The sequence below is a fragment of the Panicum virgatum genome, chromosome 1N (genome assembly GCF_016808335.1).
Source record: "Panicum virgatum strain AP13 chromosome 1N, P.virgatum_v5, whole genome shotgun sequence".
Lineage (NCBI taxonomy): Eukaryota > Viridiplantae > Streptophyta > Magnoliopsida > Poales > Poaceae > Panicum > Panicum virgatum.
The window spans coordinates 41598230-41669673 of NC_053145.1; the positions used below are offsets into that span (position 1 = coordinate 41598230).

At 46.2% G+C, this 71444-nt stretch overlaps 3 protein-coding genes and 1 pseudogene across 4 annotated transcripts; 2 read left to right on the forward strand and 2 right to left on the reverse strand.

Moving 5' to 3' along the window:
- Positions 1–21301: 21301 nt before the first annotated feature.
- LOC120655866 (protein MEI2-like 4) lies at positions 21302–29211 on the forward strand. Of its 2 annotated transcripts, none has more exons than XM_039933842.1 (15): positions 21302–21782; positions 22368–22470; positions 22644–22689; positions 23220–23525; positions 24075–24493; positions 24583–24741; positions 24851–24967; positions 25044–25192; positions 25700–25797; positions 25892–26329; positions 26546–27197; positions 27281–27365; positions 27464–27532; positions 27713–27892; positions 28419–29211. In XM_039933842.1, the coding sequence occupies exons 2-15, from the start codon at positions 22369–22371 to the stop codon at positions 28575–28577; spliced, it is 2979 nt and encodes a 992-aa protein (XP_039789776.1). In that variant the 5' UTR covers positions 21302–21782; position 22368; the 3' UTR covers positions 28578–29211. The 2 variants fall into 2 exon arrangements, with proteins under 2 accessions (XP_039789776.1, XP_039789777.1); XM_039933843.1 differs by having other exon boundaries at positions 21302–21547.
- A 13115-nt stretch (positions 29212–42326) lies between these two features.
- Positions 42327–43935, reverse strand: LOC120655867. The gene is made up of 2 exons (XM_039933844.1): positions 43056–43935; positions 42327–42977 (listed from the first exon to the last, which is right to left on the reverse strand). Exons 1-2 carry the CDS (start codon positions 43266–43268, stop codon positions 42735–42737), a joined length of 456 nt encoding a protein of 151 aa, XP_039789778.1. The 5' UTR covers positions 43269–43935; the 3' UTR covers positions 42327–42734.
- A 9048-nt stretch (positions 43936–52983) lies between these two features.
- On the forward strand, positions 52984–58090 carry LOC120655868 (annotated as a pseudogene).
- A 9070-nt stretch (positions 58091–67160) lies between these two features.
- On the reverse strand, positions 67161–67866 carry LOC120655870. Its single transcript, XM_039933845.1, has 3 exons — positions 67550–67866; positions 67359–67475; positions 67161–67284 (listed from the first exon to the last, which is right to left on the reverse strand). Exons 1-3 carry the CDS (start codon positions 67864–67866, stop codon positions 67161–67163), a joined length of 558 nt encoding a protein of 185 aa, XP_039789779.1.
- Positions 67867–71444: the final 3578 nt, after the last annotated feature.

Consider the following 71444-nt stretch of genomic DNA (forward strand, 5'->3'; position numbering starts at 1 on the left):
GTGAATAAGTGAGCGGTACGATTTCTAGTTGGTCCCATCAAAGCCTCGTGAGTCATGATGGAAATAGTGAGCAGTCAGACCAGAAGCCTAATGAGTTGGTGTGGTACGGTGACGTCACAGCTACGGATGGCACTTACTAATAACTTTTTCCCTCTGAAAAAAGCAGAACTCCCATAATCATGATCAAAAATATTCTGATGGGAATTAAACAGAGTTGCCATGTCATTGTGAACTAGCTAGCCACCGATCAGCCTCCAAATGGTCACATATGGATTTTGTATACCTCCTGAAGCGCACACGCACACGCACACACGAAAAGGACTCGAGAAATGGAAATAAATCCAGCACGGCAGAAAATTCTGACCGGACAATGATTGGACGAGGAATTAAGAAACAGAAAAAAAAAAGAGAGAGAAAAAGCAGGCTGCAGGCAGCTATCGCAGCATCTCGCAACCTGGATCATTCCGTGTTCGTACTACTCGTCAAATAATTTGATTATCTACTCGTCAGTCATCAGTGACTGCCATGCGTGGTTTGTTAGGTGTTCATCTCGAAAAGATGAGCAGATCTTGTCTCGCCCCAACCGCTAGCTGCTGGTTTTGTTTACTTCACGGGCCTCGATGATGGGGGGAACATAAACAAAAGGATTAGGTCAATCATGCATGATGATAGTTTTCACTTTTCTGATGCCCCTCTTCGTTGCCTTGAGCCGATCATCTTCTTTTAATTTCTTAACAAAAAGAGAGCAGGGCGCCCTTGAGCCTACCGTTCAAAAGCCAGCAGTACGATTCGTGATTGGATTAAACTAGGAGTGCTGCATCTAGGATGGTCCTCCTTGTCACCTTTAAACTACGCTTCTTTTACTTTATCTCATCCTCCAAGTATACTCTGTGTGTGTGCTCTGTCAGAAATGGTTTTTAAGTTAGGCCGTGTTTAGTTGTTTTAAAAAAAAATTGCGATGGAATCTTACGAATTTGAAGTACTAAATGAAGTCTATTTACAATTTTTTTTGTATAGACGGGCTGTAAATCGCGAGACGAATCTAATGATACTAATTAATCCATAATTAAGTAATAATTAGCGGATGGTTACTGTAGCATCACTGTTGCAAATCATGGATTAAGTAGTCTCATTAGATTCGTCTCGCGATTTACAGCTCATCTATGCAAAAAGTTTTGTAAATAGACTTCATTTAGTACTCCATGCATGTATCGAAATATTTGATGTGATGTTCTTTTTGCGTTTAAAGGATTTATGGAGCGAGACTAAACAGGGCCGGCCTCAGTAAGACGTAGTAGCTGTTAGAAGATGTTCATAAGATATTGTGCTCTGAGTCAGATCTGTCATGTGTGTACTTACACTGCATGCCAGAATTTGGGTGACTCCTAGGAAGCAAGGCGGCCGTCAGCTTTGTCCATTCCTTGTCTTCGGTACTTTCATTTTTCTGTGACAGACCCCTTCGTCAGTTTTTTAATCTCCAAATCTCGTAGTACGTTACAATGTGAATGAAATTGATAAATGGATTAGAGACCACAGAGGCTCTAGCACTATCTCAACAAATCCCTCCGTCCCAAAATAAAGTTTTGGTTTAGTCTTCAAATTTTATCCCATAAAAAAATTCTTTGTTGTTTAGTAGTATAGTATGTCTAATCCACAAAAATATATCTATATGAGCAAATTCAGTTTATTCCGTCCTGCTGTCCCTCAAGTGCATGAATACGGGCGCATCCATATGGCTCGATCCCATCTTTTTTTTTAATTTTGAAGCAGCATCCATGTGAGTCCTGGCAGAAGAGAAATGAGGCTGTGTTTAATTCAAAATTTCTCTCTCCAAACTTCACTATTCATCTATCACATCAAATTTTTTGCCTCATGCATGGAGTATTAAATGTAGATAAATAAAAAAAACTAATTACATAGTTTTGATGTACACGACGAGACGAATCTTTTAAGCCTAGTTAGGTCATGGTAGGACAATAATTACCTCAAACAAACGAAAAGTGCTACAGCGTGCTACAGTGTCCAATGTAACTCTTTTTACCACCTTTTTACGGATTTAAACACAGCCTGAGTAGCCTGACGTAGAGACGCCCTGTCCTGATTGCAGGATGCGATGTCCGGTCAGTTGAGATGCCACTAATATTCTCAATGATTCAGCAGGCTTGTTTATTATCCTTCCTCCGGCCCGGTGGTCCATGGATTCTTCTTCAGACGGCGTGCGTGCTCATCATGCTCGCTCGCTGCCTCCCGGCCCCAGATGGGTTCAGCCCCGGTCCGGTGGCAAACGCAATCATCCCTGTTCCTCTTGAAGCAGAAATCTGTACAAGACGAACGAACGAGAGGCTCTCTCTCTCTCGTACGCCAAGTTTTGTTCCCATGTGCTGTGGCGACGAGGAATGGAGGGCCCACCGCGACGGCGGGAAGCGCCGGGCGTGGGCCCACGCGCAGCACAGGACGCTCGTTCCTGCTGGCGCTGGCAGCACCCAGGAGCACTTCTCTCTGCATAGGGGCCGTTTAGTTCCCAAATAAAATTTTTTTGTGGCACGTGAACAGTTTGACTAGATGTCGGGAGGATTTTTCGGACACTAATTAAAAAACTAATTTCAAAACTCATTTGGAAACTGCGAGACGAATCTTTTGAGACCTTTGACTGCATCACTAGCACATATGGGTTGCTGTAGCACTTATGGCTAATTATGCACTAATTAGGATCAAAAGATTCGTCTCGTTGTGTACATCCAAACTGTGTAATTAGTTTTGTTATTTAATTATATTTAGTGCTCCATGTATGTGTCCAAAGGGAAAGTCACAAATTTCGAGGTGAAAATTTTTGGGAACTAAACGCGCTTTAGCAGCACTGAGTGCCTGTTTGGCAGGGCTCCGGCTCTTCCAAAAACAGCTCCGGCTCCGGCTCCTCAGATGGAGCGGCTTCTTTGGTGGAGTTGGAGCCGTTTTAGAAAATGTTTGGCAAAACAGCTTCACTTGTTAGATTGATGTGTAAGCCGCGTGAAGCCACGATTTCATGGCTTCACCTTGCCTGTGTAAGCCGCCGATAGCTTCAGGACCGGCTTCACACGTGAAGCCGGTTACAAAACAAACGTTTGGGAGGGCTTCACCTAGAGCCGCTCGTAAAACCGCTCCAGAAGCCCTCCCAAACGGGGCCTGAATAACGCACCAAATCATCCATTCAGGCTTTTATTCGGGCGAGACGGATTAAGCGACGCACATGCACATTCGGATCGAGAGGGAGGGGTAGACCTAGGCATCCTCCGGACCGGGTCGGGTTCGGGTCGGACCAAAAAAAGCCCGGTGTTTTTTCTAGCGGCCCGTGCCCGACCCGACCCGGTGGCCGGGCCGTAAAATTGAGCCCGCACCCGACCCGACAGCCAGTCGGGTCGGGTCGGGTTCGGGTCGGGTCGGGCCTATGTAAAATGTCGGGTTCCTTCGGGTTTTTCGGGTTTCGGGTCAAAATTTTTAGCCCGTGCCCGGCCCGTCAGTCATACCGGGTCAAAAATTTTGACCCGAGCCCGTCCATCAAACTCTTCGAGTCGGGTCGGGTCGGGTTATTTTCGGACGGGTTGGGTCGGGTCCATCGGGTCGGGCAGCCCGAGGGGCATGGCGTCGCTTGTTCCTGCTGCTGGGTCGCTTTCAGCGAGTTAATGCCCAGAGCAGGGGGGCAGCCAAACCGATGGAAAATAGCAGTACAGTATCAACTGTGAGGCCAGCAGGCCAACTAACCACCCACGATGATCAGAGAAGGTTTGCGATGAGGATCATTCCCAGGCAACTAGCACTGTTTGGGCATTATCGTCGGGACGATACTACAGTGCAATGGATCAGGCTACCTACGACCTGCTAGGGCGCCAGCACCAAGGTTTTTTTCCCGACCGGTTAACCCAAAACGGCCGGCCACCGGTTTCTGTTCATGCGGGCCCACATACAGTTTAGGTGGGACCCACGTACTGTTTACGTGGGAACCACATGGACCCCACATGAACAGTATGTGGGCCCCGCGTGGGACCAACATACTTTTTAATTGGGGCCGCGCATAAAATATATTTAATTATTTTTTTATACGAAAATAATAAAATAATTTTGTATACAACCTACACGTGATAACTCTACTATTTATTGAATTTTGTTTTCACTTCATAAACTCACAAAATATAATTAAATCATTCATTCATTTCTAATCTTATTTTTTCTACCAGAATCAATAATTAATGTAAGCTAATCCATCAACTATACCTACTAATGTAAAAAAATCTATTCAGGTGGTACCCACGTAATATTCCGTTCGAATCCACCCACAAAATATATTTAATTATTAAACTCGCAAAGTATAATTAAATCATCGTTTATATTATGTAACAGTTATGTTTGCGACTTGGACTTCATATGTATCAGCCATGTACAAAACAACTTGAACGGCGCAGCGTAGCGCGCCTACCTGTGTAGTTAGTTTTATAGCTACTAGCTTGAACCACACTTGATATTCCACCATTACTTGCAACGAATAACAAACTGCATCAATGGATCACTTATTGGGAAAGAGCGGCAGGCCCGCGTCATATCCCGGTTATGACTTACTCCCTCCGTCCTGAAATATAAGTCATTCTGAAGTTTTTATGATAAATTATGACTGTGTAGAAAAGACTCTCCTACTTCTAATTATTAAGTATTAGGACTTTATTTGGATCACTAAATATATGTTAATTAAATAGTATGTCATTTCTCATGCACCTCCCCCACATGCACCTCCTTCTACATAGTTGCATATATGTCTTTCTGTTGAATTTTTTTTGAAAATGATGCATAATTAAGATGGTTGGGTTCACTCTCAACCTAGAATATTTTATATTTATAGATAAATTTTGAATTCTAGAATATCCTGTAATTAAGAAGAAGGGAGTATTGTGTGAGACCGTGGAGAAGCGCCTCGTTCCCAGCCACTGATTAGAACTAGGAAGATGGGATTCCTAATTCCTTGTCCTGGCTTTCCGCATAGAGACCTAGCCACCCTACTCTACTTTAACCGGAAGAGATCCATGAGGGGGACAAGTGCTTATCTTGACCGGCCTGGACGTCTATTTAAGGCAGGTTTAGCGCCAGTTGGTGAGAAGAGGGTTTTTGGTGTGCATCCAGATGGGCCTGGTGGTTGGGTTGTCACTTTGTTATTAGTGCTGGAGTCAAAAAATCCTAATCTCCCATTATCCTCGCGTCTATAGTTGAGAGGGAGAGCAGATTATAATAACCAGCTGCGATGTTGGGATCATTATTTATGCAAGAGATGTAGTATTGCCCGATCGGCCACTCAATAAAGCACACCAACAAAATAAGGATGCACATAACCATTACTTACTTTTAGAACATGGTATCCAAACCATTGTTCCTCGTGCAGTAGAAAACCCATAGTCAAGTCGTATTATGCTCCGAACCAAGAGCGCTCGTTTAGAAGAGGACAACATATAACATGATCTCAAATATTACAATCTTTTGGCCGTTTAGGGCGCTGTTTGAACAATTAAATTTTGAACTGTAAAGGCGCTGTGATGGATAAGCAACATATTACACACATGCGTAAGGATGACAACTGTTACCAAAGCTCCTCGAGTCTAGTTGGCTAGAGGAGCTGAGGTACGGTCGTCCCACAAGGTCGCGAGTTCGAATCCCAGCTGGGACGAATTTCCGCTTGTGGGTAAAAAAATCCCCCTCGCTGTGGTCGCCGCAAGGCTTGGCCCTCTCGGGCATGGGCCAGGGTTCGGGGGGTTTTTCCGCGCCCGGGTGAAACCGTGTTGCTTCCTCTTAATGAAAAACGGTGGGGTCCGTTCACCCCCCCCCCCCCGCCGCGTTTTTTTAAGGATGACAATTGTTCGGTTCAGGTCGGATGTCTGCGGATTTCGCATCTACCGAGTTTGGGTTTGAGGATGATTTTTCACCTACGATTTTTTTAATTTGGGGCTTCGAAACCTATCGTGTTTGGTTTGAGGTTTGATTTTTCATCAGTGGATACCCAATGAATAGTTATTTGGAATAAAAACTCATGTTTTATAGTATACTTTATAATAACTTTGTTTACTTAGACTACAAAATTTATTCTAAGTTGACTCAGGAAATTATTACTATTTATTGCTTCTTGTTTATACATTTGAATGTTATGCATATCATATATATATATATAACGGGTTTTGGGTATCTAATCGGGTTTCGATTTTTGGGATGGTTTCACCCGAATCGGTCTTCGGGCCGGATTCGGGTTGTAAGTTTGGATTTCAGTTTTGGGTGCTCAAACACTACACCCGAGCTAAACCCACCCCATTGCCATCCATATATCCACGTGCTATTCTACACTGTACGTGTAGGTACACCTAACTAATTACCGAAGTTTTCAGTGACAACCGATGCGCATGATTACTGAACATGATTTAGTAGTTTGGTAACCCGATTTAGTAATTTCTAGTCAGTTTAGTTAGTAATTTGACTACTGGGTGTAGAAAGAATGCTACATCAAGGTGTGGAATACACACTTGACCTGGCCTGAAATGAATGTACGACGACGGTACGTCACACACAAGGCTTCTATTCTAGTGGATCAGGTCTCCCATCCGGGCCGCAATCGAACCCGTACCGTCTGATTTTTGGATTAAACAACGTGCTGGTTCGTGCCGTTTCCTAATCGTGGTCGGGCCATGTACAGAGTGTGTCCATCGTGTCAACGTCAAGCTCACCAGGAGGTTTATCTTCTGGATAGTGTGCCCATCTTGGGATTTTTTTTGAAGTAAATGATAGGAGCTCTGCCTTTCAATTAAGAGGAAAATAGAAGTTTAATGTATAAGAAAAGTTAGCCAAACCACTGGATGACTAACCCACCCAAGTGCCACGGTGCAACACAACACTGCAACGAGTCATCGTTGCCGAGCTGGTTAGAAACCAGCAGCTCCGACTTCCCGAAACAAACCCCTGACGACCACCACCGGGTTGGCAAATGGCCGAGGTAACGTAGGCCATCGTTGCCGAGCTCAAACGCAGCGCGAAGAACAGCTCCGACTTCCTGCAGCAGAACCAAGGCCCCATCCCCAATGACCGCCGACCACACCCGCAGCAACCTCCCACGGACGAAGGACAGTCCGCCCCATGTCATCGTTGCCAAGCTACATCCCCGACGCAGCAGCTCCGACTTCACGTCATCGGATTTGGCCCCGCCCGCCAGGCGGCCACCCAGAGGTGGTGGGCGACCATCGAAGACAGCCATCAAGGCCACAATGACTTCCAGGTGCGACGCCTTCAACAAGGGCACGACGTCGAAAACGCCATCGTCGCACGTCCAAGAAGGACAGGGTTTTCACCCCTGGAGGAAGACGCGAGAGGGGAGAAAGTACGACGCCCCCAACAGGGAAAAACGGCGCCCACAGGCGTCGCCGTCGTAAAGGCTTTCGCCCAAAGGTGCCCCCTCCAAACGAAACACCGGGCCTCGATGATCCTATTGCCAGCCACCACCGTCGTCAAAAATGTGTCACCCCGCGACCACGCCTCCAGAGGGGCAACGACGCGCCAGCTGCACTGGCAGCCGCACAGATGCGTCGACAACCACCCCCTCCGAACGAGCAGCTCGCGGCACCATTGACGCAGTCCCACAGCATGCACCCACCACCCGAACACTGCCATGGCCACGCAGCACGTCGGCGCCAGTCAAGGTGCTGCAAGCAGGCACGAGACCTGCCCACAGGAGGCCTAGTGAAGCCCGCCGCGCCACCGAGGCGCAGCAGGCTGCCGGCGCCTAGTCGTCGCCGGCCACCGCCACCACTGCGCAGCCGACCACACCAGGCAGGCCGCCGCCGGCACACCTGCCGCGCCGGGCCCCACGATCCTCCGCCGCAGCAGAGGAAGGAGCCAGGCCGCACCTCCGCACGAGGAGCCCACCGACGCCATCGTCGTCGCCGGCCAAAACCTCCTCGACGGATCCCCACCGCGGACGCCGGCACCTCCAACTCCCGCTCCCCACGGCACCACGGCTGCGGCCGCGCCAGCACAAAGTGGAGGAGAAGGCCCGCGGGGGCGTCGCGGATGCGCCACTCCGCCACGCCCCCCGTCCGCCGCCAAGGCTGGCACCGGCGGAAGTCCGACCGGGGCCAGCAGATCCGGCGGCGCGAGGGCCGGATCCGCCCGCGGCCACGCCGGTTCCGTGCCGACAAGACCCCGGCGGACCGGCGCGCCGCCATGCCGAGGGCCGCAAATGCCGTCCCGCCCCGGCACCCGAGTCCCCCACCGGCTGAGTCGCCCCGCCGTCGCCTTCCTCGCCGGCCGCGGGCTTCCGGAGGCCTGCTCGGGAGACGGCGAGGGAGTGAAGGAGGCGGCGGTGGTTAGGGACGGCGGCGCGGGGGAGCCCCCCGGTCGCCTTGCGGGAGCGACGTGGGGGGGGGAGTATTGAAACAAGCGTGGCATCTGCCCATGTTGGATGATCCTGCCCAGATCCGCCTCGCAGGAAGAAAAGAAAATCTTGGATTATAATCCTGCAATGCGAAACACGATGACTAGTGTAAATGTTGCAAACAGGACGCTGATCGATCGTTGCCGACTGTCGCCGGCCGAAGAAATCAGAAATTCAGGAAGAGAGAGAGAGAGAGAGAGAGAGAGAGAGAGAGAGAGAGAGAGAGAGAGAGAGAGAGAGAGAGAGAGAGAGAGAGAGGAGCACGTACAAGACGATGGCGTTGCGCTTTCCGGACCACACAGCCATGGCCATGGGTCACGCTCACGCCGATGCGTACGCTTCCAACTCGGACGAGGCATGAGCGTCACGCGGGGTTGATTACCCCGCACGGAATGCTAAACTAGCTTGCAGGCGCCGGGCCGGGTCCAAAACAAAACCCTGCTGCTCTCAAGTCATCAGGACCTGCCGAGCGCCGAAGACGGACTGAACGGGACGCTAGCTCAACGGGACGGCGTCACGCCGGAAGCGTTTCCGCGCGCACGCGAAAGCCGCCGCCGCCGCCCTCACGGCAGAACGCTGCTTCTTCTCCGGCACTGAACCTCGCGTGATGCAGTTCAGATCGATCTTCTTGTTGTTCTTCTCCCACTCCTTTAAATTTCAGGGATTGAATAATGGTACACTAGAGATGACCTCATGGATAGAAAACTTTGTGTAATTTTGTTTATCTTTTTTGTTTCTTTTTTTAATCATGAACCTCTTTTTTGGTGCTGCTCTTCCTTATGTCATTAATATATAATCAGTAGGGGACTACTCCTCCTGTTTCATCAAAAAAAAATAATGGTACACAGCACAGCATCAGTCTGAATTTTACGGTCAATGTGGACTTTTTAACGGTCCTTTTCTTTAACCCGATGTCACGTCAGCTGAGACTTTGCTCCAGCGTCCTGCCAATTCACGCATCACGTACAATCAACCCCCAAGAGTCAACCCGTACCTTGAAAAATGGGATGAACAAACTTTTGTTTTCTGGAGTACTAGTACTCGTAGTATTCTGTATTGTCCTTCCGCAGGTGTTATCTTTTTTTTTATCGTTCCGCAGGTGTTATCTGATCGAAATAAAATAGCATATCCCGTTCCGCGCTGCGTGAATCCCAATACCGCAAGGGAATTAATTCTTCACTGCACTAGGTGTTTTACTCAGGCTGTGCTGTGCTGGCGTACGAATACCGGAATACGAGTACTCCTATAATCTAACCACAGGCACTCCTGAATGGATTATTCATCCAGCATATACTGCCGATCGGCAATTTCATTTTGTTCACCATAGTCACTGCCGATCGGCAATTTCATTTTGTTTACCAAAAAGACAAGGAAGAGAGACGAGAAGGGACTTTCACTCTTTCAGGAGAGTGGCGTGGCGTTTCTCAGAGGCCGGTGGCCGGACATGGCGTCCTTTTCTTTCTCGGCCGTGTTTGGTTACGGTAGAAAATTTTCCGGCACGTTTTTCGAGAAGAAAATCTCGTATGCATGGAGTACTAAATGAAGTCTATTTGCAAAACCTTTTCAGGGACGGGTGTAATTTTTCGCGATGAATCTAATGACGGTAATTAATTAATGATTTGCTACAGTGATGCTACAGTAACAACATCTAATCGCGCGTCAAAGGCCTCATTAGATTCGTCTCGCGATTTACACGGGGTTGTGGAGATGGTTTTATAATTAGACTTCATTTGATACTCTAAATTAGTGATCAAAGTTGCTACAGTAATTTCATGGAATTTAACCAAACACGTTTATCCGCGGCCTTTCTTGACCCAACGCTGCACCACACAGCAGCATCTCAGCAACAATAAACAAAGCTACCTGCGGGAATGTTCATTGTTCTTCGCAGCTGCTCCTAACCTGGCGCTCATGTCATGTGCCTCCCTGATGTCGCATATCTTTACCGCAATGTCAAGATCATTCACTGGTGCTGCTTTTTCTTTTTCTAGTCCTAATCTGGAATGCCTGGTTCACATCACAAACCTAGGAGCAAGACTCGCAGTCGAATCAGATCCAGTCCTGTTGTTTGTTATTGTTGTTGTTTGATGTTTCCCTACCCCTTTGTTTCTTATCGGTTTACTAACTTGGGTGCTCTAGCTTAAAATAAAAAGGGAGGGGTGAATTAGTCACTCTAAAAAACTTAGACCTATGACTCCAACTACTTTGCACAAAATTTAAACTAAAACAAGCTATCTAGATGTGCAACTATAGTTGTTCTAGTGTGAAACCCCTATCCCAAAAGAGTTTAGCAACCTATTGCCTTTTTATCAAGAAACTACTCTATGAAAATAAAGACATACAAATTGCTAGTATGAAATGCGGAAGCTTAATGAGCGGGATAGAAGATAGAAAACTCTATGAAAATAAAGGCATACAAATTCATCGTCACTTGAGCTATCTTTGATGGTTATCTTCTTCAACTTTTTGACTTGCTTGCATGCAAGTGCACTATGTGTTGGTGAAGAAGGTGGTGCTCTGGGCTTGATATCATGACGTAGCTCATGAGCGATCACCTTGTTGAGGATTTGATTTGATGTCATTGTGTTGATATTTTTTCATATAGAATTGTGGTCACCAAATCATAATCCGACCTTCGAAGTGAGTGAAGGATCTTGCGAATGAGTTCTAAATTTTCAATTTTCTTCACATTTAAAGAGTTAATCTCATTCACAAAAATATTCAACCGTGAGTACATAGTTTCGGCATTTTCATGATCAAGTTGCTTGAAGCTATTAAGTTTATCAATGAGAACAGGATATCTTTCATTTGCAACATCTTTTGTGCCTTCATGGTTCTCACTAATATTTTTTCATAAAACTTTAGCATTTTCGCAAGCAAACACACGGTTGAACACATTTTCACCAAGAGAATTTAAAATCGCACATGGCTATAGCATTATATTGCTTCTCTTGTTGACTATTGTTCTTAGTTCCTTCACTTGTTACTCTCCAAACATTTAGGCCCTTAACTTGGAGGTGTGATTGCATCAAAATCTTCCACCGTTGGAAGCCCGTGCCATCGAAACGTGGAGGGGGTCCTAGAGAATCCCCCCTTTCCTTAAAAGAGCTAACTCACTAGGCGGTGAAGCCTAACCGATCAAGTGAGCTGGTAAACACAAATTTGCCAATGGAATTGACTTTCTTTGTAAGAGAAGTGAGTTCCGGCTTTGATACCACTTGTGAGGATCGGGTACTCTAACCTAAGAGGGGGAGGGGTGAATTAAGCACTCTAAAAAACTTAGATCTATGACTCCAACTAGTTTGCACAAAACTTAAACTAAAACAAGCTATCTAGATGTGCAACTATGATTGTTTTAGTGTGAAACCCCTATCCCAAAAGAGTTTAGCAACATATGGCTTTTTCTATCAAGAAACTACTCTATGAAAGTAAAGGCATACAAATTGCTAGTATGAAATGCGGAAGCTTAATGAGCGGGATAGAAGATAGCAAACTCTTGACGCGGATGTTTATCCCGTGGTTCGGTTAGCCACAAATGCACACCTACATCCACGTTGTTGTAGAACTCTCTAAGAGTATTGCTACTCGGCCACCAAGTCTCTTTCGTGAACACAATCACAATCACATTGGCTCCGGGTTCCACTAAGGAGCTTCTCCACAAAGGATGGGGGTCTACACGTCCCCCGCACAAAGTGTCGTCGCCGCTCCACACCAAATCGGAGGGTCGATGACGTTGCCGGCGAGCTTCACAGCTCCAAAGGGCCAGCGCACCAAGCTCTTCTTTTGGTTCACTAGAGAACCACAGCACAAGGCTCGAGGCCTTGCAATCTCACTCACTAAAAGCTAATCCTTTACACAACACTCTCAAAGTATGCTAAGGGCTAAGAATATGAACACTAAGTTCTTGGATGGCTTGAAGTGATTCTTGGTTATGTATGTGACTTCCTTGAACTCCAGCCGGCTTCAAATGACCGGGGATGCCATATATATAGGCCTCCAAGTCGTGGAGTCGTTGCTCCAACGGTAAGCAGAAATCTGCGTAGCATCGGATGAACCGATGCTTCTGCCAGGGATGTCGTCGGTTCATCCGGTCACTCTAAGCAACTGAAGTAGCCGTTGGCTTCACTGACACAGCTCCAGCGACTCCAGGGACCATCGGTTAGACCGATGCTTAGGGCGTCGGTTCAACCGGTCACACACAGCAACTGGACTAGCCGTTGGGCCTCCCTCTTCTGCTGACGTCAATGCACCGATGCTATGCTCCGATGCCTCGCCGGTTCAACCGGTGCTGAAGACTTGGCTCCTGCGCGCTTGACATCGTCTCTGGAACAGGGTACGTTGAATGCACCGATGCCTATCTTGAAGCCGTCGGTTCAACCGGTGCTTTACTTGATCTTCGCATGATCTCCAGAGACGCACAGACTTGTGCCCATAGCCAGGCCGTCGGATCATCCGACAACCATCGGATGCACCGATGCCTATAACATCGGTTCTTTCGGTGCTACTGATTTCAGTAGAACTCGTCCAATTCAGCGTTTCTTTGAGTTCTTTCTTCGTGTTTTGCTTTGCATAGCCTTTTTACTTCATCCCTGGGATCTATAAATGTTCACTTAACAATACCATTAGTTCCATTGATTGCGTTGTTATTCGATTACCAGAATCACTCGAAATGACATAAATGGTGCCATGTTCGTTACAACAACTCTGGTGGATCAATCTTTTTTGCCAAGAAAAAAAAGAATGGAAAGAGAGCAGCTCTGGATCGGATCAACCAACCTGCTGGTCCAACCCAACAGCACAAAAGAGTAGAGAGTCCGTCCAACTCGGATGGATCATGGATGGCTCGGATGTGAAGACGACGATGGCGATCAAACGCGAGGGGTTGGGAGTTGGGATAATCCTCAGAAATCCGCGCGGGTGACAGTGTGCGCGGGCGGGCGGCACCAGCAACGAGGCTGTGGATTGCGGGCAGCATCATCTTTGATCTTTTATTATTCCGATAGGTTCATGTGTGCCCCACCCGACCGGCCCCATGCTGCCCATCAGCCATCGCCATCGCCATCATGGTCCATGGCTCCATGCACAGTAGCAGTGACGGTGTGCAAACCTCACGCCGCAGATTCCTGCAATTTTTTAAGGGGGTGTTTATTTGGTGAGAAAATTTGGATTTGGCTGCTGTAGCACATTTCATTGTTATTTAATAATTAATATTTAATTATAGATTAATTAGTATTATTAGATTCATCTCGTATGAATCTGTTAAACTATGTAATTAGTATTTGTTTCAACTGCATTTAATATTTTATGCATGTGTTTGAAAATTTGATGTGATGAATACTACACAAATTATTTTGGGAACTAAACGCAGCCTAAAAAACTTTATTTTGCGTGGTTTCCGTCAGCTGCAGTGCAGGTCAGGGCTTGCAACAGAGGAAATGAGCCCCCGGTTTCCCTGTTGGACGCCCGCCCCTGCTGTCTGGTCCCCTTGGTGGCCCAGCATGACATGACATATCAATTCACCGCTGCTCACTTGCATGACAGTATTTTTCCTCTCTTATGCCTTATTTGGATCCCAACTTTTTTCAGAAGTCTCTATCACATCAAAAGGGATCTTACTATTTTATAGTATTAAATAAAATCTGTTTATAAATGTTTTTGACAGCTGAGTGCTTTTTCGCGAGACGAATCTAATGAGCCTAATTAATTCATAATTTGCTACAGTGATGCTACAGTAACCATTCACTAATCATGGATTAAGATACCTCATTAGATTCGTCTCGCAGTTTAGCCCCAGGATTCTGCAGTTAGTTTTATAATTAATATTTATTTAATACTTCTAAATACTAAAAAGTCTCTGAGACTTTTTTTAAGTCCCTATTCCAAAACACCTCTTAATCCCAAAGCAAAAGAAAAGCTGTGAGCTTTCTTAAAGCAAATTACTCCTACTGGACACCAGACCACCAGGCTGCCGAAAGAAATGAGGCTGGAGAGCAGTGGCACTAATCGTACAGCAGAGGCATTTGATGCGGTTGATTGGATGGAGTAGTTGGTTGAGCAGATGGATGTGATTGCTCATGCTAGGAGCACATCAATCGGTTGTTGGATTAGCATCAGGAGGATGGTGGGCTTAAACTGATGCTCCCCCCTCCATTGAATCGTGTGATCTGACCTGCACCGAGCCACTGGAAAAGTTCATTTAGGCCACGTACGGAGAGCCATCAAGAGGCCCTGTTGAGCAATAAGTAAAATTAACATTTTTCTACGCGGATACAGTTCTCTTTTGATTGGTCGATTTGGCTAGCTAACCCTTTTTTTGAATAATAAGTTGGTCAATTTGGCTATCACAAGTGTAGTATTGCCAGTTGCCACGGTTGGATATGCATTACTGGCACCTTAGCAGACCTTTGCGGGGGGCGAACCCAAAATACTTGGGAGAAAACAGAGGTATTGACACGGAACGGCGCGGCTCACTGTACCTGCCATGCTAGAGGCAGCTATTTCGGCTAGGTTAAAGAAGACAGAGGAGTGGGTACCAGCTCGCGCGTAGCCTATCTTTATCAAAGTTATTGCTAGAGGCGAAAATCCCTCAAGAGCGAAAAAATTGCGTACACATCCGCTGTTTCATTTGCGTGACTAAGTTCTGTAGTCTCTTGTGGCACTCGAACAAATGGAACGCTAATACGCTACTAGTTCTCATCCATGATGAAAGTGATCGGGTGCTCTAGCCTAAGAGGGGGAGGGGGTGAATTAGGCTCTAATAAAAACTTAGACCTATGGCTCCAACTAGTTTGCACAAAGCTTAAACTAAAACAAGCTATCTAGATGTGCAACTAGGTTGTTCTAGTGTAAAACCCCTATCCCAAAAGAGTTTAGCAACCTATAGTCTTTCCTATCAAGAAACTATTCTATGAAAGTAAAGGCATACAAATTACTAGAATGAAATGCGGAAGCTTAAAGAGCGGGATAGGAGATAGCAAACTCTTGACGCGGGTGTTTATCCCGTGGTTCGGTTAGCCACAAAGGCACACCTACATCCACGTTGTTGTAGCACTCACTAAGAGTATTGCTACTCGGCCACCAAGTCTCTTCCGTGAACACAATCACGGTCACCTTGGCCCCGGGTTCCACTAAGGAGCTTCTCCACAAAGGATGGGGGTCTCCACGTCCCCCGCACAAAGGCGTCGTCGCCGCTCCACACCAAGTCGGAGGGTCGATGACGTTGCCGGCGAGCTCCACGCTCCAAGGTGCCGGCGCACCAAGCTCTTGTTTTGGTTCACTAATGAACCACAGCACAAAGGCTCTAAGCCTTGCAAACTCACTCACTAAGAGCTAATCCTTTACACAACACTCTCAAAGTGTGCTAAGGGCTAAGGATATGATCTTGATGCTTTTGTATGGCTTGGAGATGTTCTTGGGTGTGTGTGGGATGTCCAGCAACTCCAGCAATCTTCAAATGGCCGGGGTGAGGCATATATATAGGCCACCAAGTCTTGTAGTCGTTGCTCCAACGGTTAGCTGAAAATCTGCGTACCACCGGAAGAACCGATGCCTCTTGGCAGGGTAGCGTCGGTTCATCCGGTCACTCATAACACGAAGTAGCCGTTGGACTCCTGACGACTGACGCAGAGACCACCGGTTGAACCGATGCAATGCACCGATGCCTCACCGGTTCAACCGGTGCTGAAAGAATCTTCTCCTGGATGCTGACGTCATTACACCGGTGGTATGCACCGATGCACCGTCGGTTGAACCGGTGCTGAAGAAACTTCTTCTGGTCACTTGACATCGTCTCTGGTACAAAGGACGGCCATTGCACCGATGCCCTATTTTGGACCGTCGGTTCAACCGGTGCCTATAGGCTGACTTGGCTTCGATTCCCTTCTGCACCAAAGTATCAAGGCGTCGGTTCTTCCGACTACCATCGGATGCTCCGATGCCCTGGCGTCGGTTCTTCCGGTGCTCCTGAATCGAAGAGCTTTCAGGGCGCTGCCCTGAGACCCGCGAGGGGCGGCTCCCCCTCGACCCCCGTCCGCTAACCGGGTAGCGGAACCCCCGTAGGGGCAGTCCATCGGGCCTTGCTACGCCTATCTTCTCTTTCTCTTTGTCATCACTTGAACCTAAAAGCCTGAGAATGATCATCTTAACAATCATATTAGTCCAAGTGTTGTGTTGTCATTCGATCACCAAAATCACTCGAAATGGCATCAATGGTGCCATGTTCGTTACACATGAGCCTCTTTCGAAACAAATCACCCCCTAGCATCATTTAAGTCAATGACCCTGAGGGAACCTTTCAAAATCTCGTGGATGCATGGGCGTGAGCTCTAGGCCGGTTTGCATAAGAGGTTTAGGCCAAGACCAAACAAAGCGCATGGCGTGCCATCCACGAGCTCCAAACTTTGCAAGGTCCAGACGGACGTGCAGGGAACACCGGAACAGTAGCCAACAAGCCGTCTCGTACCCGTGTGCTATCTGTCCTGCGCGGCTGGCAGCGCCCGCAGGAACAGCGGAGGAAAGCGTAAACGGGCGCAGTACGTGATCGCTCGCGGAAGGCGCGCGTCACGGGGGCGTTGTCATCCGGCCGGCCCGCCCGGCATGTGGGCCCTCCGTAACGTGTAGCAGCGTCGTCAGTCGCGTACGCTGCACACCATACACCATACGCTAGCTGCTACTCTAGGCGCCTAGGGCACGTAGGAATCCCCGGTGACGCCGAGGGTTTTCGGCCGCTCCCCGCCCGCGCGCCGCGCACAGGATTTCGATCCCTCCGAATCTTCCGTGCGCGCCCCCTCGCGCGGCGTCCTGTTGCCCACGCGCGCGGCGCCTAGCCCACGTGGCTGCGCGGCGGGGCCCGGTGGGAGAGGGAGCCAGTAGGAAGGAAGAGGAGGAGGAGAGAGAAAAGGAGGAGCTGCGGGGACGCGGGTCCTTATCCTCGGCGGGCGGCGGTGCGGGCGCGGGTCTGTCCGTCGTCGTCCTGACGCACGCGGGGGCAGGTCCGGTTCGGGCTTCTTCGCCGCTTCGGCCCCCCCCCCCTCGGCCGTTCGAACTGGGAGGCGCGGTAAATGGCGGGGCCAAGCTGTGATCCTCTGCGCCCGTCGCGATCATTTGTGTTTGGTTTGGTAGATACATCGTGTAACAAAAAAAAAAAAGTCTACTGCTCGTTGTTTTTCATGAACCACCAGAGCACAGGGAACAACATATAGTATACATGCATGGAGGGGCATCAATTCTTCTTCTCAAAATAAATACTATGGCACCGTGGATCTTAACCAACAAGGCAACAACTTGTTAGGGATAACAATTACTCCACGTACTAATTGTAGCATGGTGTGGTAGAAGAAATTACCAGGACATTAGGTGTCATGATCCCTTAAATCTGATAGCTACAAGAACAGGGCATCAGGCAGTGCTATATATAGCCCTTTTAGGAATATGCTTTTGACGCAAAAACTTGTGTGATAAGTAACTTATCCCATTTAGCACACTCGTTTTAGGGTTTAGGGTTTATGGTCTATTTATCGCTAGTGTCGGCCGCTGGCTCACTGCAGCCGCTCGTCGGTGTGGCGTGGGCTGTGGTTGTGCAACATGTTGGGGTTTGCTCCGGGCGAAAGCCTTGGTGACGGCGCCCGCCCTCGGGCGTCGTTCTTTCCGTTGGGGGCGCCATTGTGGAGCCGCTCTACCTATTGCATGTGGGTGAAAACCCTATCCACTCGTGGACGAGCGTCGGCGGCGCTATTGGCGTCGTGCCCTTCTTGGAGGCGTCGCTTCTTGAGATCGGGTTTTGCTTACGGTAGTGTTGTGTTGCCATTGGTGAGGAAAGGCATCCATGGGTGGGGGTGGCCCGTTGGGTGGTGGTGGCTCGTTCGTGGCTGTGTTTGGAGGTGCTGAGGGCTCATGGTGGCTATTAGCTTTGGGTCGGCGTTTGTGGTGCGGTGGTGATCCCAGTGGTGGCAAGGTTAATCTTTAAACCATGGCGGCTTAGAAAGTCTTGGCGAAGCAGTGTCCAGCGGCGGAGTGTCGCTTTAAGGTGGTTTTGCTTCTGTGTTGTGACGTGGTGGATGTGGCGAGGCCCCCACGCGGTTGAGGTGCCTTCGAGGGTCAAGATTTGGTTTTGCTTCGCGGTGGCGGCTGGGAAATCGACGACTATGTGCGTGCGGCATGAGGAGGACAGTGCAATGATGGAGGAGCTGTGGTTTCTATCCAGGCTTGCAGCGGGCTGCGCCAGTTTTGGCGTGGAACAACGTTGAATGACGGCGCTTGCTTTGGTGGTCTCTTGTAGGTTCCTCTCCCAGGGTGTGGTGGTATGGCGTCGTGTTGTTTTTCGCTCGGTTTTTTCTATTAAACTGAGCATTGTATGGTTTGGCCTCATTTCCCTTAATATGAGACACCTTCTTCTTATATGACATGACAGCGCTCCTGCCTTTAATTTCAAAAAAAAAGCACACTCGTGGTGATTATAGTAGGATATTTCTATTTCCAGCTAGCAAAAAGATGCACGCTTCATGATATTAGCACTGAATTAGTCTAAAAAAGATATTAGCGCTGAATATAACTATTTTTCTTTGTGTTTGATAAGGTAGGTTCCAATTTTGGGAGCAGTTTTAGCCATCACCAAAGACCACAACTTGAAGTGCAATGTGTCATCTTCGGGTGCTCTTTGTTGTGGGGTCATGTCTAGCAAAACTGAACGGATACCTACAAACTTATGGGTTACGGAATACGCACATCTCCGACCTCAAGTGCTAAAATGAGATGAAGTATGCCAATGTTCAATCATTCGCGCATGACGATGAACACATGTTTGTAGACCATTTTGTGTTTAGCAAGAAGTCCAAGAAAGAACATTTATATGTATTGAAGTTAATTAGATTTTCTTCCAAACTAGTGTAAGAGAGATCATAATCAACACACGGGAGTAGAAAAGGCATGGACAAGAAGTTACCAAATGATAAGTTGTCATAATTTTTTCGCGATCCTGCCTGAGCATATTTTTCATTAAGAGGAGGAGAATTACAACAACACGACTACAAGAAAATCCTTGTAGCGCAGGAATACAGACCACTAAGTTTGTGACAAGCGACCCAAGGCGAAACAATTTTTTTTACAAAAGATAGGATCCTAAACAACCTCACAAACCTAACTAGACGACCTAGTACAATTGAATCCGTGATAGAAGAAACTTCACTACCATGACTACCTCATGCTGCCTAAAACAAAGATGGCGAAGCATCCATCTAGAAGAGACGAGTGATCAGAAAAAGCATGATGGCAAAGCATCCGCCGGAGCGATCCAACCACGACCATTACAGTAGCGGCAACCCGCTAGAACGCGACGGTAAAGCATCCATCAAAGAAGAGTCACAATACAATGGTGGCAAACACATCCACCATGATCACCAAGGCGGCAAAGCATCTGCCATACATGAAGTAGGAACCGGTAGTAGCATAACTGAGCAAACCATGGCGAAGAAGACATGAAGCACACTAAAAAAGATGATGCTTCCTCTCAGAGCAACCACGACCGACCGCAACGACCCATACATAAGATTAGGGCGAAGCAGGGCCACAGTGACCAATGGCCGACCGACAATGGTCACCACCAAGAAGACCGGCGCTCGCACTAGTGGTGGGGGAAGCTCAGGCGCCAGCACACACCATAGCACCGCCCTCGGTGCACATGCCATAGCCCTAGCCTTGGTACCAAGGCACTAGTGACAGGGGAGGCACCAGGGCTACAAGCCCACAAGCGGCACCCCGACCAGCGACCACCATCATCAGGGAAGGAGGATAGCCACCAAATCTCCAATCCCCGGTGGTTGGCGGTGACCAAAATCGGAGATCAAAGACGAGGGTGGTGGTGGTGGAGATGGTTTGGCTTCGGCCTAGCGGCATGCCGCCGCCAACCACCGAAGACGGCAAAGGGCGGGAGGTAGCGATAGCGTGGAGTTGCCCCTGTGTCGCCAAGGAGAGCGACACAAGAGGTGAGGGGGTGGTTCCAAACGATTAATTTCGGTCTAAAGGCCTAATTTAACTTATAGAAGAATAAGAGAGACTCACACAACTTAGTAGCTCCAAAACCTTATCCCATATGATACTCAAGGCGATAAAGGCTGGACATTTCTAGTTTTACTGATGACTATAGCTGAACGTGCTTCGCAAAAGTCTAGTAATCCATGACTGGTTTCCTTTTTGGCTAATGAACAAAATCAATTTCATGAAATATTCCAGCCACTATCAAAAGAAAAAAAAGGATGCTGCAATGCACGGTGCTCTTAATGCAACTTTTAATACAATAAGTAAAGCCTACAGTATTGTTCAATCCCAAGCTGTTTGAGGAACACACCAATTTCCCTGAAAATTCGCTTGTACATCTGTGTCATGATTAAAAAAGATTATTCTAAGCTGGGTTTGCGGAGGAAAAAGCTTCGTTTAAAAGTATTGTCAACCAAAGCCAGCAATAGAAATGGGAAAAAGTAACCTAATCCAACCAGAGGAGAGAACCATCTAAATCTCCGGCGCAAGCAACTCGACTGACTCAACTCAAGGCCCGCCCGAGGCCGATCGATCGATGCCTTGTCCTAACCAACTCAGCCCAAAGCCGTCGCCTCCCCAAAACTCCCACCACCCAAATTTAAACCCACCTCCATCCCCCGCACCGCCCACTCCCCACACTCCCACTGCCACTCTGGTCCCACCTCCGTCCCACCCACTGACAGGTCAACCCGCCCATGCGGGGGCCGCGTCTGTCAGTGAGTGAGGCAGAGCAAGGCCCGGGGCCAGCGCGTGCGCCGCGGTCCCGTGCTCCGCGTTGCGGTCACCGGGCGTCACCGCGGGGTACGGTATAAAACGTGTGCCCCCCTGTCTCGCTGCCCGCATTTGGGTAGGTAGTTGTTGTTCCCCTGTCCCTGAGGCCCGCGTCTCTGCTTCGTCTCACCACCCACCACCACCTCGCCGGGACCCCTCGCCGGAGCCAGCGAGCCTCCGGCGAAGAACTCCGGCGGGCACACCACAAGGGGGCGGAGCGGGGCGACGTGGGCGAGCGCCGGAATGGGGGCCAGCGGCCGGGGGCGAGCCGTCGTCATCGTCGTCGTCGCCGCTGGCGTCGCGTCGCTCTAGGGTTTGGTAGGTGTTCGTAGCTTTCTCCTTCCCTCGCCCCCGCGGGCGGGGCTCCGCAGCCCAGGCATCGCATTGGGGTCCCCGGCCGCCCGTCGGGCCGCGTGATCCACCCGTGCTTGAGCTCGGAGAGGGGCCCGGCTGCGGGGCATGGGGGCATCTCTTCCGCCTGCTGCCGCCGCTTGCGAATTAGGCCCCGGCTTTCCGCTCTGAGGAAGAGGAGGTGGCCGCAGGCGCCGATCTGGTGAGCACTCGCTCGCTTCCTGCTGTCTTCGTGCCTGCTCTCGCTTGGGGATGTTTGAATTTTGGGAGATTTTGGAAGGTCGTCTTGTTTCCTTGCTTGTTTTCTGTGATCTGAGCTTGAATTCGGGGGCGGAAAGGTAATTTGGCTTAGGCGGCGCGGAATTCTTCGTTTTGTCTTCGCGGTTTCTTTGATCACAAGATACTTGAGTGTTTGGGGCTCGTGGAGCCCGAGGCGCATTAAATTCCACATCTTCTGTGCTGTTTTATTGGGGAAATTAAACATTTCCTGCACAAGCTTGTGGGATTCCCATTCTGATTTGTCAAATCTACTGGTTCTGATTCAAAAGTAGTATTGACTTTCGAAGCTTGCACGAACTAAATTCCACATTTTTTCTGCCGCCCCTTGGGCTCGGTTGTTGCCCGAATTTCCGCCCGCAAAATCGCTCTGATTTATTATGTTTGCCCCCCGATGCTTCATCATTTCTGCAAAATTCGACCAATTTTGCCTTGATCCCGTGCAATTGCGCTACCCAGCCTTTGTCAGGGTATTGTGTCTTAACACTTTATATGGTCTGGGCTCCTGCAGGATGCCATCTCAAATTATGGATCAGAGGCGCCACCCCTCGCAGTTCAGCAATCCCACCATGGCCCCGTCCTCCTTCTCTGAGGAGCTTCGCCTTCCAACAGAGGTAATTATCTGCAATTGCAAAATTGCTGCTCCAGTTCCTATTTTTCCATGTTTGGTTTGTTTGCTACGGCCAATGATGACTTATTTGAGTTCTTCATGTTTGACACCTTTCATTTTGTCACCTGATTATTGTTCTTGATTAAGCATGTACTAATTGTTCATCTATATTTGCAGAGGCAGGTCGGATTTTGGAAGCCAGATTCATTGCCTAATCACATCGGTTAGTATTGTTTTTGATGCAGTCTCCCTTAGCTTTTTGCTCATTTACGTGTTAAGTATGCCTTTTAGCTGCAAAATTCACATGTTATTTGGGGCATTTTGCGAATTTGACGAGTCACAACTTTTTATGCACGACTAAATAGCAAATACGGATTGGAATGCTTTCCTACCGACACACAAAGAATTTGTTTGCATGTTATGGATGTGATTTTAGCCTAGCATAACTTGAGAATAAAAGGCTTTGTTGTTCTTGTTGTGATGGATACAATTTATTGCAAGATTCATTTGTTTTTTTCTATATTTAGGTCAACATTGTTTTTTATTCACCTTGGTTTACCAAAGATAGTTGACAAATGTGCTGTACATGTTATCCCTGATAAGCAGTTGGTTGCTGCTAGTTTTTCCTTTTATTATTCATTTTTTTCTTTGGAGCTGATGTCATAGTCTCTATTTGTTATTGTGATGGCTCATGCATTTTGTTGCATATTATCATGATGCTTTCTCAAAACAAGATATTTGTATTGTTGCCAGGAAACAAGTCAGTAGCATCATCTCCAATTGAGAAGCCCCAACCTATTGGGACAAAAACTGTGGGTCGAGTAGATCTACAAGCATATAAGCTGAGGGACCAGAAGGCTGCATTTAGCCTTGAGCACAAGATTTTTGGTCAAGAGAGCCATGTTAACCTGCCACCATCTCTGTGGAGAGCTGATCAAGACCCTAACCGCCAATCTGATTCATCTTTATTTCCTGATGGAAGAAGGACTAATCCAAATGAGGCATACAACGAGAATGGGCTTTTCTCAAGCTCCCTATCTGACATTTTTGATAAAAAACGTGAGACACTTTGCTTTGGCACTTATATTTACTTAATTTGTTTTCTCAAATATGCAAGAGAACTGTCTATCATTGCATTAAGAAGTACAAAACATTTACAAGACACCACACCAATTGATTACGGCAATTGATTGGACTGTGCGGTGAACCTGAACCATGAGAACTGTTCACTTTGTCATAGCTAAGGCAATGAATCGTATCACATCTATTGGCAATTCTACCATTCCATAGCATCTTTTCTGTATGGTTGCACCTTGAAATTAAGAGAAAGGAATAAAAAGTACAGCAAAGGATATGAGTGAGTATGAAAGGGAAGAAGAAAAATGGAAAGACTTTCCATCTTATTTTGAAAGAATTCCTTTTGCTTTATCCCCTTTCTTTGGCCAAAAGAATCCTTTCACTTTAGTTTGGTTATTATTCTTCTATTTTTCTGGCACATCTTGTGCAGGAATCGAGCAGTCAGGCACTCTAATTCAATCATTGCTATTGTAATAAGCAATATATTGTTCCTATTATTGCTTTCTAACCAGTTCTATACTTAATCTGTAGTGAGACTGGGATCCAAGAATCTCCTTGTACGCCAGCCTGTTGAAAAAGTTGATCCAACTCATGTTGATGATGAGCCCTTTGAGTTAACAGAGGAAATCGAGGCCCAAATAATAGGAAACATACTTCCTGATGACGATGACCTGCTGTCAGGTGTTCTTGATGAAGTTGGGTACACAGCCCATGCTAACAATAGTGACGATGTTGATGATGATATATTCTACACTAGTGGCGGGATGGAACTGGAAATCGATGAAAATAAAAGAAGTACAGAGTCTAATGGTGGAGCTATTGAGGGTCTCGGGTTGCTAAATGGCACATTGAATGGTGAACATCCTTATGGGGAACACCCTTCCAGAACTCTTTTTGTCCGAAACATTAATAGCAATGTCGAGGATTCTGAACTAAAGCTCCTATTTGAGGTTTGTTCCTTTTTTCCTCAATTTTTGCTAAACCTATTCTTCTTGCAGACCATATTTTTTTCTCAAAGCCATTTACTCTTTCCCCACAGCATTACGGAGACATCAATAATCTTTACACCGCCTGTAAACATCGTGGTTTTGTGATGATATCTTACTATGACATAAGGTCAGCACGGAATGCCATGAGGGCACTTCAAAACAAACCACTGAGGCGTAGAAAACTTGACATACATTACTCCATTCCGAAGGTATTCACAAGTTTTTTCCTTCCTGGCTTGATTTGGAGACATTATTTTGCCCTTGATAACAAGATACACGTTCATTGGGCTTGTGCTAATTATCACGTTTTGCCCTTAGGACAATCCTTCCGAGAAGGATATTAACCAGGGAATGCTTGTAATATTTAATGTTGACCCATCTGTAACAAATGATGATATCCGCCAGATATTTAGCGACTATGGTGAAATCAAGGAGGTATGCTATGCTCTAATATCAACTAACTTGTTCTCCATATTGACTAGAACTATAATGTCTTTGAATTTAATTGCAGATTCAGGATGCTTCACAAAAGGGTCATCACAAAATTATAGAATTTTACGATGTCAGAGCAGCCGAAGCTGCAGTTCGTGCTCTAAACAGGAGCGATCTTGCCGGCAAGAAAATAAAATTGGAGACCAGCCGTCTGGGTGGTACTAGACGGTATGTCTTTGAAATGTCAAACCATAATGTTCTGAATCATATTTCATTATCCGTTCTTATTACTTGTCCATATTTAGTCATTGTCCATTTAATCACAGTTTAACTGGCCCCCCTTTTTTTTTCCGACATGCTGGATGATTCTTGCTTAGGCATAACTGATACTCGTTCTGTGTTACGGTACCACTGAGGATAGTGTGCACATTCTTTATATACTAGTGGATTTTCATTTTCTTTTGTCAAGAGTATAATCTCTTCTAGGAGATGTAAACTTGTGTTGCTTCCTTTTCTGTGTGTGGGCTCTCATGTTCCAATAAAAACATATTTCTGTTAAATTAGGTGTGTTGATATAAAATACGTGTTACTCATTTAATTTGTCTAGAAAAGATAGCAATTATTATATGATGCAGTGTTCTAGTCCTGGTTCCATTGTACTTTAGAACATGGTGGCATCATTACATTGGATTTAGTCACTGCTCTAACATTGATTTTAATGTTGTTTTATAACAGCTTAATGCAGCACACATCTCCAGAGCTGGGGCAGGAAGATTTTGGTGTATGCAAACTGGGCAGTCCGAGCACAAATAGCCCTCCAATGCCTTCATTAGGTATGGCATTTCTTTTTTCGCCTTATTATATGCTTACCGATACTAAATTTCCTGACATGGAGGCTTACTCTACATGGTTCGTCATATATGGCAGCAATGACATCTTCTGGCCGTGAAAATGGGAGTATTCATGGTTTACATTCTGGACTTCTCACATCAATGAGCCCATTCAGAGAGGCGTCTTTTCTGGGCCTATCCTCTACCATACCACAGAGCCTGTCCTCTCCCATTGGAATTGCATCTGCTGCTACTCATAGTAACCAGGCTTCCCTGGGTGAGCTCAGCCACTCACTTGGTCGGATGAATGGGCAGATGAATTATGGTTTTCAAGGCATGGGTGCTCTTCATCCCCATTCCCTGCCTGAAGCTCACAATGGAGCAACTAATGGCACCCCTTACAATCTAAACACCATGGCACCAGGTGGTATCAATAGCAACTCGAGAACAGCTGAAGCAGTGGACAACAGACATCTTCATAAAGTGGGTTCTGGCAACCTCAATGGACATTTGTTTGATCATGCCGGTGAAGGAGGTAAATTTACATCCTAATATCCATTTATCCATTGTTTAATGGCGCCACTAGGATTTATCACACTTTTATGTTTCAACCCATTCTCAATTCCATCTCTTCAGCATTGCATTTTGTAATAGTAAAGCTATAGGTTTATCAGGATTGTGAAAGCAATACTGTTAAATATTTTCAATTGTTGTATGCTGTTTAATCACTATCTGCATGGATTTTTCGCAGCTCTAGGGTTTTCAAGAAGTGGAAGTGGTCCTCTCCGTGGTCACCAGTTAATGTGGAATAATTCGAATAATTTCCACCGTCATCCAAACTCTCCTGTGCTGTGGCAAAATCCAGGATCATATGTAAACAATGTTGCATCTCACCCCCCTGCACAGATGCATGGAATTCCAAGAGCACCATCGCACATGCTTGAGAGTGTTGTTCCCATGCATCATCACCATGTGGGCTCTGCGCCAGCAATCAATCCATCACTATGGGACAGGCGGCATGGCTATGCAGGGGAATTGACAGAGGCATCCAGCTTTCATCCTGGCAGTGTTGGGAGCATGGGATTTCCTGGTAGTCCTCAGCTTCATGGTCTGGAGCTAAATAACATATTTTCTCACACTGCTGGAAATCGCATGGATCCAACTGTATCTCCAGCTCAGATTGGCGCACCATCTCCGCAGCAGAGGGGTCCTATGTTCCATGGAAGGAACCCTATGGTTCCCCTTCCATCATTTGATTCACCTGGTGAGCGGATGAGAAGCCGGAGAAATGACTCAGGTGCTAATCAGTCTGACAATAAACGGCAGTACGAGCTTGATGTCGATCGCATTATGCGGGGGGAAGACTCGCGAACTACACTGATGATAAAGAATATCCCAAATAAGTATGTTTTTAAGATCACCTAATTTTATACATTTATGTTCCGTCTCAACAATATTTGTTCTAATTGCCTCATCTGGGTTTCAGGTACACCTCAAAGATGCTTTTGGCTGCTATTGATGAAAGTCATAAGGGAACTTACGATTTTATTTACTTGCCGATTGATTTTAAGGTACATTGAATCTAATTCATGTGCAACCTTGCTTTGTATTCTATCAGCTGTGCTTGCCTGTCCATGTAACTAAATGAGATCTATCTCCTACTTTTCAGAACAAATGTAATGTTGGCTATGCGTTCATCAACATGACCAATCCTCAGCATATCATTCCATTTTATCAGGTGAGAGAAAATTACCGAATAGGCTAAGTGCTGTACTAGACTACTAGTGTATTGCTTTAAGAAAGTAATGGCTATTTTAGCCATTGGTCAATTTATACAGCTTGTCAAATTCATACTTTGATAAAATATGAAGCTTGAATATCAACATGCCATCCTGAGCTATTTTATCTTCCTTTTCAGACTTTTAATGGCAAAAAGTGGGAAAAATTTAACAGTGAGAAGGTGGCATCACTTGCTTATGCCAGAATCCAAGGGAAAACAGCCTTGATTGCTCATTTCCAGAACTCTAGTTTGATGAATGAGGACAAGCGCTGCCGCCCCATACTCTTCCACTCTGATGGTCCTAATGCAGGAGATCAGGTATGTTTTTTTTCTACCTTGTTTTTTTTCCTGGATGTTTTCCTTGCCCATCTTCATTGTTCTCCAGTTACATTATGTATTGCTGCCCTGTGACAAGTTTTTTCTCTATATCATCCTTGTCATCTGCGTATACCTTCATGGCTGCTAAACTGTCATGTTTTGTGCAAATAAAAAAGAGGGAGGTAAACGGCATATGCCATTTGCTGAATTAACTTTATGGTAGTGACTCCACAATTATAGAAAATTGAAACATATGTGGTTACCTTGTCATCTTCATTTTCGTATTGTGCACCAATGAACTAAGATACCAGTACATTTCACACGTGGGGTGAGCATTCTTTGCACGCCATATCATGATCACTGTTTTCTTAGCATTGTAGAGCAAGTTTGGTACGTAGTTTGCAACCATACCATTCTTATTTGGTCTCAGCATCTTCCTTTTCAGAACTTGCACTGTAATTGTCCCTTCTATGCTTGTAAGCGTGCGGTTATGATTTTGACATTCTGTCGTGATCATCTCTTGCAGGAACCATTTCCTATGGGTACAAACATCCGTGCCAGGTCTGGGAGATCCCGAACTTCCTCTGGTGAAGAAAATAACCATGATGTCCAGACAGCCTTGACCAATGGTGACACTTCTTCCAATGGAATTGACAGTTCAGGCCCCAGCAAGGATGCTGAGTAACTGAGCCGCAGCTTGCTGGATTGCTAACCAAAATGGCCCTGAGCTATAACTTTTTGCAACCTGAATTTGAGTTACTAGTTTTTGCCCCTTTTCCATTTTGGTTTTGGTTGGTACATCCCGGATCTGTATTTATTAACTTCCATGATGTGGGCCACCGAAGACTTAGATTGCTGCAAAATTTTTGTCTCTGGTGGGAAGCTATATGCAAGAAGGTGCTACTGGTTTCCCCAGAAGCTGTTAACCTGAAGTCCGAGGAAGGTGAAATGCGCAGGGAGAGCCTCCAGATTTTGGTCGCTGTAAGAATTAACCCCATGTTGTACAGCAGGTCCCAGTAACTTGTGCTGAGGGGAGAGCGGAGGAGACATTCTCATCAATTTTTAGTGGTGGTGTGTGTGGAGAGGAAGAGTCTTGCCTGCATTTTCTTTTGGAACCTTCTCTCGTGCCTTCACCTGTGTTGCATTTCGAGTCGAGGGCTCCTCCAAGTTGTGTGCAGAGGAGCTCGATTTTGTTAACCGGAACAGGGCGCCTGTGCGTCTGGGTTGACCCTTGTCTCTTTGGCTTCACGGCACTGTTACCGTATTTATCAACCTTATGTACATCTACATCTATATAGTTTGCTGTCATCTATTCTGTGGCTGTCGTCTCACATGGGCTTTAATCAATTACCAACGTGTCTATTGTGATGTCACACTTGCGCTGTGTGTTAAACCCGCTAGTGAACCTTGTCCTTGTCTGTAAAAAGCCTGAGAATGCGATTTTTTTATAGTGCAAATCTGTAACAAGCTGAGAATACAAATTCTGCAGGTGTGCAACCCTTGTTCAAATCTTTGCGAGTACAAACAAATATGTAAGGTGATTTCATAAATCGCAGCTCTTCGGCTTGGCTAACGTAACTATCCCAAGGCTACAGCAGTGACACACAGGAAGACTATCAAAGTGGACATGTGACTTGTTCGGACATTCCCTCGTTGCAATGCTTCAAATTTTATCCTAGGCCATACATAAGTGTACTTACAATCTGGAAAGCGGCTCTAGGCAGGGAAGGCTGGCTTCACAACATCGTAAAGGCAAAGCAGCCAAATTTATCCCTGAACTATAGTGCTCGGCTTAGTTTAGTCCATGAACTATGAAAATGTCCAATTTAATCCATAAACTATCATAACTGGCTAAACTTCTTCCATGAGTCCGACGTGGCACGCTACATAAGCTCCTCCAATCACCACCCAGTCAACTTAGGGTGTGAAATATTATTTTTACCCTCCATCCACAGAGCAGGTTTAACACAGGTAGCTCGCTCACATCTCCCCCCATACTCGCAACCCCCAACCACCATCTGCATCGAGCCAGTTAGGATAGTTCAGGGACTGGCATGCCACGACGGACTTAAAGATGAAGTTGGACCGGTTAGTATAGTTCAGGGACTGAATTAAACCTTTTCATAGTTAAAAGACCAAATTGAGTCGAGCACCATAGTTTGGAGATGAATTTGGCTATTTTGCCCATCCTAAATATCTTGCAACCAATTTTCAGTGAAACTACATACGCAGGGCAACAACAGAAACAACCACAAGACACCTATAGCTAGATAGTCGCACCACAGATCATATATGAAATGACTGCATCTACAATTCACAAATGCAAATGCAGGGAAATGTGGTACTGCATCCGGCAGTACGCACATGAAAACCATACAGACCAGAACAAGTTTCCATGCCAGAATCTTCCATTTGTACAAATTTAACAACAGTTTTTTTTGGCAGTTTTCGCCTCGAGCTGTTTTCACCCGTTAATGAGGCATATCCTCCAGTTTTAACATGATTCAATATGTTCGTTAAATATATAGCCTTCTCTACAAAATTCAAATATGTTGGTGAAATATATAGTCTTCTCACTCTCCCGCGGCGCCCCACGAGATCCCGCGCCCCTTGTTTTTTCATCGTCGGTTTTGTTTTGCACGCCCAGATCGAGATCGGAGTCGAACGATTCCGACGCCGCTCTGCGACGCGCGACTGACGTTGCTCCGCGAGGTCCCTCCGTGCTCCCGTGGTTATCGCACAACTGCAAAAGCATCAGGCAGTTTGTAGCTTACTTCACGTCCGCTATTACATACAGTAGGGGTGTATCATCACCTGATCTGGGCATCTGGCTGACCAGTTCCAAGTTTGATACTAGCACCCTGGTGACTGGTGTTGACGTTGTGTTATCTGTCACAACAACAGTCTCCATCAAATGCTCACCGTCAAATGACGATACAAACTGGATAGCCCGTGACCTTCAGCCGGCTGCCAATAACATCCAAACCAACACATAGTAAGTTCAAACTGGATACGGGGCACCACATAGCAGTGGCGGAGGCAGGATTGAGTTCAGGAGGGGCTTTCCTCCTCTTCTTCCTCCTCCAACTTCTCCTTCGCTCATTCTTCTTCCTCAAATTTATAGAAGGGGTTTAGGGGGGGTTTCATGGGTTTTCCAGCGGTAGGAGGGGCTCGAGCCCCTCCAGACCCACCGCTGGATCCGCCCCTGCCACATAGTGCTAGACACTCAAGCGACATTGAGCTATGCAATAACTAACACACACACACACAATAATCTGGAATTAGCCTGCTCTCTTACACCCATTTTTGAACTAAGGAAAAAAATAAACAATGGATTTCAGTGCGTCTATGATTGTGTAAAGGGCAAAAATCAGTACAGATTTCCGGCCATGGACTATTCCTAACTAATTTACTCCTACAAGCTACATCGATTCCTGTGGTTCTCCAGAATCTCTGGTAGAACTGTAAAGGTTCATGCAAAATTCTTACATCTTGCATTCCAAACATGCCATGCAAGGTTAACTAAACTTTGCCAGCCATATCACTGCTCCATGTTTCCACCAAACGGCTCCATCAGGCCAACAGCACTTGAAACAAAATAGCCAAGAGAGATTTAATTTCTCTTCGCTTTTATGAAATTATGACGCCATCAAGACATGTTACAAGTACAATGATGCAGCGAATTCTATATCTATCCTTAGTGTATATTTGTAGCAGGTCCAACCATGAGTAGCTTAAATCAGATTCGGATATTTTATGGTGTCGGAGAGGTTGTTACTGGGCCGTCGGGTGTTGATTTGAGTTCGTTTCCCAATACGACCATTGAACATCCAAGTCCTGAAACTACCAACATAAGGGATCTCAAAGATTGGTTCGTAGCAATGTTTCAACTAGATCGGAATTTATATTCGGTCACGGTTCAATGTCTGTATGTTACAGACATCAATCCAGTTACATATGCGTTGCGACTTGCTGATCGAACTCATAAGTGGAAGAAATGGATAGGCTGGTGTAGGCGGTCGAATGTTCCGTTAACAATTCTAGTCCAGCCATGTGCGAAAGAGGTTGTCGGTGAGGCAAGCTCATCGCAGCCTGTAGAGAATGAGAGTGGTTTCTATGGTGATGTGGCTTTCGACCAATTAGAGATTAGAAAAGAAGGTGGCCCTCAGAGGGAGGAAATTGAAAGTTCATGGTGTAGCTGATGGTGGAGAAATAGCCCCAGCGATTGTTGAAGATCTAGCAGCCGTTGACCGCAACGCCTTTGAAAAAGAGCACAATCTGAATACGGAGGACGAGATGGACGACGATGATGATGAAGAAGATGATGATAACATAGCCACTCAGGCTCCTATTCCTGAGGACTGGCATAGGCCAGATGCTTCGAGTATGGAAGCTACGGACATGCACAAGGCTAGTTTCCAATATGGCTGCAGCATGATTCAACAGGATCAATTATTCCCAAATAAGCAAGAATTGAAGGACACATTACAATGTGGGCAGTGACATCATTAAGAGAGGTGTTTCTTAAGGTTTCAAGTCCATCAAAATACAGTGTCAAGTGGAGGCAGCCTGGATGCACCTTCTACGTACAGGCATACAAGCCGAAGAACGAGATCCATTGGATTGCTTCTATAGTGCAGAACCACAGCTGCACGCTAGAGAATCTAGGTAAAAGGCATCGCAACTTGACAGTGTCTCTAATCGCGAATGTCCTATACAGTGAGATAGTAGAAAAGAGGGACATGGAGTGCTCTTTTATCCAGCGATCAGTTCGTAGATAGTTCAAATATGACATTACATATCAGAAAGCTTGGCGGGCGAAATAGATTGCGTTGGAGAAGCGTTGGGGGCTCATAGGAGGCATCCTATTGTAATCTGCCCCGTGTGCTTGACATCCTGAATGAAAGGAACCATGGCACGTACACCGCATTCAAGGAGTCAGTCTACAATGGACAGGCAAATGTGTTTAGACGTGCTTTCTTTTCTTTGGGCCCTTGCATTGAGTCATTCAAGCACTGCCGACCAGTGCTTTGTGTGGATGGGACCTTCTTGACTGGTAAGTACAAAGGGCAGATACTAACTGCTATTGGAGTAGACGCGAATCAGCAAATACTCCCTTTGGCATTCGCCTTTGTTGAGAGTGAGAATAAGGAAAGCTAGCTATGGTTCCTTAGGCATCTTAAGATCGGTGTAGTGCGAGATCGCCCAAACATTTGCCTCATTCATGATCGGCATGCTGGTTTATTGTCAGCAATTAAGTCCATGCAAGAGGATGCAAATGAGCCGGTACCTTGGCCTAACCTGCAGAGTAGGTGGTGCATGCGCCATATGGTCGCAAATTTCTATATATAGAAGAAAGAAGTTATAGGATATGTTCAAACTACTGTGCCGCCGAAACCAGGAGGGCAAGTTCAATGCACTATGGAAGGAGTTAGATAAGCTGACTTAGGCTCAAGTCAATAAGATGAGCAAGAAATCAATGACAGATGATAATCCTGGGTTGACACCGGGACTACCGCCACTTGGTGAAGGGCTAGGTGATCCAACCGTAAGGCGCCGGAGGGGCCAAAATATCAAGTGCTTCTCTCACTGGATTTAGGCAGAGCTCAAGGAGAGGTGGGCATTGCCCTTTGACACACTACGTTCTAGGTGAGTAATTGTTCATATAAAATTTTACGATTTCCGTACTAGTAAATTTATTTTCATGATTTCATGCATGATTTGATGGGATGTTTAATTGTCCAATTTTAGGTGGGGCATTATGATTTTGAACCTTGCCGAGGTCAAGCTGTCTTCAAACACTGAGTCATCTCCATGATTTGGTAGAATTTCGACCCTTTTGGCACATGAATACACCGCTTTGGTTATGTCAGGTCGGAAAGAATTCACAAAGCTTTCCACGTCAATTTTGATATGTCATTATCAGCTAGAGCAAATCGTCACTTTTCAGAACCCTGATTCAACGCAGCAATACAAGTCCACATATCTTTCCAAAACAAGAAAAAAATAAAACGAGGACAAGTATTTGCTATGATGAATTACTAGTATTAACTACCTTGCACTCCAGCTGAAGGTTAGCAACCCTTCTCGCTGTTTCTTGCAATTGGTAGAAGAGCAAATCAAGCTCCTTCCTAGGCTTGGGCGCATCCTGGAGCTTCTCCTGCCAAACAAAGCAAGAAAGCAGGGCCACCATCTCTTTGTTGATAGCCAAAATGGGCAAATACCGAGGCCGACCGGTCAGACTGGTCTGGGCTTGCAGAGTCCGAATTGGTTAACACTTGTAATTTAGAGTCTTTTTGTAAACCGATTTGGAAGGGGTACGACCTCTCCGGCCTATAAATATAAAGGCTACAGCCGATTGAGGGTTTTTAAACCACAATTGAATCAATATAATCTACTTTTACCTTTTCCTCAAACCTAGCTTTTCCAACCCTTTTGCTATTGTTCTTGCGTCTCTATGGCGTCTGAGGATGTTCTGGGTGGTCTGCCGACTTCAGGACAAACCTATATCTTCAAGCTCCGCCGGGGTCCCTCCCGAGCTTGAGGTTTTAGGTTTTCATGACGTCTCTGCTCCAACCGGTCTGACCGGTTTGTACGACCGATCTTCATGGTATTTTACTGGTGACGATCGTTTGTGATCCGTGCACTCGAGAACTTTGTGTGTTGACCTAAACTGTGTCAACATACTTTTTGGTGACTCCGCTAGGGAAGAAGAAGTCATCATCGACAGATATGGCCGGCGAGAAAGAAGATAAATCTATGATCGACCCCACGAACATTATTGACGCTGAGTACGGTGATGTACCTGAGGATCACCGCCTTGCTTTGGAGGCTTAGCTTAAGGCATTCGAAGCTGAATATAAGAAGCAGCTGGCCTCGTGCTTCGGGAAGACTCGGCATGGTGTGATCGAAAAAGAGAAATTCATCATGTTGACTTTCTCGTCTCCGACTTCATCTACTTCCACTACGAGCAATGTAAGCACTTCACCTCCGGACTTCATTAATCAGTTTGTATATGCTTTGGGGAAGAAGTTCGATGAATCGCAGCATCTTACACATAACTTGCTCATTGGGATTGATGAACAGATTCAATCTTTAGACATGGGTGAAAGGGTAGTAGATCATACTTATTCCACTGAAACCCTTAATGTCAGTTCTTCGGCCGTGCCTACATCTGCACCATAGTATGGTACGCCGCCAAATTACATCGCTGGGCAGACACCACCGCCAAGCACAGTTCGGCCGTCCCTAGCCGAATCGGTCAGACGGGTCCAGTCGACCGATCAGACCGGTGCTGTGGTGGCTGGAGTGGTCGGATCGGTCCAATAGACCAGCCAGATTTGTGCCATGGTGCTTGGCTCAGCGACACCACCACCGCTCGCGTTAGTTCCTTCTTCGGCTGGCCCTAGCCGAACGGATGAGTTGGCGCATTTCGAGCCGCCGTACACTACAAAATCGTACGGCGGACCCCCTTTTCCTCCGCCATTACTGCAAGATGTTTGGAACGATTTGATTAAGCGCAATCCCGTTCATACTACACAGATGGTGGTCACCACTGATCCAGCTATGCATCGTCTAAATTCTAATGTCCAAACATCAACAAGTGGTAACTATGAGGCCGATCTTGCCAGGATGTAGCAAGATCTGGCCAACATGTTTAAATCTAAACTTGGTTTAGATATGGGTAGGACCCGTTTGTACCAAAGACCTTATTATGATAGTTTTGATTTGGTTCCTTACTCTACTGGTTGACGTGTTCCTAATTTCATAAAGTTTAGCTGGGATGATAATAGATCAGCTTGGGAGCACGTCAACCAATATATAGCTCAACTTGGGGATTCTAGTAATGCTTTGTGTGTTCGTTTATTTTCTTTGTCATTAACTGGAACAATTTTTTCTTGGTTTTCTGTGTTGCCTCGAAATTCGGTTAATTCTTGGAATGAATTGGAGCAAAAATTCCATGATCACTTTTATAGTGGGGATAACAAAGCTAAGTTGACAGATTTAACATCAGTTAGGCAAGGTAGAGATGAATCTCTCTAATTATTTTAAGAGATTCAAAGATATTAAACCAAATGCTTTAATTTGTCCATTTCTGAAAAAGACTTGGCTGATTTGGCTCTTACTGTTTGCGCTTGCGCTGCAAAGAGAAACTTGAAGGTTTTGATTATTTTTTGATTAATTAGCTGCAAGTTAGAGCATTGTGCCAAGAGTATAGATTTAAAAGTAACAAAGTTCGGCTCCGATCCTGGTGCAGCGTCCAGTGTATTTCGTCAGTGAGGTGTTGTCCGATGGTAAGATGCGATACCCTCGGATCCAAAAACTGTTGTACGCCGTGCTCATCACCAAGAGAAAGCTCCGCCACTACTTTGATTCTCACCTAATCACGGCAGTGTCATCCTTCCCCTGGGTGAAGTAGTTCAGAACCAGGAGGCAACAGGGAGGATAGCCAAATGGACTCTAGAACTGATGGACACGGGGTTGACGCACGCACCTCGGGCGACCATCAAATCCCAAATGCTCGCTGACTTCATTGCGGATTGGACCGTGATCCAGACACCACCAGCAACAATTGACTAGGAGTACTGGCCGATGTACTTCGACGGTTAGCTGATGAAGAGGGGCGTCGGCATCGGGTTGGTCTTTGTGTCACCACGACTATCTGACTCTCCTTTCCCGCCTCGAACAACACGACAGAGTACGAGGTCTTAATCAATGGTTTGAGGATTGCCATCGAACTGGGCATCAAACGACTTGATGTCCAGGGCGACTCACAACAGGTCGTAAGCCAAGTCATGAAAGACTCGACTTGCCATGACCCCAAGATGGCTGCGTACTGCCCAGAGGTTCGCAAATCGGAAGACAAATTCGACGGCCTCGAGCTGAATCACGTCCCTTGACGGGATAACAAAGTGGCCGACACACTGGCAAAGATGGCTTCCTGCCGGGAACCGATCCCGGCCGGAATCTTTGTATCTGACCAGCTCCAACCTTCGGTACGCTACGGGGAGTCAGAGCGGGTCGGCGACAAGCCACACGCCTCAATCACAGGGGCCGACCCTCCAGGCCCGAATATCGCCCCTCCACTCTCGGGGGCTGACCCCGAAACAAACCCTTTCGCCCTTGTGGTGACGAAGCCTGACAAGGAACGCTCGGTCGGACACGAACCTCAAAACGACTGGAGAACTTTGTACCTGGACTTCCTAGTCCGTGAAAAGCTACCAGCCGACAAGACTGAGGCTCGCCGACTCGCCCGACAAGCCAAGTTGTTCGTCATCATAGACGGACTGCTATACAAAAAGGGTCATTCTAAGCTCCCGCAACTCTGTATCCCCAGCAAAGGGGAAAAGGAGTTGCTGGAGGATATCCACAGTGGGATCTGTGGGCATCACGCCGCACCGCAAAGTTTAGTAGGAAACGCCTTTTGACAAGGTTTCTACTAGCCAACGGCACTGGCCGACGCAGAACAAGTTGTACGCATCTGCGAAGGGTGCCAGTTCTACGCTCGAGAGACCTATTTACCCGCTCAGGTGCTACAGACGATCCCCATCACGTGACCTTTGCGGTCTGAGGGCTCGATCTGGTCGGACCTTTAAAGAAGGCTCCCGGGGGCTTCACGCATTTGCTCATCGCCGTGGACAAGTTCTCAAAATGGATAGAGGTGCGGCCACTCACGAATATCAAGTCCGAGCAAGCCATGCTGTTTTCACCAATCTTGTCTACCATTTTGGGGTGCCCAACTCTATCATCACGGACAATGGAATGTAGTTCACGGGGAAGAAATTCCTAGAATTCTGTGCCGAATTCCATATCCGTGTTGACTGGGTTGCCGTGGCGCACCCTAGCTAGAACTAACGGGTAGGTTAAATGAGTGAATGGCATGGTGCTGCAAGGCCTATAACCCTGAATCTTCAATCACCTCAAAAAATTTGGAGGACGCTGGGTTGCGGAGCTCCCCACAGTGCTCTGGAGCCTGAGAATGACGCAGAGTCGAGCCATTGGCTACACCCCATTCTTCATGGTCTACGACACAGAGGCCATCCTCCCGATCGACCTTGAATATGGGGCGCCAAGAATAAAGGCCTACACGGGGCAAGGGAACGAAGCATCCCTCAAGGACGCATTGGACGAAGCCCGCGACGTCCCCGTACTCCACTCAGCCAAGTACCAACAGGCACTGCATCGCTACCATGGCCGTCACATCCGAGGAAGGGCCTTCAACATTGGCGACCTGGTGCTCCGACCCGTGCAGGACAACAGGGACTGCCACAAGTTGACTCCCTCATGGGAGGTCCTCTACATCATCGTAGAGGTGCTCCGACCTGGCACCTACAAGCTCGGGAACACCGAGGGAGAAGTCTTTCCTAACGCTTGGAACATCGAACAACTACATTACTTCTACCCTTAGTTCTCTTCCCAGTTATGCATATTTAGTATGTAAACAAGGATCACATTTCACGAATAAAAATGTTCTCTTATCAGTACTATCACTGAAGGTATGACTCTTCAGTGACGACCGACCCTCGGCCAGCTGCGGGGTCGGTCCTCACTCGGGGGCTGATATGAGTCAATAGCCTCTTGAATTTCTTTGACAATCAATCCTTTCCATTTGTTGAGCAGGAAGCCATTTGTTGCGGAAAACGTTCCTGGTTGAGTCGGCTGAGCTAACGTAGTACGTAGCCTTGGTGACTAAGGAACTTATGCTCACCGACCCAGCTTAGAGAACACGATCCCCTGCACTCTGGCTTCCAAGCCTTAGCAACGCGAAAGAATCAAACCTTAGAAAAAGTTCTTGCATGTTTTCGAAAAAATTAAAATACTTAACTTACGCAGCGCTTGTTAGTCACAGAACGACGGTGAACGCCGGTGGCGAGGTCACGAACAACGGTGAATGCAGACACGAACAAACTCACACACGTGAACTGGAACATGGTAGTTTTGGGCTGCTGTAAGGCAGCGCTCTCTGATGCATTAGAGTGTTACTTATTGGAAGTACATAGGAGTCATGCCGTGCAAAGCGCGCACGACGCGAGAAGTGTGCGCGTCCATCCCCACGCACTGCGTCGCCGGCCATGGCTGCATGCTCAAGATCGTGCGCGGTCACCACAAGCCGACGCTTGCGCACATGCAAAACGGAAAGAGAAACATGCATCCTATCTATGTGGCACATAGGAGTAACTAACAGCGCAAGCCAATCCGGTAGGAACGGAGGTGCGCCGCGCCCCTCCCTCAAAGGCTGACTTGGTGGGAGGTGTGGCGCCTGATACTGTCTGACCAGAGGCCCCGTCCGTGCCCTCGGCGATGCGGGGCTGGTTGGGCATTGGCGCAGGGTCGGGAGGAGAAGATGTGCCTGCCGCAGGGACGGAGCCAGCCGCGGAGGCCTCGGGCGCCTGCACCTCCACCGGCAGGGGTTCCATGGGGGTCTAACTCTTTACAGAATTGGCAAAATAAAATTAGAAGACTCAGACAATTCTTGCGAGGTTGGTCCAAGAATTTAAATAGTGAATACAAAAAAGAAAAGGAGCTTCTCCTAAAGAAGGCGGATGAGCTTGAAAAGAAGGCAGAAAGCATGCTTCTCATGCAGCAAGAAATTGATTTAAAACAAAATGTGAAAGATCGTTTGGCTCACCTTCTTAGAGAGGAAGAGATCAAATGGTTTCAAAGAGCAAAAACTACAAAAATGCTACAGGGTGATAGAAATACTAAGTATTTACAAGCTGTAGCAAATGGTAAGAGGAGAAGGACTAGAATCTTTCGCTTGGAGCAGGAGGAAGGAGTAATTGAAGGGGAGGAAAACCTTAAACGTTATATAACAAATTATTATAAAGGCTTATTTGGACCATCCAAGACAAATAATTTCTCAATGGATGAGTCGAGAATTGAGGACATTCCTCAAGTGACAGACCAAGAGAATGAATACTTAGCGGCGGATTTCACTAAAAAGGAAGTAAGGGAGGCCATTTTTCAAATGAAACACAATAAGGCACCGGGTCCAGACGGTTTCCCAGCGGAATTCTACTAGGTGTTTTGGAGTCTTATAGAAGATGACATAATGGCCATGTTTAAAGACTTTCACCAGGGCAATTTACCTATCTTTAGCCTTAACTTTGGGATTATTTTCTTACTTCCAAAGCTGAAGGAAGCAACAATGATCCAACAATATAGGCCGATTTGCATGTTAAATGTCAGTTTCAAAATTTTTACAAAGGTGTTGGCCAATAGGTTAAATTTGATGATAAACAACATAATCAAACCGACTCAAAGGGCGTTCATGTCAGGAAGATATATCTTTTAGGGAGTAGTAATCCTTCATGAGACTATATATGAATTAAAAAGAAGGAAACATGATGGCATCATTTTGAAGCTAAACTTTGAAAAAGCATATGATAAAGTGAATTGGAACTTTTTACAGCAAGCATTGAGAATGAAGGGTTTCTCGCAAAAGTGGTGCCAATGGATAGAGGGTATTACAACAGGAGGTAGTGTGGGGGTCCAAATTAACGATGAGATAGGTCACTTCTTTCAAACTAAGAAAGGGTTGAGACAAGGGGATCCTTTATCTCCCATTCTTTTTACATTGTAGGTGATATGCTTTCGACCTTAATTACAAGAGCCACAGAGGGAGAGCAATTCGGAGGACTAGTACCTCATCTTGTAGATGGTGGTCTTTCCATCCTACAGTACGCGGATGACACAATACTTTTTATGGAAAGTGATTTAGAACAGGCAGGAAATTTGAAGTTAATACTTGGTGCGTTTGAAAAGCTGTCTGGTTTGAAGATCAATTTCCATAAAAGTGTGTTTTTTTGTTTTGGAAATGCAAAAGATAGAGCTCAGGAGTGTGTACAATTATTTTGTTGTAAAGAAGGATCGTTTCCTTTTACGTATCTTGGGATCCCAATGAGCACACATAGAATTTCTAATAAGGATTGGCGTCATGTGGAAGAAAGGGTTCAGAAGAAACTTGGTAGCTGGAAGGGCAAACTCCTATTTATAGGGGGGAGGTTGGTGTTACTAGATTCGGTCTTGTCAAGTTTACCAATGTTCATGATGTCATTCTTCCGAATTCCTAAAGGAGTTCTTAAGAAGCTGGACTATTACAGATCCCGATTTTTTTGGCATTGTGACGAACATAAGAAGTATAGATTAATAAAGTGGAGTATGCTGAATAGGCCAAAGAGTGTGTGTGTGTGGGGGGGGGGGGGTTGGGAGTAATCAACCTTGAGGTGCAAAATGTGTGCCTTTTGAGCAAATTGCTGTTTAAGTTACTAAACGAGGATGGCACTTGGCAAAGGTTGTTAAGAAGAAAATATTTGGGAAATAAATCCCTGTCACAAGTTCCCAAGAAGAATGGTGATTCTCAATTTTGGTCAGGCCTCATGGAGGTAAAGGATCTCTTCTTGTCAATGGGAAGTTTCAAAGTTTCCAGCGGGGACCAAGCTAGATTTTGGAAGGACCGTTGGGTGGGGGACAAGACCTTGGAGGAGGAGTTCCTTGCTTAGGGCAGTCCCAACCCAGACTCTACCATGGAGTCTAAGTCTCCTATTTATTGTGTTTTGCTGATGTGGCAGTATATTTATAAAAGAGAGAGGGAGAGAAATCAAGACTCCAAGTCTTATTTAGACTCCAAGTCTTCACGCAAATCAAGAATGAATGTGAGAGAGACAAGTGGGCCATAAAAATCAAAGTAACACACTTTGCATTGGGAAGTATAGTTTCTTATGATGGAGTCTTTGAGGCTTAGACTCTATAAGTGGAGTCTGTATTGGGACTGCCCTTAGATCGATTCCTCTCAATGTCTCTTTTAGAAGGACTTTGGTAGGTAGTAGGCTTACGCGTTGGCTGCAACTTGTGAGTAAAGCGACAAATGTAACTTTAACCAATGAGAGAGATACCTTTTGTTGGGTACCAAATAAAAATGTGTATACAAACATCATGACTAAAGAAGCAACACCATCTTTATGTAGGTCTTGGAAAATAAATGTCCCATTAAAAATTAAGATCTTTATATGGTTTCTAAAGAAAGGGTTACATTAACCAAAGATAATTTGATTAAAAGAAAGTGGAAGGGGAGTGCTAAGTGCTGCTTTTGTAACTCTAATGAGACTATACAACACCTATTTTTTGATTGCCATATGGCGAAATTCATTTGGTTTGTTGTACTTGTGGCCTTCAATGTAAACCCCCCTTCTAATTTTACCCACATGCTGGACACATGGATTAAGAGTTTTCATCATTCCTTTAGAAACCAGATCTTGGTTGGCATTACTGGCCTTTGCTGGACATTGTGGTTGAGTAGGAATGAAATAATTTTTGAGAGAAAAATGCCTAACTCTTATTTGCAGGTAATCTTCAGGGGACGTACTGGACAAGAAACTGGGAAAAATTGTCTAAAGAGGAAGAGAAGACTTCTTTGAACAAGAACTCCCAAAGATTAGAAGCTTGTGTGATGGAGATTTTCAGCAAAGCAGGATAGAACTACAGAAATAGGATTCAGTACTAGTCTCTGTTTTGTCGTTGTTCTGTTGAGTAGGACCTTACTTCTCAGGCTTCTTACTGTCTTTCCATTGTGAACTATTAACAGTTGCCATTTGTGGCGCTTGGAGCCTGTGGGCTTTGTTTCCTGAACTTTGTATCATGAGGCTGCAGCCATTCACCTTTGAATGTGCGAGGCCGGGTAATGATCCTTTCTCTAAAAAAGAGGCGTTTGCTCCTCCATTGACCGAGGACCCACGGGAACCTCAGGTACCTGCTCTTCCGCCTAGGGGGTTGGATCCCCCCCTCGCCTCCGACGGTCGGCTCCGCGAGAGGAAAATCTCCCGCATCGGACCCATGTATTAGGTCATCCCACTCCGCCCGTGAGACGCCTCCTGCCCGGCAGGATCTCCTCCTCGTCGTCGTCGTCGTCCTCGTTGCTCTCCTCCACCTTCTCCCCGTGATGCCGAGTGGTGGCTTTCCGAGCTCCCTTCCTCTTCCTCTCTCCGGCCGCCGCACGCAGCTCCTCGTTCCGAGCGTGATTGGCTGCTCTCGCGGCATCGCTCTTCGGCAGCGGGACGTGGTGTTCCCGGAGCACAAGCCGTTCCGGCTGTTGCCGTGAGCAAGTAAGAGAAAGGAAAAGCAGAGGTGAATGAGTTAGATGGAAGAAAGAATGCATAGCACTTACAAAGGTGAGGAAGCCAAACTCCGGTCGTATCCTTGGGCATCCTGTGATAGGATACTCGTACAGGATCGCGGCACCCGCATCATCCTTTATTGGCTCTAGCGCCTCCCGAATACGCTGGAGGATCTCAGAGTCGGGGAGCGCTTCCTCGACCAGTACCGTACCCCGAAGAGGTACACAGGCTCCCATCTTGTGCAGAGGAAAATTATGCGCCATATATCAATGGCACGATCCTCCTTGAGTGGTAGCCGCCAATGACGCCGGCCGCAGTCAGTCCCTGCCCCCGAAGAAGCGTGATCGCGATGAGATGGTCGTTGATCTTCTTTTGATCCTTGGACGGCACGCCCCACTTGCTCCAGGACCAGGAGTCAGGGCGACTTCGATCAGCTTGAAATCAACCTCAGGGAGGCGCTGTGATGGCAGGCAAGGGGCGGCGACATTCCTCAAGTAGAACCAATTCGAGTGCCACCCCCTTGTTCGACTGGGATTCAGGTGATGGAGGGCGATGCCGTAGAAGTGGAGAAGTCCGGGGAGGAAGCGATGAGCAGGGACGCCGAACCCGCCCTCGTGGAAACGAGAAAACGAGACGACATACCCCGCCGGCATAGCCACTCTGCCTCTTCGGCCCTTGCCGGGAGGAGGCCCGTGCTGACGAGCCCTTGCAGGCGGGTGACGGAGATGGTGGAACGGCCCCACCACTCCAGAGCGCGCGGATCAGGGTGTGCGGAGGTGGAAGCCATGGCTACGTGACCGACGGCGATGGCGACGGCGAAAGGAAGGGTAATCTCTCTCTAACTGACGCCCTCTTCGCAGCAAAAGCAAAGGGAGCGCAGGCGCAACGAAGAGGACGAGGGAATGATCGCTTGCAAGGAAGGAGGGTAGGCTCGGCGACACCTATATTTAATGCTGACGGGATGGGAGCCGAACTGCCTCCGTTCCTCTTGTAGTGGCCATCCCGTCTAACTGGCGCACCCTCAAAAGGCGTGAACCATCAGCCCTCGCCTCGAGCCGCACAATGAATCTGAACCGACACAGATAAGTTGGGCTGCGGGGTCCAGTCCCGCAGCCCAACAAGGGTCTACGAGTTCGAAGGCCGGTCCGGCGTAGGACTCAAGGCCACCCTAAGCCATAATCAGTGATGGGCACGCTAGCAGCCAGTACATTAGCGGGCAAAGCGCAAAGCGCAAAGGGCTTCCCTACCCGCACTTGAGTCTCGATACAGTGCATCCATGGTTTCCTCACGAAAGGGAGGCAACTAGCCCTCAGAGTCGGTTGGACGAACCTGAGAACTATATGGGTCGGCCGTCAAGAGTATAAAATCGCCAGCCGATCCCAGTTTGGGTCCCACGGAGGGACCCTGGGTTTTCACTCAAGCTAACCCGTTAGCAGCTCGCTGAGCCTCATGACTCGAACCATCGAAGGAAGCATGGTGAGGCTTGACCCCTCCGTGCTCCCCGAGGAGAACGATAGTGAGATAAAACGGACCCTTGGTCAGATCTTTGCAACGCGCAAAGGCTCGGGGGCTCGAACTTGCAAAAGAGACCAAAACGCGTGGTCACAGAAAATGATTAAGCCTCTGCGAGAATAATAACATTTCCGTAGAGACTCGGGGGCTACACCCGGTGGGTGCACTCGCGCGCACCCACTACAGGACCCTGACAATCTCACCAATCGGAGGTGTCCCGACCGACGAGAGCCCTGGCAGGAGTGCACCACTGCTCCCAGGACTCGGGGGGCTACACCATGTACTCAAGAGGACGCGGACGCCGGTGCTCCTAGAGGACACGGCCGCCCGTGCTCAGTAGGAACGCGGCAGCCGGTGCTCGGGAAGACCGCGGATGCGGTGCTCAGGAAGGACGCGGCTCGCCGTTGCCGGTGCTCGTCGGGAAGACCGCGGACGCCGGTGCTCGGGGAGGATGCAGGACGCTGGTGCTCGGGAAGAACCCGGCCGGCGGAGCTGCTGCAAGGGAAGGACGCGACCTGCAGCAAGGACTTCTGCCATCGAACAGAGAGTCCAGCGGGGCTTGCTGCTCGCGGAGCTCGCGTTGCCAGCGCCGGCTTGAACGCGACGACGCTACGAGCGAGGAACGTGCGTACATTGACACAACACAATGATGATCCAGAACCAGCTAGCTCCGCCTGCTGGTATGTTCGAAAGCAGTTTGCGGTCAAAGTATTATTAGGCGCTCAGAGAGCAAGTCAAGAACAGTAAAAGAGAAAAACTATCCCCCTTATTTCTATCCCTCTCATGGGTCACCTACCGTGTGACCCATTTGAACAACTTAGTTCAAATAACAATGATGAAGCAAGGATAAAAACTTATTGACCGCACGAGGCAAGAGTAAGCTAGAGATAGTTAGCTCATCTACAACTAAAACAATCGTACATGTACATGTCATCATCCAACATTTTAGTTTGATCAGGCTACATTTTACATCTGTCCGTAAATTTTGTTGTGTTTTTTTTCCATATTCATATACACTAAAATGTTTCGTTGGTTTAGTATTTAGGATTGATTCTGTGTGCTTGATGGATCAACCCTCATCCTCAGTGAAAAAGCGTAGCAGGAACCGTGCAAAGACCATTGGGGACATCACAGATGATGTTGCCGCAGGTATAGCTAAGTCTTCGTGTTCTTCTCCATAACGATCATAGGCTAATTTCCTACTTTTTTAGAACGTCTGGAGAAAAAGAGGATAAAAGAGAGGCAGAGGCGGGCCAGTATGACTGAGGAGCAGAAGGACGAGGCACACCGAAAAGCAATGTGAATACAAACTGAAAACAATAAATACAGTAATCAGCTTCTTCCATCTGATATGGTTCAATGCACCAAGTCTGGTGTGATTCAATCCAATGTCTCTAATTTGCTCTTGACAGCTAACTATTTTTCTATTCACGTTAGTGCCCTAGCTTGCTTACTTTTGTTGATGCCATGATAAACTAGCAGGTCCAGGACGCACATCAGCCACAATCACCGGAGTACGAACACCGGCCTGCGTGTATCACACGTATGTGTGTTTTCGTATTGATGAAACTAATACATGTTTTCCCTACTTAATTGAAACACACCGTACTTGTCTAAAATCACCTCATAGGCTTCATACCATAATACAAATGTGCTATTTTGAATAAGCTTTGTACCATGCATGTACTATTTTATCTAATATAAATCTCATATAAAAATTGTCACAGGGAGGTACATGACTTCAATTATAGCGTATTGTTTTTTCGGTATAATTTGTAACCTGAATAGACTTTTGATACTGGTATTGTACAGTTGCACGTGTGTCACACGCATGAATACTAGTATATACAAGTGATGGACATGTTTGCATACAAAACGTCCCTGCTTTCCTGGTAAGGCTATTCGCACTTATGGTACTTTAAATTCATTCCTAAAAGAAATATTTCGTTCTGATCATCAATATTATCTCCTCTATACCCAGTTCTTCCGCACCTATCATACTCTATATCTCATTCTCTGTACCAACTACTAGCACGCGGGACCCACATGTCATACACTACCAAATTTTTTAACCCCACCCACCCCATCACCCCCCTCTCTCTCTCTCCCCCCTAAGGCGGCGCTCCTCCGGCCTCCCTCGTCGCTGCACACCTTCTCCAGCGGCGAGTGGCGGCGGAGGCTTGCACGGGCGGTGGGTGGGGCGGCGGCGGTCCGGCCCCGCCGTGCTCTCTCTCATGGGCCCGTGGCGTTCCAGCCCTGCCATCCACGAGCTGCTCGGCGGTCGCGTCGTCCGAGAAGTGGCGCACGATGGCCAAGCCCCCGCCGCAGCGGCCGTCAAGGGCCGTGGCGGCGGAGGAGGAGGAGGAGGGGAAGAGGACGAACTACAACAAGGTGGCGGGTGGTGAGGAGCCGCCACGCCTCTCTCGACAGCGGCGGGTGGAGCCCCTCCTCCCTCACCAGATCCGGTGGCGCCGGCCCATCTCCCTCCTTCCTCCCTCACCACGCCGGCTGTCCGCGGCCACGATCCGGTCAGATCCAGGCACGTCGAGCTCTGGCGGCAGCCGGATCCGAGCGCGCCGTGCGGCTCCGAGCCTCCTCTCTCTTTCTCTCTCTATGGGCCGACGACCATGCACCTTCCACTCCCGTGATCGGCGCGGAGCTCTGCGGCCTTCCTTTTTCCCCAAATTCGGGCCGTGAAGAGCCCCTGCCGAGCTTCTCCCGCCGACGCGCCCTTCTTCGTCGTGCTCCTCGTCCAACCTATTTTTTCCCCACCGTGCAGGGCCGTAGCAAGCTCCTCTCGTCGGCGCTGCCCTTCCTCATCGCACTCCTCCGTCCGGCGCCGCCCTTTCTCTGCTCCCTGCATTTCCCTCTACAGGTGCGCAAGCGCGGTGGTTGGAGCGGGTGCACGGGCCCGGCGATAGTGGATGTGCTGGGAGTACGCCAGAATTAGCGGAAGGATGCCCTTCCGCTTGGGTAGGGTAGGGCTACCGGTACCCCGCTATAAGGATAAAAATGGACCGAAAATTTTCAGTCCAGTCCCGTCTGTATTTCTATATTTATCCCGCATGTTTTTTATTTACGGAAAAATACGGAAATGGGACGGAAAGCGGGAAGGGGTGTATCCCGCCCGTATTTGCGGGATCCCGCTTTTAGCCTGGATAATTCCGTATTAGTTCCGTATTTATAAAATCCGGAAAAAGAATAATAGGCACACCATATATCCTCTCATGTTTCACAACATCAATACATGTACTTCACGGTTTAATCATAGGAAACAAGAAACATTGATCATATATTTTAAAAAATAGTTTATGTAAAGGAGTGTCTAGGGTGATATTCATGCAAAGTGAATGGTGATTGAATAATAATGCATTCCGGTTCCGTAAACGTTATATCTCGTTTCCGTTTCCATACCCGGCTATTCCGCTCCCGTTTCCTGTAATAAAAAAACAGAAATGGAAATGGTTGAGAGGTTTCCTGCCCGTTTTCATCCCTACCCCCGCTGCACTAGATTTTACGTTAAATGGGTCCTCTGGGAACCTTTCTTGACTCCCGAGACCATCGCTCCCAAACTCTTGGCTCCCAAACTCTTTGACCATCCGACGTGGCCACGTCAACGTGGATTAGGCAGGACCTCGCTGACAGCAGGCCCGGGCAGAGCGGGCCTCACCTGCATACCGCGAGAGGCCCGCGTCCATAGGGGTGGTAAAGGGCCCAACATTTTGAACTAGAAAATCTAAGGGCCGGACCCTAAAAAGGCCCGGCTCTAATTTTATAGGGTCAATTGCATAAGTGCCCTCGTTTTCACCTCTTACTGCACCATTACCCCTCTTTTTTAGACTTTGCATATTTGCCCCTCATTTTTTGAATCTGAATCGTCTGTCTGCCCTCGTTTCTAGACGCCGTAAGAGGAGACTGTTTGTTTGGACGAAAAATAAAATTGAAAGAGAGAAAATAGTATGCAATGACCGTATTGCCCTTGTCTTATCTGAACAGCAGCACCCCTCTCTCGTGTCCTCATCCCTATCCCCTCTCTCGACCCCTCCCTGGTGGCGGCGGCCTCTGTCGATCTCTCCCTGGCAGCGGCGGGAGGCAGGCCAGTAGCAGGAGGATGACGGAAGGGGGAGGGCACGTGCGGATCCCTTCGTTGCCGGCGCTGGGCGGAGCAGTGTGGGGCGGCAGGGGGAGCGCACGCGCAGTTCCCCTTGTGGGGCGGAGCTGGGCGTTGGGCTGCAGCAGGGGGAGGCTGGCGCGGGTCCCCTCGCGGCGCTGGGCGGAGCAGCGTGGGACGGCAGGGGGAGGGCGGCGCAGGTCCCCTCCCCTCGCGGCGCTGGGCGAAGCAGCGTGGGGCTGTAGCTCGCCTCACAGGCGGACCAGCGTAGGGCGCGTAGCACGGGGGCTCCTCTCGCCTAGCAACACGGGGATGTTGCGGGCCTAGCAGCACGGCGACATGACGACCATGGAATCCAATGCTCGACAAGATTGGTAATTTCTCCCCCAAACTCAATCTGTGTATTGTAAATTGGTGGCTAACTGAAAGGATGGTAATTAGATGGGTAACTATAAATTGAATGCTGTGATTTGTAGGTTGAATAACAGTGAATTAAAACTTGTTGTTAACATCCGGTCACATTGGAGCTTGCCTGATGGTGGACCAAAGACATATAAAAGGAGGGAATCATTGACTGCAATTGTTGATAGACATAACTATAGCTTTCTTCAGTTAGTAGATTTCGTAGGTGAACACTTTGTGTGGGGTTCAAAGCAGTGCATTTCTTTTTGGCGGTCACTGGAAGATGCATCTATCGAGATTACAAGTGATGAACAACTGTTACAGTGGTTTGAACTCAACCAAGAGAGAAGGGTTCTGCACATTGATGCCCAGATCGATGACTTTCAGGGGCCAATACAGTTCTTACCCACAAAACGTAGGTGCCACCCTGTAGTGAGAAACAAAGTAGTTCAATCTCCTAATACTCCACCTGCTATTTTGGATATTTCTGTTGCTCCAACACAGCCCATTCAAGATGTGAGAGAGCCCATGACTAAGATAGCCACAAACACATATGAGAGAGCCACAAATTATAACCCCACTAGGAAAGGCAAGAAACGCAAGAGAAAACATGCGCATGATGATGAAGAGCCAGTTGGAGTTGATGAGGAGGGCAACTACTCTGACACTGAATCACTTACTGCACTAAGTGACAGTAGCTATGATTCTGACATGGCTGCATCTTCTAACTCTGATTTCTCTGATCCTGAGTATGAACCTAATGTCGAAATATTTGATGAGGATGATATTTCTGCGTTTGCTTATGATGTTGATGATCCATGTGTTGATATTGGTGTGGTATTTCCTGATGTGAAACAGTGCAAATCAGCATTAACCCAGCATACAATATTAAATGATTATGCTTTTCACACTGTGAAGAAAGAAAAATAGCGTTTTCGAGCCAAGTGCGTGAGCGCAGATAAGGGCTGCGACTGGACATTTTTTTGCATCTATCAGCAAGAAAAAATACATTGGTTGTACGGTACACTAACACTAGAATATGAAATACTTGCATCACATAAAGTTGCTCTATTTTATCTTGTATATATTTACATAGAGATCCTTTATTTTGCTGCAGGTTAAGAAGAATGGGCCAACTCACAAGTGTGGTTCAGTTAATAACTGTGGGGATACAATGGCCACACATAATTGGGTAGCTGAAAGGGTGGTTGATTGGTTGAAGGACGATCCAACAAAGGGACCAAAGGAGTTACACGCTACATTGAAGAAGAGGTATTCAATGGAGATTCCATATCACAGGGTTTTCAGGGGCAAAGAGAAGGCACTTGACATGATACATGGAAAGTGGAATGACAGTTATGACCTGCTGCCCACATATAGAGCTGAACTACTCAAATCAGTGCCAGGAAGTGTTGTTGAGTTGGACACAGAAGAGCATCAAGGAGATGTGTGTTTTAGGAGATTTTTTGTGGCGCTTAAGCCTTGCATTGATGGTTTTTTGTAAGGATGCAGGCCCTACATTGCAATAGATGCCACCCACTTGACAGGGAGGTCAAGAGGCCAATTGGCGGCTGCTGTTGTAATAGATGGACATAATTGGTTATTTCATGTTGCTTATGGAGTGATTGAGACTGAGTCAAAGGAGAGTTGGACATGGTTCATCCAGTAGTTGAAGATTGCTATTGGTTCACTAACAGGTCTGGTTATCAGCACAGATGCAGGCAAAGGAATTGAGGGGGCTGTGGATGATGTATATCCAGGTGTGGAGCATAGAGAATGTATGAGGCATTTGTGGTAGAATTTTAAGAAGTTCTACTATGGGGAGTTGTTCAATTATAATATGTGGCCAGCAGCCAAGAGTTACACCATTGAAAAGTTTAACTGGCACATGGCTAGGATACAAGAGAAGTGCCCTGATGCCATTGCATACTTAGATGAGAACCATCCCTACTTATGGAGTAGAAGCAAATTTTCTGATCATTGCAAGGCTGACTACATCAATAACAACCTCTCTGAATCTTTCAACAATTGGGTCAAAGAAGTGAAAGACTTGCAGATTGTGGAGATGCTTGATACTATAAGACGAATGATCATAGCCAAGTTTGAACTGAGAAGTAAGATTGCAAAGTCAATGGAGGGAAAAATAATCACATCTATTACTAATGCTCTTACAACTCAAAGCAAAGCTATCAAGGATTGTGAGATATTAAGGTGTGGACAGGGCACTGCTGAAGTAAGTGCACCTACCAAATCAGGAGCACTTTTCAGGTATGCAGTCAACTTGGAGTTGAAAACATGCAGCTGCAGGGCTTGGCAAGTTAGTGGAAAACCCTGCAGACATGCTTTAGTATTCATTGCAAAACTTAGTAGAGAGGTGCACATGGATGACTATGTTCATGATTATTTCTCTATTGACAAGTTTAAAAAGGCCTATTCTGGTGTGTTCAATCCAATGACATCAAAGTAATTTTGGCCACGTGTTAATCTAGATTATAAAATCAAGAAGCCAATATTGAGAAGAAAGCCTGTGAGACCGAGGAAATCTAGGATCAAGGCATCAGATGAATCGGGCAGCACAAAGCAAAAGAGGTGCCCAGAATGCCATGAACTAGGCCATACAGCCAAGAAGTGCCAAGGAGGCCTTACTGCTGGACAGAAGAAGAGCCGCTTGTCTTCTGGCAATGCATTAGAGGGAAGCAATGATCCTAGTTCTACACTTGCATCATCATCACGGGGTACGGGGTGAGGGAGAGGTAGAGGTAGAGGTAGAGCTACAAGGTCATCAACTAATGAATCATCTAAGTAAGTGATGCATGTGTACCCTAATTACTTCTAAATTGTACAGATTTCGTATGCATGATGATTGCAATAGTTATTGATATATTTTTACTCCAATGTTTTGAAGCGCTAGTACATGTCACATTGAAGGGGAAACACCACCAACAGCAACAAGTAGAGGAAGAGGAAGAGAAAGAGGAAGAGGTGTTTCAAGGCTTGCTGCATACTTCAACGCTTAGAAATGACATTTTCGTGCTTAAATGTGGCCTTGGCTGCGCCGAGCCCAATATTTTGGAGTGCTAAAAAATGTGATCTGGGCATGTTTTGTCTTGTTTTGGGGTGCTTATGTGATCTGGACATGTACTCACACTATTTGTAGTGCCAAAGGACATGTACTCACGCCATATGTTATAGGTTACTTATGGCTTAGACGTGAGCCGGATATGAAATTTAATGGGTCCCAAATGCTAATTCTGTGACAAAATATTATGCTTAAATGTGGTCGTGACAAAATATTATGTTTAAATGTGGTCGTGACATACCCACTTTCTTGTACATTTCGAAAATAAGGGCAAATATGCAAATCCAGCATGTCATCCACGTTAGGGGTATTTTGTCCTTTCAACTCTCTGTTAACACCGTTAGCTACACTTTACAGAACAGGGGTATACCATATGTTAGGATTAAAAAAACGGGGGCAAACATACAAAGTTCAAAAAAGAGGGGCAAACGTGCAACAAGAGGTGAAAACGATGGTACTTATGCAATTAATTCAATTTTATATAATTTTAAACTAAAAAATTTAAAAATCTTGTTGAGCTGTGAGCGTGAGGTTCCCGTGTCACTGCACTGCACGGTTGCACGGGAACTTCGTCCGAGCTGTGAAGAGACGATTATAGCCGTGCACTGCACGGTTGCACGGGAACTTCGTCCGAGCTGTGAAGAGACGATTACGGCGGTGCCCCGTTACCACCTCTACGCGTACACCACCCGGACCTCGGAACCACAATAAAATAAGCGAGGTTCCACAGTACTGTAATGAACCGGTCATTACTCCACTGTGGACATTGCGCGGGTACTATAGCAGTAGACCCTGGCCATTGATCTTTGATCAAACGGTCCACATTGATTGAAAAGTCGCCTTGTAAATGGACATTGTCAGGGGGTCCCGCTCCATTCCAGTTTCCAACTCCTCTCGCTCCCGTGGCCGTGGCCATGTCGCCCGACGCCGCCGCCACCACCTCCCACACCGCCACCGCCACCACCTCGCACGCCGCCTTCGCCGCCACCTCCTTCTCCGTCGCCGACCTCACCGCCCCCTCCCGCGCTCGCGGCATCTGCCTCCCGCTCCGTGCGGCCCCCGCCCATCGCCGGGGCGTCTCGATGGCCGTCTCCGCCCCTCCCGCCGCCGCCGCCGCCGCCGCCGCCGCCACCGCTGCCACCGCCTTCGCCGCCCCCTCCCGGCATCAGCCTCTCGCCCCGTACGGCCCCCTCCCGTCGCCGCGTCGTCGTCTCGGCCGTCTCCACCCCCCGGTCCTCTCCCGCCGCCTCGTCCCTCGAGCGCCTCCACTTCGTCAAATACCAGGGCCCTGGCAACGACTTCATCATGGTGCGCTTCGCTTCTCTGCTTCCTTCGGCTTCCGCACCGCGATGCGCGCTTATCTGGGTTGTGTGTGTGTGTGTGGGGGGGGGGGGTAACCTACCTTCTACTACGAATTCGGGGGCAATCTCTGCTTTCTCGGATTCTGTGAAATCGCTAGGTTTTTCTGGTTTGCCTGCTGATTATTGTGTGCATTTTAGGTGGACAACAGGGATTCGTCGGTGCCCAAGTTGACGCCGAAGCAGGCGGCCATTTTGTGCGACCGGAACTACTGCATCGGGGCGGACGGCGTCATCTTCGTCATGCCGCGGGTCAATGGCGCTGGCTACACCATGAGGATGTTCAACTCTGATGGCAGCGAGCCGGAGGTGCGTGTATGTGTGTGCCCCGTTTCATCCTGATGCTGAATGCGTGGTAACAAATGTTTCACTTCAGTGTCGTGGTCACTGTTATTCCTAGTGATTCTTCTGCGCAGATAAGTTGAGCTAAGCTTAGAGCACAATGCCGGCCGAGTATTACCAGTCTCTACTGTAAAATGGGTGAAGATATTTCTCAGTCTTGTTCTTGTGAGCTTTGGCTGCACAAGGAAAAATGTAGATGTGTAGCTGTAAGTTTCTTCAGTTTGTTGAAATGCTAGGCACAGGCAAATTTAGACTTGATAAAACTTTGTTTGCTTGGGTCCTACAGTGCACCTAACTAGTGTCTGGGAACTCTACTAATTTAGTCTATGATTAGAGTATATTGCAGAAATAGTTACCTAATGTACCTATACTCTATCCACTGTTTTGCAGACCTACCAAAATTATGCTACATGTCTCACTCCCTAGCATGGACTGGGGTTGTGTTTTTAATCAATTATGACTTTTGGCTGCCTTTTCCTTTACCTTCTCACTCGACCAACTGTCAAATGGACTAAAGAATCCTTTGTCTTCTTTCAAATGTCAATTCTGTGGACAATCGGAAAATTGTTTAATGGACCTTGTTAGTGCTGAATTGTTTTCATACAATATCTGTTGATCCCTTATTTCTTATGCTTTCAGATGTGTGGTAATGGTCTCCATTGCTTTACTCGGTTTATAGCCGAGCTTGAAAATCTGCAGGGAACAAATAGGTAAAACCATTCACGCATGGAGATTGCAGCATTGTTGTGATGTAATTAAATGCAAATTCCACCTGTGGATTTAATCACATTATAACAGAAATACACAAAAAATAAATAAGTAATGTCTTGTGTTAATCTAAATTTCTTAATTTTTAGCTGAGCCTTAGTCTAATATAAATATAGCTAACAAAAGTACTACACATATGATGACGCGAAATGTGTTCTTTGTTGTTTATCCCTAATTATAGTTTTCTTTAATGTTTCAGCTCCAAGATTCATACTGCCGCTGGACTCATCATCCCTGAAATACAAAATGATGGGCAGGTAAATGTTTTTCTAGTTCTTTTAACCATTTCATATCTACATATGTTACTGAACCTTGGTTGTGCAAGAGCAAAGGTAGTCTCTCCTTAGTCTCTGTTATGAATAGAGGACTTGATGTATTGAGTTAGGCCTAAAGGGCAATATATAGAGTACAAGAGAGCACCCAAACCCTAGAATAGGAAAAGACTAGACTACCCTTGACTTCTTGACTCTTATACCTTAACAGTCTCTAGCTGCCTGCTAAGGTCCATTACCTGATCTGCGACCGATTTTTGGATATTTAAAACCTATTGCATTTTGCATACACTTCTCAGTGTGTTATCACTTATCAATATAAAATATTATGGCACTGCAATTGAAGAACTAGATAAATGGGCTGTTTCAGTCAAAGAGCACTAGTTTTAACCATGTAGCAAGCTCCACTTTTCGTAGCAGCCAAATTGGCGACCAAAACTCAGGAAATCCATCAAAGAACATGTGCATTACAGGTGTGACACTGTAAGAAATGTTGTAAGCGATAAAGGTCTTGCGCATCAACCGGTAGCCAAAAAAGGTCATCTAACTTAAATGCAGCAAGCTAAAACTAAATTGCTGATCTCTAGCCAAAAGAGATCTCCTAACTTCATTCCAGCAAACTAAAACTAAATTCAGTACAAATGTACAATAAACCACATGACCCTACTTAAAAGTACTTAAAAGAGGAATTCCTGCTTTTGGTTTCAATCTTATATATTTTCAGGACCTTGCTTTTTTACTGGACATCTTTAAGCTATTGAAGTCCATTATCTTGGGCTTTCTTGGCTTTAATAGTCTCAAGTGTCTTAGCTTTCTATTTACTTCTGTTTTTCAAGTTCAAACGATTGATGCACTCATTCTTGTTGAGCATGACTCCAACGTGTCACTCTCCAAGTCCGATTTATATTTCACATAATTTGGCACACTTTTATTTTTCAGGTAAAGGTTGATATGGGTGAGCCCATCCTTTCTGGACCAGAGATCCCCACAAAACTGCCAGCTACCAGGAACAAAGCTGTTGTCCAAGCTGAATTAGAAGTTGAGGGTTCAACATGGCATGTAACGTGTGTTAACATGGGTAATCCTCACTGTGTCACATTTGGTTCGAAGGAGTTGAAGGTAATCAACTTGTAAATTCATATTCCGTTCGTGTCAAACCGCTTTCTTGTCAAAACAGATAATTTTATTATTGATTACCATATTGAATCCATGCGTTTTGCGAATCAATCTGTGAGATAGTTTTCCCTATTGAAACAATTTAATCTTTTTAAAACCTCTGTACAAACTGTCTTTCTTAGCACCCAATGTGAGTTTCATGTTTCTTGAGTCATTGGCTCAACATACGTCATTATATTTTGTACATTAAACTTGCGGAATTGGAACTTGCCAGCTACTGAAAGCACTAGTCTCCGTGATCCTTTTGTTCGTTGCCCTGAAACCCCCCCGCAGGTCAAGTTTTTTTTCATTGCCCTGATCTACAAGATATGTTGTTTTTACTTGGAAAATAAGGTGACTGTTTCTATGATGGATACATCCATGTTAAGATGCTTCAATAGGGTTCTGCTATTTTGTTAATGTTAGATCTGACCCCCGCAACTAGCAACCCTAAGTCCCTGATTGTTTGTGAATTAGGCCACATGTGAAGGTTCAACTGTACTTTTAAGAATTGTAATTTCAATAGCTTAACCAAGCTGCCACATAACTATAGATTCTTGTCTTGGCTGGAGTCCAACAGGTCTTGCAGGTTGATGATTTAAAACTTAGTGAAATTGGCCCTAAATTTGAGCACCATGAGATGTTTCCTGCTCGCACCAACACAGGTAACTTCTCATTTCTTGTATTACCATGTGTTCTATGCATACACCCTTGCATTTGAATTATGTTTAAGTAACATTCTTTTTGCAGAGTTTGTAGAGGCGCACACCTTAAAATGCGAGTTTGGGAGCGTGGTGCTGGTATAATTGATCTTCCCTTAAGCTCCTGATCTGTAGCATATGCTGTTTACCTGGGAGTTAGAATATTTTTCCCATGTATATATGTTTGAATTCTACTGATGTTGTGTATGTTTCATCAGTACCACATTGTAATTTCATAATGCTACTAGCTCTAATGTATTTCTAAGTTTCAGTGATCTGTTTTATATTCATACATTTATCACTTGTAGTGGATATGCAAAGCTAACCTATGATTTTAAATGTAGGAGCAACTCTTGCTTGTGGTACTGGTGCTGGCGCGGTTGTTGTTGCCGCTGTTCTTGAGGGCCGAGCTGAGCGTGTCAGTATCCTTATTTTTTGTTCGGCAATTTCACTTTCATAGTTACCACAACCTGTGTTATATACTCTCTTTTTTTTTGGGTGATGCAGAAATGTATAGTTGATGTGCCTGGTGGATCATTGGAGATTGAGTGGAGGGAGGATGACAATCATGTTTACATGACTGCTCCTGCAGAGGCCGTTATGGCTCAGGTGAGTCCGACGGCCATGCCTCACGTTTGATTGCATAGCGAGCTACTTTTGCGCGCCACAGTGCCCTCGCAGCAATGTGCACGGTATAAAGATTTGAACACTTAGCTAAGTGCTCTTAGTTAATGACCTACTAAGTCAACCGTTTTCCACTCTGACCAAGGACAATCATATTCAGCAGGGGGAGTCCGCTTGTCCTCCAGGGTGCGGCTGCAGGTGCGGCTACGATGCCTTCCGCCACAAGGTGGAAGAGATTCACTGCAGGGAGGCGGCTCGCGACAGCAATTGTCGTCCCGTTTGGCTGGAGGTGTTGGAGCTGATCGCCAGCCCCAACCTCGTCGTGCCCCTTGGGGTGATCACGACGGTAGCGACGGCCCTTTCACGTGGTTGGGTTAAGATCGAGCCCATCAGCTCCAACCTCATCGTGCTCCTCGCAGTGATCACGATGTTGGTGATGGCTGTTTCACGTGGATGGGTTAAGATCGAGCCCATCAACGTGACTGATATCCTCAAGTACTGCAACGGTGGCGGCCGCCATGGATGAGATGAGGAGTATCTCCATCTCATCCTACGTATATATATGTATGTATGTATACAGGATCACGCTATTTAGCACCCTGGGTACTAAATAGCTATAAAACACACATGTATGCCAGCAAGCACCCCATATATCCTCTGTAATGCTTAATATTGTTTTTCAGCAGTAAACTGTGATTAGAAGTTCTAATTGAGAAGCCTATTTCATAAATAGATTGCTGACATTTTTACGCACAAATCAAGATCTACTGTAATTTTTTAAAAAAATTGTTTTTGCTACTATATCATATGGTTTTTATGATTCTAACAAAGGCCTTTTACACCTTGAAGGAGCCAATCTCCATTATGAACATCTTACAATAATAGTCATATTGCAAAAAGATATGTTCCAAGACACAATATTTGAAAATAATTTGCTATATATACATTTAGAATGACCGGATGCTTGAAACGCCACGCCTAGGCAGATTGAAACTTCAAACAAACTTTGTTAAGCTCTGTTTAGTTCCCAAAATTTTTTAGTAAAATACATAGCCGGTCCTCAAACTTGTCAGAGTGTATCATTCCGGTTCCTAAATTTATAAAACCAGGTATCCGGGTCCTTAAACTTGTCAAGGTGTATCATTCCGGTCCCTAAACTTCGAAAACCAGAAATCCGGGTCCATGCAATAACAAAAAGTGATTTCAGACCATATTTTTAGTTTAAAAATAAATCCAACAAATAATAGATATAGTTTTTAAACCATAAAAATATCTCTAAGCCCCCCCACCCACAAAATTCTTAATTTTTTTTAAAAATATACTAGAGATACAGTGGAGCCTAAATAAAAATAATTGGAGCTCATAAAAATATCTGGTGAAAATATATTTTAACATTTTTCTAGAGTTAAATCTAATTTTAGAAGTTTACAAAAATATTTTCATGAGCTCTAATTAGTTTCAAAATATTTTCATGAGAATTTTAGAGGCTTGGAGATATTTTTATGGTTTAAAAACTATATGTATTATTTGTTGAATTTTTTGAACTAAAAACATGGTCCGAAACCACTTTTAGTCATTGCATGGACCCGGATTTCTGGTTTTCTAAGTTTAGGGACTAGGATGACACACCCTAACAAGTTTAAGGACCCGAATTTCTGGTTTTATAAGTGTGTGTGTGGGGAGGGGGGGGGGTGCAGGCTGACATACCCTGACAAGTTCGAGGATCGGCCGTGTATTTTACTGAAAATTTTTCTTGCGCTAAAGTAACTTTGAATGTTTGACCATTAGTTAGAAGTATTAAATGTGGATAATTGACAAAACCCATTCCATAACTTTTGGTTGAAATCGCGAGACGAATCTAATGAATCTAATTATGCAATGATTAGACAATATTGTGCTACAGTAAACAACCTCTAATGATGGATTAATTAGCCTTAATAGATTCATCTCGCGATTTCATGCCCATCCTTGTAATTAGTTTTATAATTTATCTATGTTTAATACTTCTAATTAGTGTTGCAAACGTTGCCAAAATATTTATTTATGATAGATATTAAGGCCTCTAGGCGAAATGCAAACCGATGCTCTATATTTTGAAATACAAATAACAAATATATATTTTGGCTCTATTATGTAAATTTATATTTTGCAGAAGCACAAAGGACGAAGTACTCGAAGAACGAAATTGGTCGAAAACAACACAGCTTTTGTAAAATCGATATGCGGTTGAATCGGGAATTTTTATATTCACTGATTTAACAATCCGTATTTTCCGCATCTGAGCACATGCATGGCAGTTTTTCCGTATGTGAGCACGGTTAATGCGTATTTCGATCTCTAATCACTACACCAGGTGCGTATATGATTAATGGGCTTCTACAAGAGTAACTGGGCTGCTGGACTGACCAGTGAGCAGAGCGGCAGAGCCTAGTAATGTGGATTTGTCGAGCCTTCCGAGTTCAACGCAGATGCCACAGTGTTATTATGATGCGTTGCCTACTTGTCTTTCTTGTTCGTTCTTGCACCGCCCTCAAATGCATGGAACATATAGCATAACGACACACATGAATTTTGGATGAAATATATTTATGATTATGATTGGTTCTGAACTTCTGACAGAATATAAACATGATAAATATAATCGCACGTGGTTACATGGTAAAAAAAGGCTTAAACATCTCCCTCAAAAGAAATTAATAAAGGTGAAACATCACAGTACTTTTGCCAAAAGAACACACACATGGAGACAGCGGTACGAAAATATGCTCAGTCTGATTCCAGGCTGCTCGACCCATCCAGATGCAATTGAACTGAAAAATGTGCGTAATGGAATCAATGTCTACTCCAGTTCTGGCATGATGATGCATCTGCAAGAACAAAGCAATATTATATTAGCATACTCTTAAACCATGTACTCTCTTCGTTCCAAATTGTAGGTCGTTTTGACAAATCTATATACATAATTTTTATCATATATTTAGACATAGTATTTATCTAGATGAGTAGCAAAAATTATGCATCTAGATTTGCCAAAACGACCTACAATTTGGAACGGAGGGAGTATAAAATAAGGAAACTATCAAAGGAGAAGTTGCAACAGTATACCAGCTTGATTATTGTCTTCTCGTGTTGAACGATGTGCTTGATGTCCCAATCGCCGACCTTGCAATTCTATTGTGCTTTGGTCGACCTCGTTGTATCAACCTAGACTGAGGTATGATAACTGGACCATTATATGGTGGCCACTCATTTTGATTCCCAGCCATATGGATGGAATCGTCCCGCCCAAGTGTTTGCAAGTGTTGCAGAAGAGTAATGCGGATGGACAGATTGGTTTTCGTGAACATGAGCACACGGATACAAGTAAGGTTTGGCTTTAGGCATTTGCACCTTGGAATAGCATTATTGTGCAGGACCACCTTATACTTGAAATCCCTTTGGACATATGTGATACGATCCCCTTGACGCAATGCAACCTGGTTCTCGATCAACCTTCACTCCACCTTCGTCGCCATAAGATGTCACATGCATCGATCCAGCCTTGTTCCCTCTCTTTACTAATAGATTCTCAACCCGCCGGGACCACATTTTCCCTGAATTTGCAAGATCAAGAGCAGTCTGTCTTCTATCAACAAACCATTCTAAGCATTTATTAAATGTCTCCTCCACTATGGTTGTGACAGGCAATCTCCTTGAGTACTTGAACACTTTATTTAACGATTCAGAACCATTACTTGTCATTATCCCCCAACGGAAACCACCATCCATGCACTGGAACACCTTCTCGAGTCTCTTAAGCTCATCTTTATCTTGTTCTCGGTATGTGCAAAATTGCATCCGTACCTTCTGTAAATCTACGTGGTTTCTTCTTCTTGACAGCCCACATAAATAAATGTTTTTAGAAAAAAGTCTACTTAACCCCTCCAACTATTGATGGTGGATTACTTCACCCCCAAACTATAAAACCAGATATTCTACACCCTGAACTTTTCAAAACCGGTCAAATAACCCCCTCAAGTGGTTTTGGACGGTGGTTTTGCTACAGTAGCACAGTTTTGTCTTTTTCTTTTTTATTTATTTATTTCCTCTGTATCTTTACAAAATCATAGTAAATCATAGAAAAATCATAAAATAGAAAATTCAATTTTGTTGGACTCCACATAAGTAGATCTACACAGTGAATATATAATATGATATTTTTATTACAAAGTTTTTGTCATAGATTTAGATCTATGCTTTTCTATAATTAATTGAAACAGTTCATAGTTGCAGCTTCTATGGTCCAATTGTGGTGAAATTTTTATAGTTGGTAAAATATTATATGCTTGAACTGTAGTAAAAATTTTATACTCATTGCACCCGTGGGTAAAATTGCCATCCCTATTCTCCACAATGGCAAAAGCAATTGGTAGTAATCTATTTTCAGCATCATACCCAATGCTATCAATAACCTGCCTCGGTACCCCAAGCCAAAGTCTGCCGGATATGCCGATGCAACTGGCTAGCAGCGCTCAGTAGCACTCCTGCATGCCGACCGGGGTTCTATCCCCCTCGGGGGCGGATTTTCCGGTAGGCAGTGCAGGTAAAAAAATCCCCTCGCCTGTTCCCATATCCAAAGCATGGTTTGAGGTCCGGCCTAACTCATAAGGTGACGGGCCACTATGTATGGGTGGGAGCAGGGGTTCGGGAATTTTCTTGACATGTGTGAGAAGGTCTTTTCTTAATACAATGTCGTGGGGTGGTCTTTTCCCCGCAGGTCAAGTTTTTTTTATATACTAATTACTGGTCAAAGGTGAGGAATAGCCTCAATGCATGGTCCAAAAGCCCAAGCCACAGACTTGAATGCTTGATGCCGTTCTTGAGTCATGGGTTTTCACAAAATTTTATATTTTGTTCCTGGATCAGATGCTTTTATAGCCTCCAATAAGGGAGCTAAAAGTGCATAAGATCCTTCCCAAGTACCAAAAAGTTGAGCAATGGCTAACTCTCGACCACGCCACAATTTGTTGTAGTGTGGCTTTACATTTCTATATATTTGCCGAACCAATTGACGTATATTCATTATACTTAAGTCCAAGCTCTCTTTCAAATCATCATGTATCCCATCAGCAATTAATGCGGCTGTTTAACTGCTTGTGATCAAATCAATCAGCAGGTGCGCCACATGAGTGTCGAATAGCACAAATTTGTATTTTCCAACTTGAACCAATTTTCGTTGGTTTTTGTTGACGCAAATTTAGGGGCAACACACGAAACACACTCGATCGTGCAGCAAGCAGAGGCACGCGTTGCAGCGCCACTGCTCAAACCGGTCAGATCGGTGGTAGAGATCGGTCAGACCGGTGTTCGCTGGAGTAGACAGGCGACGAACCTATGAATGCTAGCCCGGAAAGACCCGTCGGAGCATGCGCACGCAGGGTTGTTTTAGAGTCGGCAGACCACTTAGAACACCCTCAATCGACGTAGAGACGAAGGAGAAACAGTAAGTAATAGATTAGAAAAGGTAGGGCAAGAAAAAGTAAAAAGATAAAAGTTTGTATATTTGATCGATTGGATGTTGACTCAATCGGCCGTGACCTAGGGTGGGATGGACTTATTCCGCAAAAAATTCTTTTTACAAATCTAGATCTACAAAAATCCTAATTGTACTCGGATTCCGGGCGGACCGGTCGGACCCACCGGTCATACCGGTCGGCGCTTTACCGGATTAAAAACAGGGCCGACCGGTCAGACCGCTTACGGACACCGGTTAGACCTGTTTTGTCTAGTCTATGCCAATTTTGATGGTCAACCGTTTCCCATATAGCTTCCACTTGCTAGTATCATCTCACTTGTAATTTATTCTTGACTGATTGCTGGTAGTAACCTTTACCCCCATATTGTTGCTAATGTGAAATTCAGTGACGGCCAATTGTAAATGTTGCTTGGAATCAAAAGTTCGGGCTTTGGACAATGGAGTCTTAAAATGCGTTTTTGGACCAAAGAAGCTATCATCTGCAGTTGTCTGACTGAACACAGATATAAGGACCCACTCTGAATAATCCTTGGTTTAATCAAACTCAAGTGCCATTTAGGCATAACTTGATTAAAACAAGGATATTCATATGGTTCCCTAATAGCCTAAGCCTCTACGACCGACTGGTCGACTGAGGCTGGTGGCACCCCCGCGGCGCGGGTTCGAGTCTTTGGGGTTGCGAATTTCCGATGCCGTGGGGTAAAAAAACCCCCCTTGCTGGTGGGCTAGGGTTCGGGGGGTTTCTCGGTCGGGTTAAGAGCCGAGGCAGTCGCTTCCTCTTAATGAAACACGGGTGGGGACCGTCTCAACCCCCGATCGAGTTTTTTTTTATATGGTTCCCTAATATGTGCATCGCAATAGTTCCCAGGAAAGCTTTTATTGCACACATACCGGTTTACAAATGAAATTATAACACATGGACACATAATATACAACACCAATTTAATTACAACTTTGATTACATGAACTTGAATTAACTTACAATGCAGCGGAAGGAAAACTAAGAATCACGGTGACGCCATAACCTGCAGGGCTAATAATCGGAGGCACGAACGGAGGATGATTCCTGCAAAACTTCAACCAATGCCGCTGAGTACGAAGGTACTCAGCATGCTCCTTGTTTTTATATAAACAAGGAGCATGCATTTGAGGCTATAGTAAGGAATTGGCTTTAGGGTTAAGTAACTTGTGCATGAAGTAAAACTTATAAATTACAGTTGAATCTATAAGCATAAATAAATAAATGTTGAGTATAGCACTTATGAGTTAAACTTGTATGACCCTGTTAACGCCAGATTTTGGCAAGCCCAAGACAAAGATTCGGCCCAGGTGCAATGATGGCGTGCGGCGAACAGGTTTAGAAAGTAATTATTTATTAGGCAATAGGAGTCAAAATTGGATAAGTCCTGTAACTTAGGGATAAGTGTCCTGTAATTTAGGAATAAATTAGTTTAAGTTTCCGCGAAAAGCTCATGCGAGTTGTAATCTTAGCAGAGCTCGATTCCAACTTTTATCTCTTATCGGGATCGGATAACTAGGTTCTCCAAGGTATAAATGTAAACTCTTGGCTATTGTAAACGTGAAAAAAAAACAAATCAATACAACCTCTCTCGGCGCATCGCCACCCTTAGCAATAAGATGAACTGATGAACTCGGCAAGTTCTTCATCTGGAGCGGGCTGCATCGGCGATCTCGTCGAAAGGTGAGGAACTCGCCACCCATCGGCGATCTCGTCGAGATCGGTTAGAGCGGCATCGGCTAGTCCGCCCTTCTAATCCTTATCAGCTAGTTCGCTAGTTATCTACTGCATCCCGCTATTTATTGTTTATCTTGAAGCACTCCACTTATACAGTCTCAGTTAGGTCTGATCAAGTTTGTTTGCCGATTGCTATGATAGATTATGCTCTGCAACAAGTCACTCAAAGTAATCTAGTCGATCTGTTGAATCTATATTGGTTTCTTTCAAATATAAGGCTGCATCGGTTAGGTCCGATCTCTTGTGCCCGAACAGAATCAATATAAGTTTAGTAGGCCGATTAGATCTGTTTTCGGTTTTGTCGGAGTGTTCAGAGTGTGTTTGGTTGAGCTGTGATTTTTGAAAAAGTAGATGCAGGCTGTGGTTGTGGAAAAAACTGCTGTGAGGTATGGGCTATAAGAAAGCCGAAAGTCGTTTGGTTGGGCAGTTGTGACTTTTGAGAAAACTCCTAACCGGACCTCACATGTTATCCATAACCCTCCCCCCTCATCACTCTCACTCTCTCACAGACGAGCGGGCCCGCTCATCAGCCCCCTTCTCCCTCTCACGGGTCAATGCGGCGGCCAGGGGCCCCACGGCGGAGCTCGCGGCGGCGACCGCGCACGAGCTCCTCCCGCGCGTCCATGGTTCCTCGCCTCGGCGGCGTCCATGGCTCTCGAGCACGAGCTCCAGCGGCCCCCTATCCTCCCGCGCGTCCATGGCTCCCGCGGCTCCCCTTTCCTCCCGCACATCCATGGCTCCCGCGGCTCCCCTCTCCTCCTCCCGCTAGGCCTGGGCTCCAGCTGCGCTTTCAGCCTAGGCTCCCACGCAGCCTGGGCTCCTGCTGCACCGCAGAGGAAGCTCTAGCGCCCACCATTTGCGCCGCCGCTGGATCGAGCCACCGCCGGGAGGAGAGGAGCGGGGCCGGACGGGAGGAAAGGAGTTGGTCGCTAGAGAGGGGCGGCCGGCCAGCCGGCCAGGAGGCGCGCTGCCGCCAGCCAGGAGGAGTGCCCGCTCTCCTGATGCGAAGGGAAATCGGGAGAAAAGAATGAAACGGTACCTTCATAGCGAATGTCAGTGGGTAATTTCCATGAAAACATCAATCTCACAGTTGGGAAAAGCAGCTCGCCTGCTGTGAAAACTGAACTAGCGAAAAACAGCTTTGGAGAAAAGCTGGAACGGACATCCGTTGGTTTGCTTTTCGACTTTTGCCGACAGCCACAGCCACTGCAAGCCGAACCAAACGGACCCTCAGCCGATATGTTGCCTTTACATCAAATCAGTGCTAAATCGATCATTATCTATATTAATCTTTCAATCATCAAATCGGTTTATTACTTGTCAGTTTGGTTAACCGATTTGGATCTATACACTGATTTAAGAATCGGCTTTCTAATTTGCTATATCGAACTCATCTTAGGCCCCATTTGCATCAAAGATACTTTGGAGGAAATCCATAGGAATTCATTCCTTTGGAAAGGTTTCTCCAAATGCTGTTTGGAATGAAGGAAGATTGAACAGTAAAACAGAGGAAAGTTTCCTGGATCCAGCGATTTCACGGGAACTGAAAAATGCAGTCAAAATCAAAGTTTTGGCGGAAGTACGAAGCAACGACCGAAGGAGAGAGAGAGAGAGCGCGCGTGCTGCATGCTTGCTTACTGGACCGGCAACGAGAATTGATGGAGCTGCACCAAGTGCTCGCGAGTCATGAGTCATGACTGCGCGCTTGCCCCACGAAAAGTGCACTACCAGGATTCAAAAAAATTGTAAAAATAGGATTCGAAACAATACGCTTTGCAAATTTGTCATTCTAAACATCAACATCGGAAAAATGGAACAATACTTGATTATACTGCCATTTGCTGTATCTTCCCTCTTTATATTTTTTCAAGTATTTGATAGGGTGAAATGTTCCTTTTACCTTGCCTCACTTGTGCATGGATTTAGAAGCCGGTCGGAGCTTTCACGGCAGTCGGCCGCCACCGCCATCGCGGGGGGAGGCACTGCTGCCCCCTGCCTAGCAGACTGACTGGTTGGCCACCTGGCAGTAGGGGTGGTAAAGGGCCAAATATTTTGAACTAGAAAATCTAAAGATTTTATTGGGCTGTGAAGAGCCCACTAGGGCCATGGCCCATTACCACCCCTACCTGGCCAAGATGGCCGCCGCCGCCGCCCCTGGCAGGCAGGCTGCTGCAGCTGCCGCGGGCGTGCAGCAGGCCGCCAGGATGGCCGCCGCCGCCCCTGGCAGGCAGGCTGGCAGGCTGCTGCAGCTGCCGTGGGCGTGCAGGAGGCCTGGCCACCGCTGCTAGGTAGCCATGAAACAATTTTGCATATCTGTTAATTTTATGTAAAACCTGGCCACTGCTGCTAGGTAGCCATGAAACAATTTTGCATATCTGTTATTTTTATGTAAATAATATTCTGGACCGTCGAAATTCCATGAATTTAAAGTAAACAAATTTATCTCACATAACCATAATTTTGATCTAGAAGAGTTCCATCTCATATGAATTAAAATATAAGTTTACATCTCTTAATATGCCGACAAAATATTTTGAGGACAAAAACTAGTGGCTATCATTCATCCAACACGAAGCCTTCTTTTTGGAGTCATCTTTTTTGGTGCGGCCGCAGTAGGCATCCTCTCAAAACTAGTAGTGGCGGGTTGTGAAGAGTTACCCTCTCCTAATAAGAACGCAAGCTTGCTGCACAGAAATATGGTATGATAGTTAGATTTATGCAAATAACTTATTATATTAAGCGTGTTAGTATTCCTTACCTTCTAGTAATCCGTCCTGGACTATCCCGTAGTATTTCTTCTCTTGTTGGCCTATTTGGTGTGCTAAGTTCTTCTGGCACAACTTTTGTAACATCCTTACTTGGTTGCTTCCGCTTCCTAAAGTAAAATAAATTAATTTATAATAACATCCAGTAGTATGAAAATTGTGGATGAAGGAAATCAATAGTCACCTCTTTTTCGCTGTCCCATTGAGTTTGCACTTCGAACTTGCTTGCCTGTGACCCTTTTCACCACACCTTGCGCAGGTCATAGGTCCTCTAATAATTTTCTGACCCTTTGCATTGGTTGGGGCAATACCATTGTCACCTCCATTTGCTCCTCCAACTTTGGTTGAACTGTCACCATGTTTTGGAGCTTTCTTCTTGTGGCCACCCTCCATAAATCCTTTCAGCCTAAGTTTTCCTCGTCTCCCTGCCTCTCCTTTAGCAAGAGGTGCAACATCAACAAATGGTAGTTCCACCTGTGGCCATTGTGTTTTATCTGTCATTGGCTCAATCTCTCTACCATAAGCAACCCTGAATCTATCCACCGAGTAGTACTCATGCACAAACTGTTTAAGGTCGAGTCCCCGTTGGCTGCTTACAAAGGCCAATTCATGTTGACATGGCTTACCAGTGTGCTGCCACTCAAGACATGTACAAGTCATTTTATTTAACTTCACTATATGCCTCTCAACTTTCCTGCTATGGTCCCAGACCTCTGCACTCCAATTAGCATATGGTACAATTCTCAAGTGCCCCAAATCTCTAGTATTTGCCTTCAGCTGAAGCATAATAGCTGGAAGTATGCTGCCTTCAGGTCTTCTCTTGTTCCTTAATCGCATGATCCTTTCTGGAATCTTATCAGCAAGGTCGGCCACAAGTAAGTCTTTATGGTCTCTAATCCAGTTATTGAAAGACTCCGCAATATTACTAGTGATGTAGTCACATTTAATCTTTGGATTGAAGTCACATCTATACCACAATAGATTATGATGGGTTTTTAACCACTGCACTGCTTCTGATGATTGAGTCATAATGGTTGCAATATGGTCGTAGAATATGTCTTCTCTGTATTCCCTTGCTGCAGGGTACATCTGGCCGAACCCTCTATACCTTTTGACAAAAATTTTCATGAGATGGTAAAAGCATTCTCTTTGCTCTGCATTTGGGAAATATTCTTCACCGCATTCTCTAAGCCCTTGCAAGCATCTCAACAAATAGCAAGAAGTGGAGAATCACATATTGCCTTCTTTAATTGTTCCATGAACCAAGTCCAATTGTCTTGTGTTTCAAAAGCTATGAAGCCATAAGCAACTGGATACATCCAATTGTGACCATCAACTCCTACAACTGCGGCTCAATGGTCATTCCACCTTCCATTAAGTGCTGTAGCATCTATGTTCAAATGAGGACGACAGCCTTCCAAGAAATCATCTATGCATGGTTTAAGAGCACAAAAAAATGATGGAAATAGACTTCACCATCAAGTTCGAGTACCTCAATCTCCACGACACTTCCAGGGCATCTCTTAAGTAACTCAGCCTTCCACATGAACAACAACTCAAAACTCTCTTCCCATATACCATAAACCTCAGCAAGAGCTTTTTCTCTACCCCGCCATACAGTATCATAGGGAATTGTGACCTTGTGTTCACTCTGCAACTTGTCCTGCAATTCCTTAGCACCAATTTTTGGATGATCTCTAAGGATATCCACAACCTTGCTAGCAACCCACTTCTGAGACGGAGTTTTAGTTTTGACCCTCATGGTAGAAACACATGTATGGTGATCATACAAAACTGTCACATGTAAAGCAATAATAAGAACCATATTAATTCTCCAAAAAATAGAGAATTTGTCGGTGTTTAGCCGCCAAGCCTGCTTAGGGATACCCTTAGCAGCAGGATTGTAGGCAAGGGATCGACTAACTCTGGAACTCGATGGTGCAAGGAACACAAGAATTTAGACAGGTTTGGGCTGCGAGGTGCGTAATACCCTACGTCCTGTGTGGTTGCTTGTATTGTCTTAGGTGTTGATGTGTTTTGAGGGGGTCCCTGCCCGCCCTTATATACTCTGGGGGAAAAGGTTACATGGAAAGTCCTAGCCGAGTACCGTTGGAGTCCTACTACAACCTGGTCGGGTAGTTTCCATGTACTACAGCTAGTTTTACACCTATTCGGGTAGTTATAAAAGAGGTAAGGTACATCCATGCGATATTCCTTACTCTAGAACATTCTATGCTTATGAACAGTCCTGCTGCCCCAGGTCTGACAGAATTAATCAAAACAAATCAATGTACTCACCTCTATAGTGCTTTGCCCTTTATGTTTGGTGCCATTTAGTTTCCAAGGGCAGTCACCACTTGACTTGCAATAACATCTATATCTTGTCTTATCTGACTTCCCTGTACCTAAATCAAACTCCTTATTGATGGCATATTGCCGCACTGCCATCTTGAACTCCTCCATGGTTGGGTAGATTGTGCTGACATCCATTGGTGGGTTGTTCTTATCATATGAAATCACCATCTCACTTGGAACGGCATCACTAGTAGGAATGGCGGCACCATCATAATCTCCTTGTTCATCCATTCGGCGATCAGAAACCTTTGCAGGTACAAAGTATGCTCCTCTTCTCTCAAGCCTAGAAGTTCACACATATGATTTTCACTTATTGGTGCAATTCGACCTTCCTCATCATGTGTCTCCACTATCTATAAGCTATTCCAATCAACTCCTGCTATATTTTCCACATGTTTGAACCTAGAAGAAAAAAAATTAAATGATTGCGACAGGGCATCACCTTGGCGCATCAACTACAGCCATATTGCATTGTATTGCCGGATGAGCAGGAGTGGGCAGCAACGTCCTCGCTAGGGCGATCGCGCTCGCCGGTCGGGCACAACAATAGGCCTCAGCAGCTAACTTGCGGTCTAAACAATAGGCAATCATATCAAAGTTGAACAAATAAAAGAGATCGATCTACAGTTTACATACATATATCAATTTTCTCAGTGCATCCCGTACCTCCAGAGCGCGGACTCCTTGACGAGCCGGCCTCGGCCACGCCACGCAAAGCCAAGACGCTGCCAGCTTCGACCACGGTCGGTGCAGCCACGCCGGACCAAGCCAAGCCGGAGTTGCCCTTGGTCGGGGCAGGCAACACGGCCACACCGGGCGCAGCCACGGCAACACCGCCCTCGGCCGTGGCAGGCACGGCCACGCCGCGCCAAGCCAGGTTGGAGGTGTTCTCGGTCGGAGCAGGCATGGCCCCATCGGGCGCATGCATATCTATGCTGGCGCTGGCCTCGAGCCGTCGAGGCGCACCCATGGCGACGCTGCGGTTGGCCGGGGCGGGAGCGTAGACGCCGGGCCAAGCCAGGCCGCCTCCGCTCTCGCCCGGGACAGGCGCGCCCACGCTGGGCCGAGCTAGGCCACCTCCGCTCTTGGCCGGGGCAGGCGCGGCCACGCCCAGCGTAGCTAGGTTGCCGCTACCCAGGGGCATAGCCAACGGGGCCGGGAGCTCGTCAAGGGTGGGGAGCGGCATGCTGTGGTGGCCGGCAGTGGTCTAGGGTTTCAGTCGATCGTATCGTGATAGGAGACAGAGCAGCGACAAAAGATTCGTCCACAAGCTCATGCAAATACAGAGGGGCAAGAAAGACATTCCACCCTCCGAAATACATGAAAAGACAAAATAAAACATGGAAAATACCTCAAATGGCAATATAATCAAGTGGTTCATGTTTGGAGTCCCATTTTTCCGATTTTGATGTTTGGAATGACAAATTTGCGAAGCGCATTGTTTTGAGTCCCATTTTTGCAATTTTCTCCCAAGATTCATGCTCTATGTCGCCATGGCAGAAACCTCATGGGAGAGAAGAAGTACAGGAAACGGAGTAGGAGACGATCGAGGCCTCAAGGGGATAAGGACGATGGATGGTTGAATGGGAGCAATCGTGGATTTGCAAAGTAAAAAAAGAGAGTTGTAATGTGTAAGATGAGTAGCAGCCTTGGGCCCCATTGTCATTTGATGAAGAAACTGTCAAAGCGGGCCCACGTGTTATTTCCCTTAATGTTTTTTATGT

Coding starts and splice junctions, on each gene's coding strand:
- LOC120655870 (XM_039933845.1), bottom strand. CDS start 67,866: ATGACAGATAAAACACAATGGCCACAGGTGGAACTACCATTTGTTGAT. Junction 67,476..67,549: donor AATGGGACAGCGAAAAAGAG/GTGACTATTGAT, acceptor ATTTTACTTTAG/GAAGCGGAAGCAACCAAGTA. Junction 67,285..67,358: donor CCAGGACGGATTACTAGAAG/GTAAGGAATACT, acceptor ATTTCTGTGCAG/CAAGCTTGCGTTCTTATTAG.
- LOC120655867 (XM_039933844.1), bottom strand. CDS start 43,268: ATGGCGCATAATTTTCCTCTGCACAAGATGGGAGCCTGTGTACCTCTT. Junction 42,978..43,055: donor AGTTTGGCTTCCTCACCTTT/GTAAGTGCTATG, acceptor TCACGGCAACAG/CCGGAACGGCTTGTGCTCCG.
- LOC120655866 (XM_039933842.1), top strand. CDS start 22,369: ATGCCATCTCAAATTATGGATCAGAGGCGCCACCCCTCGCAGTTCAGC. Junction 23,526..24,074: donor TGACATTTTTGATAAAAAAC/GTGAGACACTTT, acceptor CTTAATCTGTAG/TGAGACTGGGATCCAAGAAT. Junction 27,893..28,418: donor GTCCTAATGCAGGAGATCAG/GTATGTTTTTTT, acceptor CATCTCTTGCAG/GAACCATTTCCTATGGGTAC.